Source organism: Macaca fascicularis, chromosome 19 (assembly GCF_037993035.2).
Source record: "Macaca fascicularis isolate 582-1 chromosome 19, T2T-MFA8v1.1".
Taxonomy (NCBI): domain Eukaryota; kingdom Metazoa; phylum Chordata; class Mammalia; order Primates; family Cercopithecidae; genus Macaca; species Macaca fascicularis.
The window spans coordinates 2,476,376-2,543,713 of record NC_088393.1 but is presented as its reverse complement, the minus strand read 5'-3'; the positions used below and the strand labels follow the sequence as shown (position 1 = coordinate 2,543,713).

Genomic DNA, 67,338 nt, shown 5'->3' with positions numbered 1-67,338 from the left:
TATAATCCCAGCTACTCAGGAGGCTGAGGCAGGAGAATCTAGGAGGTGGAGGTTGCAGTGAGCAGAGATCACACCACTGCACTCCAGCCTGGGTGACAGAGCAAGACTCCGTCTCAAAAAAAAAAAAAAAAAAAAAAAGGAGAAAAAAAAAGAAAACAGAAAAAGCCAAAAATTTAAGACACAAACATAAATGCTTCTGAGAGCCCGGCAGCCTTAGGGAGTCACTGTGAGCTTCTCCGGTGTGGGAGCAGCACCAGATGCGTGTGTTTTTACAGATGTCTGGCCGGGCGCGGTGGCTCAAGCCTGTAATCCCAGCACTTTGGGAGGCCGAGACGGGCGGATCACGAGGTCAGGATATCGAAACCATCCTGGCTAACACGGTGAAACCCCGTCTCTATTAAGAAATACAAAAAACTAGCCGGGCGAGGTGGCGGGCGCCTGTAGCCCCAGCTACTCGGGAGGCTGAGGCCGGAGAATGGCGTGAACCCGGGAGGCGGAGCTTGCAGTGAGCTGAGATCCGGCCACTGCACTCCAGCCTGGGCGACAGAGCGAGACTCCGTCTCAAAAAAAAAAAAAAAAATACAGATGTCCAGGTCTTCCTCCTGCAGCCATCCGTGCAGAAACATAGCAGCCAGGAACTGGCTCCTAGACCCCAGATCCGGAGCGTGATCAACACTCGGGATACAAGCCTGGCTGGGCGCTGGCGAGGACGCGGGCGCTGCCCGGGCGAGCTCGGACCCCTCCCTAAGAGAGCGCGTACAATCACGAACCATGGCTGGGCGCTGGCGAGGACGTGGGCGCTACCCGGGCGAGCTCGGACCCCTCCCCAGGAGAGCGCCCATCTCGAACCAGTACGCTCCCAGCAGGCCCACACCCTGGCAGCTGACTGCTGAGCCGCGTCACGTCGTCACATCCGCCACGCCCGTCAGAGAGAGGCTTACCACGCGCCCCAGCCGGAGAAGCCAATCGCCTGGATGACGGTCAGGACAAACTGGGCTCCAAAGATGAAGAAAAACGCCATGAAATTAAAGGAGCTGTCGGCTCTGGGGAGGGACAGAAAACATGACGGTTACCACAGCCCTGGCTTCTCCCAGACGCGCCTAAAGAGGAACGGGTCAGTCAGAGATGGCGAGAATGGAGGCTCTATTTTATTCCTTCTTTTTTTTTTTTTTTGAGATGGAGTCTCGCTCTGTTGCACAGGCTGGAGTGCAGTGGCCCCATCTCAGCTCACTGCAAGCTCCGCCTCCCGGGTTTACGCCATTCTCCTGCCTCAGCCTCCCGAGTAGCTGGGACTACAGGCGCCCACCACCCCGCCCGGCTAGTTTTTTGTATTTTGTAGTAGAGATGGGGTTTCACCGTGTTAGCCAGGATGGTCTCGATCTCCTGACCTCATGATCCGCCCGTCTCAGCCTCCCAAAGCGCTGGGATTACAAGCTTGAGCCACCGCGCCCGGCCTCCTTTTTTTTTTTTGAGATAGAGTCTCACTGTGTCACCCAGGCTGGAGGGCAGTGGTGCGATCTCGGCTCACTGAAACCTCTGCCTCCCGAGAATCACTTGAACCTTGAGAATCGGTTCAAGCGATTCTCCTACCTCAGCCTCCTGACTAGCTGGGATTACAGGTGCCCGCCACCATGCCCCGCTATTTTTGTATTTGTAGTAGAGACAGGGTTTCACCATGTTGGCCAGGCTGGTCTCAAACTCCTGACCTCAGGTGATTCGCCTGCCTCGGCCTCCCAAAGTGCTGGAAGTACAGGCGTGAGCCACCGCACCCGGCCAAAATTACTCGAAAGCAAAACAAAACAGACAGTAGTTGGCTTTGGCTTGTGGGCCACAGTTTGCCACCCCTGGATGTGACCTGTCTGTCACACTGGGCAGAGAAAGGGACAGCTCCTCACAGCTGGGCTGGAACCGGGGTGCGGAGTGGGCCCTGGTTCCCCCCCGGTGCAGGCGGCCTGGCAGCCCTGCTCACCGGAAAGCCTTGTAGACCGGCCGGAACCAGCACACATAGCCGCAGGGCGTGAACAGGAGCAGCCACACGAAGGCCAGGCCGAAGTTGGCCCCCGAGCCTCCGCCGATCCACCAGGCCAGGCAGGCGATGAGGTTGACGCCGAGGGTGGCGCAGTAAACTGCGAAGAGAGGGAGGACAGATGAGCAGGCACGGGGGGGGTGTGGCCGTGGGAAAACATGCTGCCCAGCAATGGGGCACCCACTGTCCACCTCCCCAGCCTGGTGACCCCACGTCGAGGATGAACTGTGCAAGCCAGGACACTAGGGCCTGGGGCCTGGACACGGGCCTCATTCACCGCAGGGACCACTGGGCCTAGGACGGTTAGGGTGGACAGTCGGCCCCCGACGGGCTGCCCCTGCCCGAATGCTCCCTCCCTCCAGGGGTCCCGCCTCTCGCCTCCCACCCTGGGGCACACCAGGCGCACTCACACATCCACAGCCGGTAGATTCTCTTCACCAGGACCTGGTGCTCCACCGGGATCTCGTCAGAGAAGTTCTGGTAGAAGCAGGGCTTCAGGGGGATGAACTTGGGCAACGGAGGGAAGTTGTTCTCCTTTTCTGTAGGGACAGAGAACCCACGGACAGAACCAGACTTTGTCTCCTGAAGGAGGCCCCACCTCATCCCTTCGACCCACAGCTGTGTTGCCTCTGATGGCAGAAGGGACTCTGCAGTTGGGATCGACAGCAGGACCCTGAGACAGGAGAGGGTCTGGCTGATCCGGGGCCCTGTGTCCTCATGGCAGCCTCACGAGAGGAGGCGGGAGGGTGGGAGTCAGAAAGGGACGGGAAGAGGCTGCGCTGCGGCTGTAAAGGGGGAGAAAGGGGCCCTAAGCGGAGGGATGCGGGCGCCTCTGGATGCTGGGAAAGGCGGGAACCAGCTTCTTGCCTGGAATCCCTAGGAGGGCCCAGCCCTGCCTATAGCTTGATCTTAGCATTTCTGGTCTCCAGAACTGTCAGATAACAGATTTCATTGTTTTAAGGAGCTAAGTTTATGAATTTTTTTTATTTTTTTGAGACGGAGTCTCACTCTGTCTCCCAGGCTGGAGGGCAGTGGTGCGATCTCGGCTCATTTCAGCCTCTGCCTCCCGGGTTCAAGCGATTCTCCTGCCTCAGCCTCCCAAGTAGCTGGGATTACAGGCACCCACCACCATGCCTGGCTAACTTTTGGATTTTTCTTTTTAGTAGAGACGGGGTTTCGCCATGTTGGCCAGGCTGGTTTTGAACTCCTGACCTCAAATCATCTGCCCACCTCTGCCCCCCAAAGTGCTAGGATAACAGGCGTGAGCCACTGTGTCCCATCGAAATTTTTTTTTTTTAATTTCTGTGTCACCCTTTATGCAGAGCCATGCTAATCTTTGTAGCCCTCCTCCATGTTGAGTGTGGGTGCGGCCGCAGCAGGCTGCGTTTAGTATCATTCCCTCCAGCAGGCAGGGGACGCCAACGTGCAGGCTCAGAGTCCGCACACTGCAGGGAGGCTGTGGCCTGGGGACACTTCCGTTCCCTGTGGCTGCTGTGAGAGGGCACCACCAACTGGCAGGCTTAAAACAAACTGGAAACTGCCAGGCGCGGTGGCTGAAGCCTGTAATCTCAGCACTTTGGGAGGCCGAGACGGGCGGATCACGCAGTCAGGAGATGGAGACCATCCTGGCTAACACGGTGAAACCCCGTCTCTACTAAAAAATACAAAAAACTAGCCGGGCGAGGTGGTGGACGCCTGTAGTCCCAGCTACTCGGGAGGCTGAGGCAGGAGAATGGCGTAAACCCGGGAGGCGGAGCTTGCAGTGAGCTGAGATCCGGCCACTGCACTCCAGCCTGGGCGACAGAGCGAGACTCCATCTCAAAAAAGAAAAAAGAAAACAAAACAGAAACTGCTCAGGCGTAGGGGCTCCCACCTGTGACCTCAGCACATTTGGAGGCTGAGATAGAAGGGTCGCTGGAACCCGGGAGTTGCAGATCAGCCTGGGCAACCCAGTAAGACCCCAACTCTACAAAATATACAAAAATTAGCCACACATGGTGGTGCGTGCCTGTGGTCCCAGCTTCTCGGGAGGCTGAGGCGGGAGGATCACTTGAACCCGGGAGGTTAAAGCTGCAGTGAGCTATGGTCACAGCACTGCACTCCAGTCTGGGAGACAGACCCAGACCCTGACTCAAAACAAAACAAAGAACACAACAGATACTTATCTGCTAATAGTCCTGGAGGCCAGAAATCTGAGATCAAGGTGTCTCAGGACCACACTCCCTCTGCCAGGTCCAGGGAAGGAGACTTCCTTCCTCTCCCAAGCAGCTTCTGGGGGTTCCTGGCACCCTTGGCTCATGGCCGCATAGCTCCAGCCTCTGCCTCCATCTCCACAACACCTCCTCTTGTCTCTCCATCTCTTTTTTTTTTTTTGAGATTGAGTCTCACTCTGTCGCCCAGGCTGGAATACAGTGGCGTGATCTCGGCTCACCACAAGCTCCGCCTCCCGGGTTCAGGCGATTCTCCTGCCTCAGCCTCCCACGTAGCTGGGACTACAGGTGCTGTGCCACCACGCCCGGCTAATTTTTGTATTTTTAGTAGAGGCAGGGTTTCACTGTTGTCCAGGCTGGTTTCAAACTCCTGACCTCATGATCCACCCACCCTGGCCTCCCAAAGTGCTGGGATTATAGGGGTGAGCCACCGCACCCGGCCCATCTCTTCTTATAAATTCGGCAGGCATTGGGCTGAGAGCTCACCCTGCTCCAGTACCTCATCTTAACTCCACCGCATCTGCAAAGGCCGTATTCCCAAATGAGGTCCCACTCACAGCTTCCAGGGGTTGGGATGGGAACACAGCCCTTGGGGGACTCAGCGTGACACTGGGAGGCCCCCAGGAGCTTCTGCTCAGCCAGCACTACCTAAGGAAGTGTCCCTGGGCGCCTGTGAGGGCCAGATGATGAGCCAGATGACAAGAGGCTCCGTCCTCAGGGGCTTGCGCCCCACTGGGGAAGGCTGCCAGTAAACGAGTGGGTGAGGGACCCCGGGGCACACGAAAACACGCCAGCTGCTATAAGGAAAGAACAGCTGCAACAGCAGGGGCACCCGGCTGGGCTGGGCTTCGGGTCAGTGAGGCGTCGGAGCGGATACACAGGCGGCTCTGCTGCCCTTTGCCCCTTGCAGAGGTGTGACTCTGGCTGTGCTAGGCTGTGAGACCCGAGGAGTCAGAGGCCAAGTGGGCCAAGAGGACACTGTGTGCCAACGGCCAGGACCGAGGGCTCCTGTGGGAACCGCCGGCATCTCCCTCCCGCCCACGCTGCTGGGGGCTCCCAGGCAGGCAGGACTCACCCGACATCTTGGTTTCACCGACCGGCGCAGGCTGAAGCCTGCAGCCGCCTGGAAGGAAGACAGCGACAGTCAGGGAACCCCGAGATGCCCTGGGCAGAGCGCTAACCACCCACCCACTGTGGCTGAAAAGCCCTTCATCGTGCCCTCTGCTCTGGGCACAGCAGTGGGCTGAGCGGGAGCCACAGGCCTGACCCATCCCAATATGTTACCCCACAGGTCCCCACCCCTCGGCTCCAGGGCACACCACCTATGCTGGCAAAAAGGGCAGAGCTGGCTGCAGCCCCTCCCACCCACTGCCCCAGCCAGGATGCCCCTCCCCTGCTGTCCTAGGCCCCGGCGTCCCCCAATTCCCGGCTTCAGCCCACAAGGGGTGGGTGCTGCAAGGTGAGCGTTGCATGGCCTAGGACCCCATCACATCCACGTGGTACCCTGGCCCTTCTGAAAGGGGACCCCATGAGCTCACGCACCAGAGCAGCCCCACCCGGCCTGCCAGCCCCCCACGAGTGAGTGGATCTAGCTGCTTCCATGATCCTGGGGGCGGACCTGCCATCAAGAGGTGGGCCAGCCCAGCAGGGGAATGCCTGGTGCCCATCGGGCATCACAGCCCAGCGGGGTCTGAACCATCTCAGCTCCTGGTAGGGGAGCAGGCCTGAGGGGGCGGGCGTGGGGCCAGGAGCTGCCTCCCACCCACAGTCCAGGTGAAGCAGTTGCCAGGAACTGAGCCCTCCACGCACAACCCATTCAGGGACATGCCATCGTGGGGTGAGGTACCCTGGATTCTTGGGACAGGACATCCTCCTCTCCGTCTACCTCCCACCTCTCGCTCCCTCCTCCCTGACTTCCTGCCCCTCAGGGGAAGGAGCTGAGCACCTGAGCACCAAGGAGGCCCAACCGCTGCCTCCACCACTCAACTGGGCACGCCTCTGCGGCTCCCACCTCTTCACGCCACGCTGTGGCTCTCCAGCCCACCTCGGTCCCACCCCCAGGCACGGACTCCCCCACTGCAGTGCTGGCGGGCCCATGGCCAGCAGCGGTGCTCTGTCCGCTGCATGAGCTCTGCAGGCAGAGCCCCCACCTGCCACGTCCCCTCCCCCATGGGCTGGGGGCTCAGGGCAGGCTTGTCTGAGGGCTGAGCTGCACCCACGTGGTCAGGCAATGGACACTTGCCGGGTGGACCCACAAGTCCTGCTCCAAGTTCTGCAAAAACGGCTCCAGTCTTTACTGTGCTACGGCCGACGGGCATCAACCCTTTGGGGTCCCCTGTTGCCACCTGCGAAGGACAGTAAATGCCAGGGCCCCTCCTTCAGGTCAGTGGCCCGTAGGCTATGCCTGGTGTCCACGCACCTGGGCCAGGCACGCCTGGAACCACTGGCACTCCAGAAGCGGGTAAGGAGGCAGCAGCTGGGGGGTCTTGCTCTACCAGCCCAGGCCTCTGACCACACGCGGCTCAGCAGGTCCCCTCCTGTTGAGCCACCAGGCCCTGTACACACCCCACCCCACCCGGGACCCTGGCCACCAAGGCACCCACCTGCCAACAGACACGCACTTGGTTTTAAGCTGTTTATTTTCCCATCAGAGCTTTTTCCTGGCCCGCGAGACAGACGGGAACACAAAAGCTGCGAGGGCATCCGCAGAAGAGCCCCGCAGGCACAGGGGTGGCCCCAATGACAAGTCCAGGAAAGCTCGCTCCGCACGGAAGGCAGCACCCGTGATCCCCGCTGGAGGCGGTGTGTGTCCTTGAAATCCACAGACACGCTTCTGCGAGAGAAATCGAGGACCGGAAGTCCAGGAGGGGCGCCCTCGGCCAAGAGCGGGATGGGTCCGGAGGCAGGAGGGCGGCGCCTATGTGTCGGGGTCCAGCCAGCGGCACTCCTCCTCCAGCACCCCGCGGAACACCTGGAAGCGGTGGTTGAGGTCTGGCCGTGCGTGGATGCGGAAGCGGGTGCCCAGGGCGCCGTCGGGCGAGGGCGCGCCGTAGAAGACGCGCAGGATGCGAGAGTGCACCAGGGCCATGGCGCACATGGCGCAGGGCTCGCGGGTCACGTACAGGTCGTAGCCGGTGCACACGTAGGGGAGACCATCCTCGTCTGCGTCCAGTTTACGCACGGCGCCTGCGCGGACGGCCTGGGGGGCGGCGGCCGGGGCGAAGGAGCAGGCGGGGAACGGCCTGAAGTCGTAAGTGCCGCGGCCCTGGCCGCGCGCCACGAGGTCCACGCACACCATGACGGCGTGCAGGAGGGGGTTGTCCGCGCTGCTGCAATCGTGGCCGGTGGCCAGCACGCGGTCCGAGGCGGGGTCCACCACCACGGCCCCCACGGCCCGCAGGCCACGCGCCGCGGCCCGTCGGGCCGCCCGCACCGCCCGCTCCATGTGGCTCTGCATGGCGGCGCGCTCCTGCGTGGAGAAGAGCCTCCCAGCCAGCGCGCTGGTCACCTGCTTGTCCTCGTGGAACGACGTGGGCCAGTGGGCCCGGGCCTCCTCGAACTGGCCCCTGGTCAGAGGCGGCCGGGCGGGCACAGGCACCAGGAAGGGCTGCCCCAGGCCGCGGGGGTCCACAGCCGGCCGTGGCAGGAGCTCAGCCAGTGAGCGCGGGCCCGAGGCTGGCCCGGCCAGGCACAGCAGCATCTCCAGGGCGTGGGGGCTGCCGGCATCGCGGCTGGGCCGCACCCGCTTGAGGTGAGGCTGGGCAGGGAGCGGGTGCAGGGCCGACACCTCCTTCAGGAGGCGTGAGGTCTGGCGCTTGTCCAGGATGGGCGCGGCGTAGGCCAGCACCAGCTCCACGTCCCCCGACTGCTTCTCGGACAGGACAGGCAGGGCCTGCCACGGCGCTGCCTCAGGCTCCGGGCTCCCGGCCTCCAAGCACTTGGGCTGCTCCACGAGGCCCGGAGCGGGCTCCATCCTCAGCGATGCCGACTGTGGGAGACAGAGACGGGAGCAGAGGATCATCCGGCAGCTGTGGGCGGCTGGGGGAGCCGGGGAGTCCGTCCCAGGAGGCCGTGGCTCCACGAGGCAGGGCGTGCTGCCGCCAAAGCTGAGGCTAGTCTGAGGGCTCCAAGCCCAGGTCACCGCATCAGGGCTACACTCCCTCATGTCCTGCTAACCCCTGGTTTGCACAGAGTTTAAACAGTCATTGGTTTTTAAAAACGAAGATGCAATTAACCTACCAGAAGACAGGTCTTTTTTTTTTTTTTTTTTTTTAGACAGCGTCTCACTGTTGCCCAGGCAGGAGTGCAGTGGCGCGATCTCAACTCGCTGCAACCTCCACCTCCCGGGTTCAAGCGATTCTCATGCTTCAGCCTCCCCAGTAGCTGGGATTACACGCCACCACGCCTGACTAATTTTTTGTATTTTTAGAAGAGATGGGATTTCACCACGTTGTTCAGGCTGGTTTCGAACTCCTAACCTCACGTGATCCACCCACTTTGGCCTCTCAAAGTGGTGGGATTACAGGTATGAGTCACTGTGCGCAGCCAACACAGGTCATTTTCTTTTCTTTTTTTTTTTTTTTTTTTTGAGACAGAGTCTCGCTGTGTCGCCCAGCCTGGAGTGCAGTGGCCGGATCTCAGCTCACTGCAAGCTCCGCCTCCTGGGTTTAGGCCATTCTCCTGCCTCAGCCTCCCGAGTAGCTGGGACTACAGGCGCCGGCCACCTCGCCCGGCTAGTTTTTTGTAATTTTTAGTAGAGACGGGGTTTCACCGGGTTAGCCGGGATGGCCTCGATCTCCTGACCTCGTGATCCGCCCGTCTCGGCCTCCCAAAGTGCTGGGATTACAGGCTTGAGCCACCGCGCCCGGCCAACAACACAGGTCATTTTCAAAAGTGCAATTCATGGCTAGGTGCCAGCAGCTCACATCTGTAATCCCAGCATTATGGGAGGCCGAGGTGGGAGGATCACTTGAGCCCAGGAGTTTAAGACCAGCCTAGGCAACATACCACCACCCCATTTCTACTAAATATCAAAAAATTAGCTGGGTGTGGTGGCACACACCAGTGGTTTCAGCTACTTGAGAAGCTGAAGCAGGAGGATCGCTTGAGCCCGGAAATTAAAGTGAGCTACAATCGTGCCACTGTACTCCAGCCTAGGTGACAGAGCAAGATGCTGTCTCAAAAAAAAAAAAAAAGAAAAGAAAAGAAAAGAAAACTCAGGCATGGTGGCTCACGCCTGTAATCCCAGCACTTTGGGAGGCCAAGGCAGGCGGATCACGAGGTCAGGAGATCGAGACCATCCTGGCTAACATGGTGAAACTGAAATTGTATTTCAGTCTCTACTGAAAATACAAAGAACTGGCCAGGCGTGGTGGTGGGCACCTGTAATCCCAGCTACTCGGGAGGCTGAGGCAGAAGAACTGCTTGAACCTGGGAAGCGGAGGTTGCAGTGAGCCAGAGATCATGCCGCTGCACTCCAGCCTGGGTAACACAGCAAGACTCTCTCTCAAAAAAAAAAACCTCGGCTGGGCGCGGTGGCTCAAGCCTGTAATCCCAGCACTTTGGGAGGCCGAGACGGGTGGATCACAAGGTCAGGAGATCGAGACCATCCTAGCTAACACGGTGAAACCCCGTCTCTACTAAAAAATACAAAAAAGTAGCCGGGCGAGGTGGCGGGCGCCTGTAGTCCCAGCTACTCGGGAGGCTGAGGCAGGAGAATGGCGTGAACCCGGGAGGTGGAGTTTGCAGTGAGCTGAGATCCGGCCACCGCACTGCAACCTGGGCGACAGAGCGAGACTCCATCTCAAAAAAAAAAAAAAACAAAAAACTCAAAAACCAATACCAGAAACAATCAAGTGTCCTATTTAGTGGCTCTTAGTATGCTTAGAGTTGTGCAACCATCACCACTGTAAAATTCCAGAACATTCCATCACCCCCAAGAGAAAACTTGTCTCACCACCCCACAACACACACAGCAATCCAGGCAACCACTGATGTGATCTCTGCATCTCCAGAAGCCAGAGCCTGGAAGCACAAGCCGTGGACCGGCAGTGCCTGGCTTCCAGACAGAAGGGCCATGTGGCCAGGAACGGAGCAGGACCATTGGTCCCCCGGCCGCAAGCAGATGCCACCCCCGTTGAGCCTCCAGATGACCACACAGCCCTGGCCAACATCTGGGTTCCAGCCCGGTAAGACCCCGCACAGAGGACCGAGCCACGTCACATTCAGGCCCTGACCCACAGAACCAGGAGCCGGCGGGTGTTGTATTAAGCCCACAGATGCACGGAGTCTGCTATGCAGTGACAGAAAGCAAGCATGCCAAGTGTGGGGGACACGGGGCCACCTCCCAGAACGGCACACAGCCTGGCACTGACACGGAACACCCACCTCCGGGTGGTTTCTGTAAACACTAGCCCCCTAGTTGGCCAAGAGCTAGGAAAAGAAAGACCTCAGAGGACAGGCCACGAAACATAAGGGCCCGGCTTCCCATCCCTTGACCACATTCCTGCAGCCATGGTGGGCCCTGGCCGTCAGGTGGAGCAGGCAGCCGCCGGGGTGTCCCTGTCTACTCAGTCACAGAGGAGGCCCTGGCCGTCAGGTGGAGCAGGCAGCCGCTGGGGTGTCCCTGTCTACTCAGTCACAGAGGCGGCCCTGGCCGGAGTGGGGCTGCGGGAAGAGCTTGGATCACCCCTGGGGCTCCTGCTAACATCCCTGACTGCCGGGCAGCATGCCAAGGTGGCTCTCGGGTGAGAAAGAACCTCCCGGCCTGACATCACCAGCACCGTTACCATCCCTGCTGCTGGCACAGGTGAGGACAGGAGGCGGTAGGGTCACTCCACTGGAGAGGAAAGGCTGGCGGGGCTCCCGGTTCTCGGGATCACCCCATGAGAGGGGAGCCTGCCCTAGGCGGGCAGAGAGCACAGCAGAGAGGCAGGCGTGGGGACAGCCAGCCTGCAGAGACTGCTCACAGGGCCCTGGGGGACAGCGCTTCTGGCTCCCACATCTCTGGCATCCACCCCACCTGAACACCCCCAAACCACCGTCTCAGCTGGTCAGCCCTCCCCGACCTGCATCTCCCCCCACAGACTCGCACCGCAGGCCTGAGGCTGGATTCCAGGCATGAGCCACCACGCCCAGCCCACATATTTTTTTTTTTTTTTTTGAGATGGAGTCTCGCTCTGTTGCCCAGGCTGGAGTGCAGTGGCCGGATCTCAGCTCACTGCAAGCTCCACCTCCCGGGTTCACGCCATTCTCCTGCCTCAGCCTCCGGAGTAGCTGGGACTACAGGCGTCCGCCACATCGCCCGGCTAGTTTTTTGTATTTTTTAGTAGAGACGGGGTTTCACCATGTTAGCCAGGATGGTCTCGATCTCCTGACCTCGTGATCCACCCATCTCGGCCTCCCAAAGTGCTGGGATTACAGGCTTGAGCCACCGCGCCCGGCCCCAGCCCACATATTTTTTTGAGACGGAGTCTCACTGTGTTGCCCAGGCTGGAGTGCAGTGGCATGATCTCAGCTCACTGCAGCCACCACTTCCCAGGTTCAAGTGATCCTCCTGCCTCAGCCCCCCAGCAGCTAGGAATACAGGCATGCGCCACTGCACCAGCTAATTTTTTGTATTTTTAGTAGAGGCGGGGTTCTACCATGTTGGTCGGGCTGGTCTCCAACTCCTGACCTCAGGTAATCCACCCGCCTCGGCCTCCCAAAGTGCTGGGATTACAGACGTGAGCCACCCTGCCCGGCCCACATTTTTTAAAAGTATAAATTAGTTGGGCATGGTGGTGTGCACACGTAGTCCCAGCTACTCAGGAGGCCAAGGCGAGAGGATCACTTAAGCACAGGAGTTTGAGACCAACCTGGGTAACATGCAGACACCCCGTTCCTTTTTTCAGATCAATAAATAATAACAAAATCCTAGAAACCTTACACCTGTATGCTCACAGTACTTCTAGCAGACAGTACTGCCTCAGGTGGTGCTGGGACTAAGCCGCAGATGATCTTAAAACGACTCTGGACGATCCTGACCACCACCGCCCGCCGGACTACACATCCCTGCTGGTGTGGACGGCTCCTGCCGCAGGCAGGGATGTGTCTCTGGATAATTTCGCAGCTGCGCAGCTGTGGGCGCTACTCCTCGAGATGCATTGCCCGGTTCACACCTCAGCCGCCGAGGCGCCCCACAGTGGGGGGACAAGCAGCCAGTGGAACTCCGGGCCAGTGGACTTGGAGGGCACACTGTAGTGGCCCCAGCGCTGCCTGAAGCTCAAGCGTTCAACGAAGCACGGAACCGGAAGCGCAGTGGGAGCCGGGAGCCGGAAGTGCAGAGGTAGAGCTAGGTGCTGCCGCTGCCCAAGGCCCTGTGCCAGGTGGGGCCCATAGCAGTTGACTCGCTGGGCCCTCCCAAAACGCATACCACGCGCGACCAGGACCGCGAGGCCCGGCTGGGCCACAAACACTCCACTGTCTCCAGGGTCAAAGACAAACACAGCCTCGCTTGTCCCTCCAAGAGTACAACCTCTGTCTGATGAAAAACAAACGACCCAGGGAGGAGTGCTGGAACACTGCGGGCTGGGCCCGCCACGCCCTTGGAGGGCAGGTCAAAATCCTGGGACACTGCAGGCTGGGCCCCCTGCGCCCATGGAGGGCAGGTCAAAATCTCAGAACAGGCACTGTTCAGGCTGATGGACTGTCCCAGGCCAGGGCGGCTTTAACTGCCAGAGCAGCTCCTACCCACCCGCTGTGGTCCAGGGGGGATGACTCACTCCGGCAGGCAGTACAGCGACTGCCGCCCAACAGCTGGGGGGGGGGCCACCTGATCCTCCCCCTACCACACACGCCCAGAAGGCAGTCGACCACTGGGACCCCTCAGGAGGGCAGGTCACCACCTCCTGGCTGCGAGGGCTCAGGCAGCAGTCCTGATTCCTCCAAGCCTCGGCTTCCACCCCTGTGAAATGGGAATTCCTGCTCTGCCTTTTTTTTTTTTAAGGCAGGGCTGTCAGGCGCATAAGAGAAAGTGGGGGGATGGAGGGGCCTGACCATCTCCAGTAGCATCCAGGAGGGCCCCTCGGAGGCAGTGACCCACAGCCCAGCCTGGAAGGCTGGGGAAGTAGGGGAGAGAACACGGAACAGAGGGACAGCTAATGCTCAGTGCCAGGGCACACCAATAGTCTGCGTGGGGGCTTTTTTTTTTTTTGAGACAGAGTCTCACTGTCCCCCAGGCTGGAGGGCAGTGGCGTGATCTTGGCTCACTGCAACCTCTGCCTCCCTGGTTCAAGCAATTCTCCTGCCTCAGCCTCCCAAGCAGCTGGGACAACAGGTGTGCACCACTACGCCCAGCTAATTCTTTTTTTTTTTTTTTTTTTTTTGAGACGGAGTCTCGCTCTGTCACCCAGGCTGGAGTGCAGTGGCCGGATCTCAGCTCATTGCAAGCTCCGCCTCCTGGGTTTACGCCATTCTCCTGCCTCAGCCTCCCGAGTAGCTGGGACTACAGGCGCCCGCCACCTCGCCCGGCTAGTTTTTTGTATTTTTTTTTTAGTAGAGACGGGGTTTCACCGTGTTAGCCAGGATGGTCTCGATCTCCTGACCTCGTGATCCGCCCGTCTCGGCCTCCCAAAGTGCTGGGATTACAGGCTTGAGCCACCGCGCCCGGCCTACCCAGCTAATTCTTTATATTTTTAGTAGAGATGGGATTTTACCATATTGGCCAGGCTGGTCTCGCACTCCTGACCTTGTGATCTACCTGCCTAGGCCTCCCAAAGTGCTGGGATTACAGGCGTGAACCACCATGCCCAGCCTGGGGCTTGTTTTTTTTACACATATATATTTTGTTGCTTTTTTTTTTTTTTTTTTTTTGAGAAGGACTCTCACTCTGTCGCCCAGGCTGGAGTGCAGTGGTGCGATTCCAGCTCACTGCAAGCTCCGCCTCCTGAGTTCACACCATTCTGCTGCCTCAGCCTCCCTTGGGAGTAGCCAGGACCACAAGAGCCCACCACCACGCCCAGCTTTTTATTTTTAGTAGAGATGCGGTTTCAACGTGTTGGCCAGGATGGTTTTGATCTCCTGACCTCGTGATCCACCCGCCTCGGCCTCCCAAAGTGCTGGGATTATAGGCGTTAGCCACCAGGCCCGGCGCTATACATATATACCTAATTATTTTGAGACAGGGTCTCACTCTGTTGCCCAGGCTGGAATGCAGTAGTGCCATCATAGTTCACTGCAGCCTCAACCTCCTGGGCTCAAGCAATCCTCCTGCCTCAGCCTCCTGAGTAGCTGAGACCACAGACACGTGTCACCATGCCTGGCTAATTAAAAAAAAAAAATTTTTTTTTTGGAGAGTCTTGCTAGGTTGCTCAGGCTGGAGTACAATAGTGTCATCTTGGCTCACTGCAACCTCCACCTCCCATGTTCAAGTGATTCTCCTGCCTCGGCCTCCTGAGTAGCTGGTTTTACAGGCGTACGCCACCATGCCCGGCTAATTTTTGTATTTTTGGCAGAGATGGAGTTTCACCCTGTTGATCAGGCTGGTCGCGAACTCCAGACCTCAGGTGATCCACCCGCCTTGGCCTCCCAAAGTGCTAGGGTCACAGGGTGAGGCACTGCGCCCAGCCGTCCTAGTTTCCAAGGAGTCGATCCTGTGTTTCTGGCCATCCTACAAGGAGGCCTTCTCTGCAAGACAGCGGGGAACCTCGGCCCTCGGGGTAGGGTGTGGGAGATAAGTGGGGGCCTGTGATGGAAAAACCCGAAAAACTCGCACTCTAGGTAACGACGAGGAACGATGGTCAATTCTGGGGATGTACAAAGGACTAGGGGAATCTTCACGTAAAGGCAAACCAGAGCTGGGGAGGAAGGACGCGAAAGCGCCGGAAACCTGCGGGTGCGCGGTTCGGGGGCAGGGGACTGGCGGACTTGACCTGGGAAAGGGCCACCGGAAGCAGCTGGAGCGTACGGGGTCTCCCGACCGGGCCATAGGGGCGCGCACGCGTATAAAAGCGCTGGGCCCGGGGGAGCGCGCTCCTGAGGCTCCCCCCAAGGCCAGCGCCGAGCGCACGCGCATTCGCGCTACCTCCCCACGGCGCCCACCGGCCCGCCCCAGAAGCGCCCGAGGTTGGCGCGGGCCCCCCGTTTTCTCCCCACGAACGGCCGGCGCCCTTCACCGCCGAGACCCCCCATGTTCGCCCCTACTTCCCTTCTAGGGAAGCCTGAGCCTGGAGAACCCGAGACCTCGGCGCCACGCGCTTACCTGAGGGATCCGGGCGCGAGCGCAGCGCTTCGCCAAGTCTTAGCAACCGGCCCGGCGCGCCCCGCCCCGCCTTGCCTCGTCTCCGCCTGGCGCCGCGGAGCACGACGGGAGCGTAGTTCCAGGGGCGGGGTCGGCGCGAGGCAAAGGCGGGGCAAGGACTACAATTCCCAGCAGGGACTGCGCGCCACCTCGCCGCGCCGCCGCCTCGCCCCGCCCCCGCCGGCACTGCGCTCACATGACCGTCGGTGGGGGCGAGGCGGGGCCGCTGCGCTGGGCGAGCGCTGAGTTTACGGGTTGGAATCCCATGAAGCGGCCAGGGAAAACTCAGAACCTGCGGGGTCTTTGGAAAGTTAGCAGAGTGGGGAGGACGAGGCAGGGGGGGGGGACATTGACACCAGTCCCCTGAGACTGGGATGGGGCCAGGTTCCAGTTCTGCCTGTTACTGCACTCTGACCTGGGCGGTGCTCAGGTTTGAGTTTTCTCATCAGTACTGTAGGTAAAGAAGACCTCTTGCATCTCCTGGGCCAAACAAGCACACTTTTTTTTTTTTTTTTTTTTTTTTTGAGACGGAGTCTCGCTCTGTCACCCAGGCTGGAATGCAGTTCTAGGTTCACTGCAACCTCTACCTCCCGGGTTCAAGTGATTTGTGGCTAGTTTTTGTATTTTTAGTAGAGAAGGGGTTTCACCAAAACATGCACATTTTATGACCAATTTGTTACTCCTTCCAGTTGGACAGGTTTAACCAAGTGGTTCTCAACGGGAGGGAATTTGTCATCCCCTCCCCAAACAACTCGACAGTGCCTGGGTGTAACCAGCTCACGCTCGGATACCCAAGTCTTGCCAAACCAATAAGGAGGAAAAAGTGCAGTGAAACGAAGGCGACTTCATTTTTAGAGTTCGCAGTGGGGAAGCAGCTGGCTTAGGCCTCCAGAAACCCCTTCAAACTTGAGGCTGGGGTGAGGGGCTAAAAAAGAGGAACTTGGAATGGTGGGTGTGCAGGGGAGGTGCTGAATATAAGCTCTGTGTGGCTTAAAAGCACATGCTGGCCTCATCCTAATAACGGCCAGGTTGCAGACCACGTTGAGGAAATCTCTGGGATTTTGCAGGTGGGTCTCCGTTCTTGGTCTGTGTCCAGATTGGCTCCTGGAACTTTCTTTTTCTTTTTTTTTTTGAGACATAGTCTTGCTCTTGTTGCCCAGGCTGAAGTGCAGTGGTGTGATCTCGGCTCACTGCAAGCTCCGCCTCCCAGGTTCAAGTGATTCTCCTGCCTCAGCCTCCCGAGTAGCTGGAATTACAGGCACGCACCACCACGCCCGGCTAATTTTGTGTTTTTAGTAGAGACAGGGTTTCTCCATGTTGGTCAGGTTGGTCTCGAATTCCTAACCTCAGGTGATCCGCCCGCCTTGGCCTCCCAAAGTGCTGGAATTCCAGGCCCGAGCCACCATACCCAGCCTGCTCCTGGAACTTTTAGGTAATCACATAATTAGATAGACGCATACAGTTAGGTAAACTCGCAGAGAGTGAGGGAGTTTATGGTGAAAAAGGGGAGGACATGGTGTTTCAAAGAAAGTGCATTTCTTTTTTTTTTTTTTTTTGAGATGGAGTCTTGCTCTGTCACCCAGGCTGGAGTGCAGTGGCGCCATCTCGGCTCACTGCAAGCTCCGCCTCCCGGGTTCAGGCCATTCTCCTGCCTCAACCTCCCCAGTAGCTGGGACTACAGGCGCCCGCCACCACGCCCAGCTAATTTTTTTTTTTTTTTTGTATATTTAGTAGAGACAGGGTTTCATCATGTTAGCCAGGATGGTCTCGATCTCCTGACCTCGTGATCCGCCCGTCTCGGTCTCCCAAAGTGCTGGGAGTACAGGCGTGAGCCACCGCGCCCGGCCAAGAAAGTGCATTTCAAGGCCGGGCGCGGTGGCTCACGCCTGTACTCCCAGCACTTTGGGAGGCCAAGGTGGGTGGATCACCTGAGATCAGGAGTTTGAGACCAGCCTGGCCAACATGGTGAATCCCTGGCTCTACTAAAAATACAAAAATTAGCCGGGCATAGCGGGGGCCTGTAATCCCAGCTACTAGGGAGGCTGAGGCAGGAGAATCAGTCGAACCCGGGAGATGAAAGTTGCCGTGAGCTGAGATCGCACCACCGCGCTCCAGCCTGGGCAATAGAGTGACATTCCATCTCAAAAAAAAAAAACAAAAAACAGCATTCCAGGAAACTATTTCGCTCTCAGTTAGTTGCTTTCTTTTTTCCTTTTCTAAATAAAAACTCAGACTGCTGTGAGTTTCACTTTTTCTTTTTTTAGCTTAAATACACATCTCTCCATCACTGGATGCCTTATGCAAACTAGCCAAGAGCCCCTGTTTTGCTGATTTGTTTAAAAAAAAAAAAAAAAAAAAAGGACAGCCTTTATTTGGTAAGTCATTAAATCCAAAGCCCAGATTTTCTGCATCTAAAAAAATGAATCTAGGCCAGGCATGGTGGCTCATGCCTGTAATTCCAGCACTTTGGGAGGCTGACACATGAGGTTTGCCTGAGGCCAGGAGTTTGAGACACATACCACCATCTCTGCAAAAAAAAGAAAAAGAAAAAAACAGAATTGCTGGGTCCGGTGGGGCACTGAGTAGCTGGGACCGCTGGGACAGCTACTCAGGAGGCTGAGGTGGGAGGATCATTTGAGTCCAGAAGGTCAAGGCTGAAGTGAGCTACGATTTTCACTCACTTTCACTACGATAACCACTGCACTGCAGCTGGCTAATTTTTGTATCTTTGGTAGAGACGGGGTTTCACCATGTTGGCCAGGCTGGTCTCAAACTCCTGACCTCTGGTGATCTACCCGCCTCAGCCTCCCAAAATGCTGGGATTACAGCGCCAGTCACCATGCTTGGCCTTCTTTGGGGTTTTTGTTTTGCTTTGGGGCTTAAGCTAGTTTCAGTCATGATTTTGGCCTCTACTGATGGGACCCCCTTTTTTTTTTTTTGAGACGGAGTCTGGCTCTGTCGCCCGGGCTGGAGTGCAGTGGCCGGATCTCAGCTCACTGCAAGCTCTGCCTCCCGGGTTTATGCCATTCTCCTGCCTCAGCCTCCAGAGTAGCTGGGACTACAGGCGCCCGCCACCTCGCCCGGCTAGTTTTTTGTATTTTTAGTAGAGATGGGGTTTCACTGTGTTAGCCAGGATGGTCTCGATCTCCTGACCTCGTGATCCGCCCGTCTCGGCCTCCCAAAGTGCTGGGATTACAGGCTTGAGCCACCGCGCCCGGCCGGGACCCCTTTTTTAATTGACATTGTTCTTTATCCAGAACCTTTCAAAAGTAATGTGACCCACAGCCTGTGTGCTGGCTCACACCTGTAATCCCAGGACTTTGGGAGGCTCAGGCAGAAGGATTGCTTGAGTCTAGGAATTTGAGATTGCCGTGGGTAACATAGCAAGACTTTGTCTCTTTCTTTCTTTTTCTTTTTTTTTTTTTTAAAAGAAAAAAGAACATAGCTGGGAGTGGTGGCGCCTGTAGTCTCAGCTACGCTCCGGGAGACTGTGGCAGAAGAATGGCTTGAGCCCAGGAGGCAGAGGTTGCAGTAAGCTGAGATCATACCAATGCCGCTTCACTGCAGCCTGGGTGACAGCCAGACTGTCTCAAAAGAAAAAACAAACGGAATGTGACCCTCCCAACTCATAGTAATGGGTCAGGGTCTGGCATCGAAATATTGCAAAATCATGGAGTTGGTTCCCCAATCGTGAGCTTAGTGGACGCAGAGAATCAGCCAGAAACCTAGGTCAGCCACTGGCGGGCTGAGTAGCTATAAGCTACAGATATTCAAGAAATGACCAGGGCCGAGCTCAGAGGATCACACATGTAATCCCAGCACTTTGGGAGGCCAAGGTGGAAGGATCGCTTGAGCCCAGGTGTTTGAGACCAGCCTGGGCAACATAGTGAGAACTTGTCTCTACACAAATTTTTTTTTTTTTTTTTTTTTGAGACAGAGTCTCGCTCTGTCGCCCAGGCTGGAGTGCAGTGGCTGGATCTCAGCTCACTGCAAGCTCCGCCTCCCGGGTTCTCGCCATTCTCCTGCCTCAGCCTCCTGAGTAGCTGGGACTACAGGCGCCCACCACCTCGCCCGTTTAGTTTTTTGTATTTTTAGTAGAGACGGGGTTTCACCGGCTTAGCCAGGATGGTCTCGATCTCCTGACCTCGTGATCTGCCCGTCTCGGCCTCCCAAAGTGCTGGGATTACAGGCGTGAGCCACCGCGCCCGGCCAAGGATGTCTCACTTCTTTCAGCTCCACCAGAGAAGGATGTTTTGGTGTTTCTTGTTTTGTTTTGTTTTTGAGATGGAGTCTTGCTCTGTTGCCCACGCTGGAGTGACGCCATCGACGTTCACTGCAACCCCCACCTCCCAGGTTCAAGCAATTCTTGTGCCTCAGTCTCCGGAGTAGTTGCGATTACAGGCGCGCCACCCACACCCAGCTAATTTTTGGATTTTTAGTAGAGATGGGGGTTCACCGTGATGGCCAGGCTGGTCTGGAACTCCTGACCTCAGGTGATCCTCCCGCTTCAGCTACCTAAAGAGCTAGGATTACAGGCGTGAGTCAACGTGCTGCCAGCCTTGGTGGTTTTTGTTTTTTTTTTTTTTTGAGACAGTCTCTCTCCGTCGCCCAGGCTGGAGTGCAGTGGCGCGACCTCGGCTCACTGCAAGCTCCGCCTCCCGGGTTCACGCCATTCTCCTGCCTCAGCCTCCCGAGTAGCTGGGACTACAGGCGCCCGCCACCTCGCCCGGCTAGGTTTTTGTATTTTTTAGTAGAGACGGGGTTTCACCACGTTAGCCAGGATGGTCTCGATTTCCTGACCTCGTGATCCGCCTGTCTCGGCCTCCCAAAGTGCTGGGATTACAGGCGTGAGCCACCATGCCTGGCCTTGGGTTTTATTTTTTTAGATAAGATCTGGCTCTGTCACCCAGGCTGGACTGCAGTTGTGCAGTCACAGCTCACTGCGGCCTCTGCCTCCCAGGCTCGAGCGATCCTCCCACCTCAGCCTCTCACGTAGCTGCGACCGCAGGTGTGCCCCGTCACACCTGGCTAATTTTTGTTGTGGTTGAAATTTTTGTAGAGTCGAGGTCTTGCTGTGCTGCCTGGGCTGGACTTTCGTTCTCTGTGGTATCCCTATTGTCCAGCATGCATGTGGGCAGCCCTTATTGCTGTTATCCTGGCAAGGTAAGTAAGATCGCCCCTGCCTCTCCTGGGAGCCCTGCACCAGCCTCCCGGACCCTCCCAAGAGCAAGCGGACACGGTTGCCACCTACCGACCAAAGGCAGCTGCGCCCCAGTCATGGGGCTTCTGGCTGGATGTTAGAAGCACGTGTTCACACCCTTTCCCAGAAGGTCCACACCCACCACATTGGTCTGGGGTGGGCGGGAGACAGGGCTGGCAACAGAGAACAATCACACTCCCTGATCAGCGTAAAAAGCTCTGTGCTAACACTGGGGTCAAAAATGGAGTCTGTGGACCGGGCGCGGTGGCTCACACCTGTAATCCCAGCACTTTGGGAGGCCGAGGCAGGTGGATCATGAGGTCAGGAGATCGAGACCATCCTGGCGAACACGATAAAACCCCGTCTCTACTAAACATACAAAAAAATTAGCCGGGCGTGGTGGCGGGCGCCTGTAGTCCCAGCTACTTGGGAGGCTGAGGCAGGAGAATCGTGTGTACCCGGGAGGCAGAGGTTGCAGTGAGCTGAGATTATGCCAATGCATTCCAGCCTGGGTGACAGTGCCAGACTCCACCTCAAAAAAAAAAAAAAAAAAAAAAGAGACCTCTGTCTCTTTTGGCAGAGACAGAAGTCTCTCTTAGTTGCCCAGGCTGGTCTTGAACTCCTAGGCTCACGTGATCCTCCTGCCCTGCCTGCCAGACTGCTGGGATTATAGGCGTGACCCGAGGCACTCGGCCTGGAGATAGGAAATCTCTGTGATCCAGGCTGGAGTGCGACGGGAGCTGATCACGGTTCATCACAGCCTCAAACTCCTAGGCTCAAGTGATCCACCCACATTGGGCTCCGGAGTAGCTCAGACCACAGGCATGTGTCCCAACACCTGGCTAAACAAAATAATTTTTTTCTGTAGAGATGGGGTCTCGCTATGTTGCCCACACTAGTCTGAAACTCCTGGGTACCAGTGATCCTCCTGCCTTGGCCTCTCAAAGTATTTGGATTACAGGCTTGTACCACTGTGCTTGGCCCTCCCCCCAGAGACAGGACTTTTTAAAGAGATTATTAGGTTCAAATGACGTCCTGAGGGTGGGCCCAAATCCAATCTGACTTGTTTCTCTTTTTTTTTTTTTTTTTTTTTTTTTTTTTTTTTTTTTTTGAGACGGAGTCTCACTGTGTCGCCCAGGCTGGAGTGCAGTGGCCGGATCTCAGCTCACTGCAAGCTCTGCCTCCCGGGTTTTTACACCATTCTCCTGCCTCAGCCTCCCGAGTAGCCGGGACTATAGGCGCCCGCCACCTCGCCCGGCTAGTTTTTTGTATTTTTTAGTAGAGACGGGGTTTCACCGTGTTAGCCAGGATGGTCTCGAACTCCTGACCTTGTGATCCGCCCGTCTCGGCCTCCCAAAGTGCTGGGATTACAGGCTTGAGCCACCGCGCCCGGCCTGTTTCTCTTTAAGAAGCAATTATGGTCGGGCGTGGTGGCTCACACCTGTAATCCCAACACTTTGGGAGACCGAGGCGGGCGGATCCCCTGAGGTCAGGAGTTTGAGATCAACCTGGCCACCATGGTGAAAAATCTTGTCTCTACTGAAAATACAGAAATTAGCCAGGCGTGGTGGCAGGCACCTGTAATCCCAGCTACTTGGGAGACTGAGGTAGGAGAATCACTTGAACCTGCGAGGCGGAGGTGGCAGTGAGCCGAGATTGCGCCACTGCACCCCAGCCTGGGCGAGGGAGCAAGACTATGTCTAAAAAAAAAAAAAAAAGGCTGGGCACGGTGGCTGATGCCTGTAATCCCAGCACTTTGGGAGGCCGAGGCGGGTGCATCACTTCAGGTCAGGAGTTGAGACCAGACTGGCCAATATGGTGAAACCCCATCTCTACTAAAAATACAAAAATTAGCCAGGCATGGTGGTGTGCACCTGTAATCCCAGCTACTCGGAAGGCTGAGGCAGAAGAGTCGCTTGAACCCGGGCGGTGGAGGTTGCAGTGAGGCGAGATTGCGCCCCTGCGCTCTAGCCTGGGTGACAGAGTGAGACTCCGTCTCAAAAGAAAAAGAAAATAAATAAATAAGTTAAATAAACCCAATTCTTGTCGGGCTAGTGGGAACAGAGGGTGCTGAGTCTGGTTGCCTCGAGGGGACGGGGCTGGGTGCCTACAGGGAAGGTCACTGGGAGGGTCCACAGTCCTGGCCCTGCCCTTTCCCCGCATCTCTGACCAGGGGTTGGGTGATGCTATTTTAATATGACCCCCCCAACTTCCTTCCTTGTCGTGTCAGGAACCCACTTCCTGAGCGGGTCGCACTCTGTCCCCTGTGGGAGGGGTATCCCTCCGCAGGCCCAACGCCCCGACCCTGGAAGGAGGCCCCAAAAGAAGCCTGGCTGCGGAATCTTTGAGGCCGAGCTCAGAATGACAATACAGGGCCCCTTGTTTAAAACTTTTTAGGAATTTTTTTTTTTTTTTTTTTTTTTTTTTTTTTCTGAGAGACGGTTTTTTTTCACTCTTGTTGCCCAGGCTGGAGTGCAATGGTGCTATCTCGGCTCACCACAACCTCTGCCTCCCGGGTTCAAGCAATTCTCCTGCCTCAGCCTCCCAAGTAGCTGGGATTACAGGTATGTGCCACCACGCTTGGCTAATTTTGTATTTTTAGTAGAGATGGGGTTTCGCCATGTTGGTCAGGCTGGTCTCAAACTCCCGACCTCAGGTGATCCACCTGCCTTGGCCTCCCAGAGTCCTGGGATCACAGGTGTGAGCCACCGCACCCGGACTTTTTTTTTTTTTTTTTTTTTATTGAGAGACAGAGTCTTGCTCTGTCACCCAGGCTGGAATGCAGTGGCACGGTCTCAGCTCACTGCAACCTCTGCCTCCTGAGTTCAAGCAATTCTCCTGCCTCAGCTTCCGAAGTAGCTGGGTCTACAGGCATGCGCCATCACGCCCAGCTAATTTTTTTTTTTTTTTTTTTTTGAGACAGAGTCTGGCTTAGTGGCCCAGGCTGGAGTGCAGTGGCCAGATCTCAGCTCACTGCAAGCTCCGCCTCCTGGGTTTACACCATTCTCCTGCCTCAGCCTCCCAAGTAGCTGGGACTACAGGTGGTGCCACCTCGCCCAGCTAGTTTTTTGTATTTGTTTAGTAGAGATGGGGTTTCATCGTGTTAGCCAGGATGGTCTCAATCTCCTGACTTCGTGATCCTCCCGTCTCGGCCTCCCAAAGTGCTGGGATTACAGGCTTGAGCCATCTCGCCTGGCCACTAATTTTTGTTTTTTCAGTAGAGATGGGATTTCACCATGTTGATCAGGCTGGTCTCCAACTCCTGACCTCAGCTGATCCACCCGCTTGGACCTCCCAAAGTGCTGGGATTACAGGCGTGAGCCACCGCACCTGGCCAATTTTTAGGAATTTTAAGACAACGACCACAGAGCATTATATCATGCCTAGGTTTGTCTGAGTGTGGGCCCCCAGAGGACCCCTCAGGCCTCTGCCTGCAAAGCTGGCGCGGACCAAAGCCCTCGTCTAACTCCATGGTTTTATGAACATCGATTTTTTTGGTTGTGGAAAAATATGCATAATATAAAGTTGATCATCTTAACCATTTTAAGTGCGCAGTTGAGCGGTATTAAACTCATTCACACGGTTGTGCGACCATCACCACCATCACCTCCAGAACTCTCTCATCTTTGCAAACTGAACCCCAGCCCCCATGAAACGCTCACACCCCATTCCCCTCCCCAGCCCCTGGCAGCCTCCATCCTACTTTATGTCTCTGTGAATCTGCAGACTCGAGGGACCTCCTAGGAGTGGATCACACAAGATGTGTCCTTTTGTGTCCGGCGCTTCCCGCCGAGTATAACGTCCTCAGAGTGCATCCGCGTTGTGGCCTGAGTCAGAGCTTCGCTCTTTTTCATGGCTGCCTCGTGTTCCAGCGTGTGTACAGGCCATGCTGTGTTCACCCAGTCATCTGTCGATAGCCACTGGGACTGCTTCTACCTTGTGGCTGTTGGGAATCAAGGTGCTACCGACATGGGTGTGCAAATATCTATGGAAATCCCTGTTTTCCATTATTTTTTTCAGACGGAGTCTCTTCCTGTCGCCCAGGCTGGAGTGCATTGGCGTAATCTCGGCTCACTGCAGCCTCCGCCTCCTGGGTTCAAGCGATTCTCCTGCCTCAGTCTCCTGAGTAGCTGGGTCTACAGGTGCACACCACCATGCCCGGCTAGTTTTTGTATTTTTAGTAGAGATGGGGTTTCACGATCTTGGCCAGGCTGATCTCAAACTCCTGACCTCGTGATCTGCCCGCCTCGGCCTCTCAAAGTGCTGGAAGTACAGGTATGAGCCACTGTGCCCAGGCCCATTCTTGTAAGTATATGCTGAAAAGTATAAATATTCATATTTAATCACAAAGCTTATTTAGAAATCTAGTTTTAGCCCGGGAGGCAGAGCTTGCAGTGAGCCGAGCTCACGCCACTGCACTCCAGCCCGGGTGACAGAGCGAGACTTTGTCTCAAAAAAGAAAAAAAAAAAGAAATCTCGTTTTAGGCCAGGTGCGGTGGGTCACGCCTGTCATCTCAGCACTTTGGGAGGCCAAGAGGGCTACATCACTGGAGGTCAGGAGTTCTAGATCAGCCTGGCCAACATGGTGAAACCCTGTCTCTACTAAAAACGCAAAACTTATGGCCGGGCGCGGTGGCTCACGCCTGTAATTCCAGTACTTTGGGAGACCAAGGCGGGTGGATCACGAGGTCAGAAGATTGAGACCAGCCTGGCTAACAGGGTAAAACTCCGATTCTACTAAAAATACAAAAAAAATACTAGCCGGGCGAGGTGGCGGCGCCTGTAGTTCCAGCTACTCAGGAGGCTGAGGCAGGAGAATGGCGTGAACCCAGGAGGCGGAGGTTGCAGTAAGCCGGGATCGTGCCACTGCACTCCGGCCTGGGTGACAGAGTGAGACTCCATCACAAAAAAAAAAAAAATTTTTTTTGATGGGTGTGGTGGCAGGTGCCTGTAGAGAATCTTTTGAACCCGGGAGGCAGAGGTTTCAGTGAGCCGAGATAGGGCCACTGCACTCCGCTCCAGCTTGGGTGACCAAGTGAGACTACCAGTTTAAAAAAAAAAAAAAAAGGGCCAGGCACGGTGGCTCATTCCTGTAATCCCAGCACTTTGGGACACCGAGGCAGGTGGATCACGAGGTCAGCTGTTTGAGACCAGCCTGATCAACATGGTGAAACCGCATGTCTACTAAAAACACAAGAAAATTACCTGGGCGTGGTGGCAGGCGCCTGTAATCCCAGCGACTTGGGAGGCTGAGGCAGGAGAATCGCTTGAAACCAGAAGGCGGAGGTTGCAGTGAGCCGAGACTGCACCACTGCTCTCTATCCTGGACAATAAGAGCGAAACTCCATCTCAAAAAAAAAAAAAAAAAAAAAGACTAATCATCACATCTTGCAAATGTATTCCCTATAAACATAAATAAAGCTATTTTTTAAAAAACCCAACAACTGGGCAGATGCGGTGGCTCACCCCTGTAATCCCACCACTTTGGGAGGCCGAGGCGGGTGGATCACCTGAGATCAGGAGTTCGAAACCAGCCTGACCAACATGGTAAAACCCTGTCTCTACTAAAAATACAAAATTAGCTGAGCATGGTGGCGGGTGCCTGTAGTCCCAGCTACTCGGGAGGCTGAGGCAGGAGAATCGCTTGAACCTGGGAGGCAGAGGTTGCAGTGAGCCGGGATCGCACCGTTGCACTCTAGCCTGGGCAACAAGAGCGAAACTTCGTCTCAAAAAATAAAACAAAACCCAACAATTGCCAGGCATGGTGGCTCACGCCTGTAATCTTAGCACTTTGAAAGGCCAAGGCAGAAGGATTGCTTGAGCCTGAGAGTTTGAGACCAACCGGGCCTACATGATGAAATCCCATCTCTACAAAAATTACAAAAATTAGCTGGGTGTGGTGGGGCACACCTTTGATCCCAGCTACTCAGGAGGCTGAGGCAGGAGAATCACTTGAACCTGGGAGGTGGAGGCTGCTGTGGGCCAAGCTGGAGCCACTGCACTCCAGCCTGTGTAACAGAGTGAGACTCTGTCTCAAAAAGAAAAAAAAAAAAGAGAGAGAATCTGTGAGTGGTGAGTATTGTGGTAGAAATAAACAGAGGCATGGGACAGAGGTAATGGGGTAGAGGTGTGTGTATGTGGTTGGGATTTAGCTGGGGTGGTTAGCAGGAGCTCTTGAAGGTTGTGGCCTTCTCGTAGAGTCAAAGGACGCTGGAAGAGGAAGCCATGGGGCGATCTGGGGAAGGGCAGTCCAGGCAGGAGGCATAGTGCCTGCAAAGGCCCTAGGGCAGGAGCCCTCCTGTTCAGGCCAGCATGGCTGGGGCCGACTATGAAGGGGAAGAGGGACTAGTGGCTCCCTCCATTTTCAATGTATGGTTTTTTTCATTTTTATTTATTTATTTATTTTTATTTTTATTTTTTTGAGACTGAGTCTGGCTCTGTCGCCCAGGCTGGAGCGCAGTGGCCGGATCTCAGCTCACTGAAAGCTCCGCCTCCCGGGTTTACGCCATTCTCCGCCTCAGCCTCCCGAGTAGCTGAGACTACAGGCGCCCGCCACCTCGCCTGGCTAGTTTTTTGTATTTTTTAGTAGAGACGGGGTTTCACTGTGTTAGCCAGGATGGTCTCGATCTCCTGACCTAGTGATCCGCCCATCTCTGCCTCCCAAAGTGCTGGGATTACAGGCTTGAGCCACCGCGCCCGGCCCATTTTTATTTATTTTTTATTTTTTCTGAAGACTGAGTCTTGTTCTGTCGCCCAGGCTGGAGTGCAATGGTGCGATCTCGGCTCACTGCAACCTCTGCCTCCCAGGCTCAAGCGATTCTCCTGCTTCACCCTCCCAAGTAGCTGAGATTACCAGCTTGAACCACAAAACCCAGCTAATTTTTGTATTTTTAGTAGAAATGGGGTTTCCCCATGTGGACCAGCCTGGTCGTGAACTCCTGACCTCAAGTGATCTACCCAGCTCGGCCTCTCAAACTGCTGGGATTACAGGCGTGAACCTCTGTGCCTGGCCTCATTTTTAATTTTATTTTTAAATTTTATTTATTTTTAGACCAAATCTCACTTTGTCGCCCTGGCTGGAGTGCAGTGGCACAATCTCCACTCACTGCAACCTCCGCCGCCTAGGTTGAAGTGATTCTCCTGCCTCAGGCTCCAGAGTAGCTGGGATTACAGGTGTCTGCCACCATGCCCAGATAATTTTTTTTTTTTTTTTTTTTTGAGACGGAGTCTCGCTCTGTTGCCCAGGCTGGAGTGCAGTGGCCGGATCTCAGCTCACTGCAAGCTCCGCCTCCCGGGTTCACGCCGTTCTCCTGCCTCAGCCTCCCGAGTAGCTGGGACTACAGGCGCCTGCCACCTCGCCCGGCTAGTTTTTTGTATTTTTAGTAGAGACGTGGTTTCACCGTGGTCTCGATCTCCTGACCTTGTGATCCACCCACCTTGGCCTCCCAAAGTGCTGGGATTACAGGCTTGAGCCACCGCGCCCGGCGCCCAGATAATTTTTGTATTTTTAGTAGAGATGGGGCTTCAACGGCCAGGCACGGTGGCCTCCTGGCTTCAGGGAATCCTCCCACCTCGGCCTCCCAAAATGCTGGGGTTACAGACATGAGCCACGGCACCCACTATTTCTGGGACGACTGGGACAGAGGCTTGATCACAAAGAGTCTCCAGGGAGGAGGAAGGAAGGGATGGGTGTCCTTCTGAGACGTTTGGGTGTTTACAGCGTGCGTTTACCTTTTACCAGGTGGCCTTGGATTGGTGGGCCACTCTGTGGGCTTATCCTCCTCCCCTTGGATGGTGTCTCCCTGTGTCCCTGTTGGGGGCTGTCGTTACGGGGGAGCTGGGCTCTCTGTTGCGGTCCAGCCCTGGTCCTGCCTCGCTCACAGTGGGAAGGGGCTGCAGGGATTGGGAGGGGGAAGGAGGCTGGGGACAGGCCTCTTCTGGCCCTGATGCTGAAAGAATTCACGAGGGGCCGGGCGCCGTGGCTCATGCCTGTAATCCCAGCACTTTGGGAGGCCGAGATGGGCGGATCACAAGGTCAGGAGATTGAGACCATCCTGGTTAACACAGTGAAACTCCATCTCTACTAAAAAAATACAAAAAAACTAGCGGGGCGAGGTGGAGGGGCCTGTACTCCCAGCTACTCGGGAGGCTGAGGCAGGAGAACGGCGTTAACCCGGGAGGCGGAGCTTGCAGTGAGCTGAGATCCGGCCACTGCACTCCAGGCTGGGCGACAAAGCAAGACTCTGTCTCAACAAAAAAAAAAAAAAAAAAAAAGAATTCACAAGGACCTAGGAAGAAGCCTGGACTTGTTTTGACCTTTGGACCTCAGGAGAACCTCAGCGGAGGCTGGGAGCCTCGAGGGAGACAGCAGAGGCAGGGGGACGCTGGGGTAGCTCTTGACAGTCCCAGGGAGACCCAGGCAACTGAGTCCTGGACAGCGGAGCCAGAGGTCCAACAACAACGGAAAATCAGAAAATGAGGCAAAGCAGCCAGGTGTGGTGGTGCACGCCTGTAATCCCAGCACTTCAGGAGGCCGAGGCTGGCAGATCACTTGAGGTCAGGAGTTCGAGACCAACCTGGCCAACATGGTGAAACGCCATCTCTACTAAAAGTACAAAAATTAGCCGGGTGCGGTGGCGGGTGCCTGTTATCCCAGCTACTTGGGAGGCTGAGGCAGAATAATTGCTTGAATCTGGGAGGTGGAGGTTGCAGTGAGCTGAGATCATGCCATTGTACTCCAGCCTGGGTGACAGAATAAGATTCTGTCTCAAAACAACAACAACAACAACAAAAAAAAAAAAAAAAAAAAAAGAAGAAGAAGAAAGAAAGAAAATGAGGCAAAGAAACCCTGGGCTGTCTCTAAGTCTCCAGTCTTTGGAGCCTGAATCCTTCCCTGACAGCTCTGTCCTGAATTTGAGGAATGAGGCCCTGGGGGCAGGATTGGCCCAGGAACCTCAGGCTTATCTCAGTACAGTGGAGCTAAGATCACAGTCCCTGGGACGGAGCTGGGGCTGCAGCTACCTGCAGGCTGGAGAAGCATTTTGAGCTGGAAAAGGCACGAAAGCTGGGGGAAAGGCACGTGCAAGAGGGCGAAGGCCTGAAAAGCAAGGCTTCCCACCAATTCATACTCACACTTCCAGGCTGGGCCCCTTTGGTGTCTGCAGCCCTTTTTGTCCCTGTCCCTGTCACCTCCTTAGAAATGCCTGCCCCGACCACGCTCTGAGATTCTCCAGTAACCTTCTTCTATTTTCTTTTCTTTTTTTGAGATGGAGTCTTGCTCTGTCGCTCAGGCTGGAGTGCAGTGGTGTAGAGTAGCTGGCATTACAGGTGCACGCCACAACAGCCGGCTAATTTTTGTATTTTTAGTAGAGACGGTATTTCACCATGTTGGCCAGGCTGGTCTCTCGAACTCCTAACTTCAGGTGATCTGCCTGCCTCGTTCTCCCGAAGTGCTGAGATTATAGGCGTGAGCCACCAGGCCCTGCCATAATGCAATTTTTTTTTGTTTTTTGAGACAGTCTTGCTCTGTCGCCCAGGCTGGAGTGCAGTGGCGCTATCTCAGCTCACTTCAAGCTCTGCCTCCCAGGTTCACACCATTCTCCTGCCTCAGCCTCCTGAGTAGCTGGGACTACAGGCACCCGCCACCACGCACGGCTGATTTTTGTATTTTTAGTAGAGACACGGTTTCACTGTGTTAGCCAGGATGGTCTCGATCTGCTGACTTTGTGATCCGCCTGCCTTGGCCTCCCAAAGTGCTGGGATTATAGGCGTGAGCAACTGTGCCCGGGCCATAATGCAATTTTTTTTTTTTTTTTTTTGAGACAGAGTCTTGCTCTGTCGCCCAGGCTGGGGTGCAGTGGCCGGATCTCAGCTCACTGCAAGCTCCGCCTCCCGGGTTTAGACCATTCTCCTGCCTCAGCCTCCCGAGTAGCTGGGACTACAGGCGCCCGCCACCTCGCCCGGCTAGTTTTTTGTATTTTTTAGTAGAGATGGGGTTTCACCGTGTTAGCCAGGATGGTCTCGATCTCCTGACCTCGTGATCCGCCCGTCTCGGCCTCCCAAAGTGCTGGGATTACAGGCTTGAGCCACCGCGCCCGGCCTATAATGCAATTTTTTTAAAGAGATAGGATCTTGCTCTCTTGCCCAGGCTGGAATGCAGTGGAGTGATCATAATGTTATTTATTTATTTTTTTGAGACAGAGTCTTCTTGCTCTGTCACCTGGGCTAGAGTGCAGTGGCATGATCTCAGCTCGCTGAAACCTTCGCCTCCTGGGTTCAAGTGATTCTCCTGCCTCAGCCTCCGGACTAGCTGGGACTACAGGTGCACACCACCATGCCCCGCTAATATTTGTATTTTTAGTAGAGAGAGGGTTTCACCACGTTGGTCAGGCTGGTCTCAAACTCCTGACTTCAGGTGATCCACCTGCCTCAGCCTCCCAAAGTGCTGGGATTACAGGCATGAGCCACCGTGCCTGGCCTAATGTAATATTTTAAAAACTCATGCAAAAGAATTGCTGATGAGCAATATATAAAGGCTTTAAATAAGCTGGGCATGGTGGCTTGTGCCTGTAGTCCTAGCTACTCAGGAGGCTGAAGTGGGAGGTTCACTTGATCCTGGGAGGACGAGGCTGCAGTGAGCTAGGATGGCACCCCTGCACTCCAGTCTGGGTGACACAGTGGACTCCATGTTGAAAAAAAAGATGCCGGGCGCGTGGCTCACGCCTGTGATCCCAGCACTTTGGGAGGCTGAGGCGGGAGGATCACCTGGGTTCAGGAGTTGGAGGCCAGACTGGCCAATATGAGGAAACCTCCTCTCTACTAAAAATACAAAAATTAGCCGGGCGTGGTGGCGGGAACCCGTAATCCCAGCTACTCGGGAGGCTAAGGCAGGAGAATCGGTTGAACCCAGGAGGCAGAGGTTGCAGTGAGCTCAGATTGCGCCATTGTACTCCAGCCTGGGCGACAGAGCGAGACTCCGTCTCAGAAATAAAAATATTTTAAAACATTTCTAAATGTTGATGTCTGAGTTTTTTTGGCATCCCTATAAATTTTGTTTTCGAGGCGAGAACTTCATTGGCCTCAAGCTATTCCGAGTCCCCAAGTGAATGAAACCTGCGTTTGGCTCCGCCCACAGACCAGCAGACCACGCCCGTCGATCTATCAGCCCCGCCCCCTGAGACCAGGCCCCGCCCCCGGAACGCTAGTCCCGCGGTCGCTCTGTTCCTGCAGCCCCCCGCGCTCTCCTGCGCGTCACTTCCGGGGCGGTGGCGAGAACGAGGCTCACTTCCGCCCGCGGGGGAGCTGCGGCGGTGGCGGCGCAGGAGGCCGGGCCGGGGCGCGGAGGGACCGACGGACGCACGGGCGGGCGGCCGGGAGCCATGGAGCGCGGCCCTGGGGCCCCGGGGCGCGGGCCGAGGTGGTGAGTGCCGGGCAGGGGCGGGCGCGGCCGCGCGGGGTGGCCTCGGTCCCGGCCGCGGCCGTTTGGGGACCCTGGCCGGGCCGCGAGGGCCTGGCAGCCCACTTGGACGCCCCCGATTCCCCTGCAGTCCCAGGGCTGCCGCGGGTCCTGCCCGAGGAGCCCGGAGCAGGGGCAGGGACCGCGGGTGAGCGTCTGTGATTGGGAAAGCCCTGTCCCCATCCATTCAGCTCTCCGACGTGGGTTGCGCTCCCACCCTCCTGCGGACGCGGCCCCTGCCTTCGGGGATCGCCTTTCCGAGCCGTGGACTCCGCTCTTTTACCCCGAAACTGCCCCCAGCCCTACAACCGCTTCGTCCTCTGGGCCCCCCTGGCAGCTCCCAGGGGCCCTGCCGAGCCCCGCTTCCCAAGCAGCTCCCAGTTGCTGTTTCTCTTGTCAGGCGTCTTCCTGCCGCCTTGACTCCTGGGCAGGCTTCCCGGCCTCCGCTCGCGTCCGTTCTCCGGGATGCAGCCCTTCTCCTGTGTTGTCCATCCACTGCTCGGGACTTCTCCGTGGCCCCGCCATTTCTCCCAAGATGAAGTGCAAACTCCGCAGCAGGGCTCTCGGGGGCGCGACCTCACCCGTCCCAGACTCTCTTGGGACCCATCTGCTCACTTCTTCCTCCCAGGGTCTGCTCTAGCCAGGAGTCTGCTCTGTCACCTCTGAGGTTTTGCCCCTGCTTGTCCCTCTGTCCCATCCCCTGTCACCTGGCCCGTTTATCTGCCCTGTGATATGGCCGCACCTCCCCCCAGGCGGGATTCCCACCCTGACTGGTTGAGTGAGGTGCCGTCATCGTCTCCCATATGTAGGTCATCTTCCAGTATTTTGGCTGCTTGGTTGCTTACTGGTCCTCAGAACACCTCTAGCTCGCAGAGGGGTGCCCAGTTATGTGCTTGGGAACGGAATTGGTGGGATTCAGGGTGTCAAGGGTGTGTGCTCAGTCAGTGAAGCGTCCGGGTTTGCACTCCGCAGTCCATGCCCATTAATGACACTAGGGAGGTTCCAGGTACCTGTGGCTGGAGAGGAGAGGAGACTAGACTTTCCCTGTCAAAGCTGTCGGACCTTGGGGATTCTTTTCCTCCTGTGTTTCCTCCCTAATTCTTTGCTGCTTACCACCTGCCCATTCCTTTAGTGAGTGGCAGGTCATGGTCCTGCTCTCATGGAGTTTCTGGTTTGGGGGTGGGGGGAGATCTGGCCGAATGTGTGAAAAATACAAGCTGTGGAAAGAGCGTATAAGGGGTCCTGTCCCAGCTTTGAGGACTCTGAGAGCGTTGTTGGCAGCAAGGTGCAAAGGGTGGTTGGGATGGGCAAGGCTATTTAGTGAGGTTGGGGAAGGGAGTTCCCGGCAGGGGAGCAGAGGCAGGAAGGAGCAATGTGGCTTGTCTTAGGAGAGCCAGGGGTGGCAGGGTGTGAGATGAGTGAGTCTGGAGAGGTTGGCCTGAGCCGGAATGCAGACCTGGCAGTCTGTGGGGAGGACTTTGATCTCTATCCAGAGAATAATGGGAGGCCCCCAGGACACCCCAAGAGGGAAGTGCCACCATTGCATTTGTGTCTTGAACAATTGTTTGGCTGTTGGGGGAGAATGTCCTGGAGCAGGTGATCAGCAAGGAGCGAGGCTGTTGCTGTAGCTCTGGTGAAAGGTGATGGAGGCGGGGACCGGGCGGTGGCTGATGGGAGACAGGCAGAGCCACTGGGCTGGCAGGCAGAGCCACTGGGCTGGCAGGCAGAGCAGGCAGGCTGATGGGAGACAGGCAGAGCCACAGGCAGAGCCACTGGGCTGAGCCACTGGCTCAGATCCGGTGGGTGGAAGGAGGTGTCAAGGATAGCATCTTTGTTTCTGGCGTGGTTAATGGGGCCCTGGCCACCTCGGTGTGCCCCTTGGTCTCTGGGGTCTCCAGGGGCCTGCTACTGCCCACTGGGCTCTCAGGACCCAGCTGCATGATGCCACCTAAACTGCAGGGCCCTCCAAGCCCCCGGCACCAGCAGGGCAGCACCGATAGGGCCCGGACCTCTTTGAGAATATGTTGAAAAGCTGACATCAACCTCAATGCTGTGGATGTTGGGCCTGATCATTCTTTGGGGTGGGTCTGTCCTGGGCACTGCAGCGTGCTAAGCAGCCTCCACCCAGTCCCCAGTGGCGACACCCAAAACTGTCTCCAGACATTGACAGGTGTCCCCGGGGGGAAGATTTGCCTCCATCTGAGAAGCAGAACCAGCATGACAGTCCGCCTCCCCCCTGAGAAGTGCTTGCCTGTGAGATTTGCCTCCCGCCTGGGAGTCTGGGGGACGCTGTGATGCCATCCTTGCCCCACCCTGGCTTTCAGAGCTCTCTCCTCTCCTCCTCGTGTGCCCGTGAGGCCGGCTCACGGGCACGTGTGGGTCTCACACAGGTCTTGAGGGAGCAGGTGTGTTTCTGGGCCTGAGGCTGCTCCTTGGTGGTGAGGGTGTCCCCACGAGCCGTGTCTGTGGCGCCTGCAGCCGCCTGCGTGTCCATCTGTGTCCACATCTGCCTTTGAGCCTCATCTTCCTGGCCCCACGGTTTTCTCGTGCTGTGACCAAAAGCCCAGCATTCCAGGGTGTTCTGCTGCTGAAATTGAGTTGTGAGCGTGTCTCCCTCCTCGCTCCCGTCTGAAGGAGAAGCGTGGTCGGTAGATAGACGCCTCAGACCTTTGTGTTTTCTTCACGTCTGTCTGTTGGCAGCTCCTTACACTATTGTGCTTGCTTTAGCAACTTAGCTGTTGTCGACTTAATGCGTTTCATGACGTTCTGCAGCAAGGAAGAAGGTCCGAGTTTCCACTCTGAATCAGGCGCCTTCGCTCCCCTCCCCCCTCACTTGACTTCCTGTGGGGTATGTGGTGTCTGCGCCTATAGATGAGGACACTGAGGCCTCAGGAGGGCAAGTGACTTGCCAAAAGTCACGGAACCCTAAATCAGCTCTGGAGAAGGACCCCCTGACCCCAGCCCGCCTCCCCTGCCCCTCAGCAGGCCTGGCCCCAGCACAGAGAAGAGCCATTGTCGCAGCTCTCAGGGCCCTGGGAGCCTGGGATGTATCCTGCCTTTGTTTCTAGAGCCTTTGTTTGTTATATTTCCTCTGTCTCCAGACATCGCAGGCCGGTGGGGCCTGGCCCCTGTGCGCGCTCACGTAGCGGGGCCTGTTCAGGTCCCTCCTCGGTCCCTTGAGTCCGAGCTCTGTCCTTGCCTCAGCGGCCCATCACCCGTAGGGTGGCAGAGATGGGCTGGGGAGGGAGTGGGCAGCAGTGCGGACCGAGTCCTGGTGCATGGGGTTTCCCTGGTGCTGGAGCCCACGTTTGGGGGGTGGGCGGGGCTGGGGTCATATCCCCTGCGTGCCCTGCATGCCCAGGCTGTGCTCACGTGGCAAGAGGTGGTGATCGCCAGCTGAGGGAGGGTGGGGGGTCTTTCATCCCGTGGAGAGGGGGCTGAATTGGGGTTCCCTGAGCTGTAGGGTGCAGTGCCTGACAGGCTGCGGGGAGGGCTGAGGGGATGGGATGGACAGGCCCTGGGCCCATGCCGCCCCCTGGCACGGGTGGATGCCCCACCTACTGGGGGTGCCCAGCTGGACCGTGGCACCCCCAAAGGACCCCACATGCCACTGTTCCCCCGCAGGGCTTCCCACGGCACGACATGGAGACCTGTGGTCGCAAGGCTCCCTGGGGCTCGGCTTGGACCGCGATGGGGCTGGGCCCTGGCCTCCTAACGGGGCTCCTGTCTGGGGCGGTAGCTGGGGGGGCGCCCTCCCCCCTGCCCGCAACTCGGAGCACCCCCACCCCTCCCCTGCTGGGCCAGGCCGGGTGGCGTTGTTGGCGGGGGCCCCGGTGGAGGCCCGGCCCGGGCGGCGCCCGCCATGAACGGGCTGTCGCTGAGTGAGCTCTGCTGCCTCTTCTGCTGCCCGCCCTGCCCCGGCCGCATCGCTGCCAAGCTCGCCTTCCTGCCGCCGGAGGCCACCTACTCCCTGGTGCCTGAACCCGAGTCAGGGCCTGGTGGGGCCGGGGCCGCCCCGTTGGGGACCCTGCGGGCCTCCTCGGGTGCACCCGGGCGCTGGAAGCTGCACCTGACGGAGCGCGCCGACTTCCAGTACAGCCAGCGCGAGCTGGACGCCATCGAGGTCTTCCCCACGAAGAGCGCCCGCGGCAACCGTGTCTCCTGCATGTATGTTCGCTGCGTGCCTGGTGCCAGGTGAGCAGCTGTGGCCGCGCCCGGGCTGGGTCACCCTGTTCTTGGGGCTCCCGTTTCTGCCCCGGGTGCTTGGTGTGGTTGGTGGTGCCCCAGAGGGCCTGAGCCTGCTGTGAAGGGCCATCCAGCTGGCATGGGTGGTGTCCCCGGCCGGGCTGGCCTCATCCCTCCAGCGATTTCCTCTCGCAGACAAGGACACCAGGCTCAGGGAGGCCATCCCCAGCTGGCATAGTTGGGCAGGCCGGGCGACTCCAGCGACCCAGCCCCTGGTGGTTGCCTGCTGGGGTGGGGCACAGGGGCCGCCCTGACCTACATCCGCCTTCTTGCCAGGTGGGGTTCTGACCAGATCTGAGTCCAGAGGGCGAGCCTTTACCTTCTGGCTGGGCTGGGCAGGGTCCTGGGGGAACTGGAGGAAGCAGTCCATGGTAGGGCCAGCCTGGCCGCCTGCTCCTGGCACCACCTGGGGCAGCTCCCGTGCTGGGAAGCAGACAGGCCTTGCAGCAGGGGCTCGGGGCTTGGGCAGGGTGGCGGGGCAGGAGGGGCTGCGTGAATGTGAGCAGGGATTGGGCGCATTTGCTTGTTGGGGGCAGGGGTGGGGTCCAGTTGTTCCCAACAGTGAGGGCACCATTCTGTGAGGGGAGGGCAGATAGCCCTGCCAGCAGCAGCACGGTCTTCCCTGGGAAGGTCCTGAAAGGTGGGCCTGTGTGCTCCATCCCCGGGGGTCCCGGCTCTTCCAGGAGGAAGGGCTCCAGGGCAGCGAGACCTGCAGCATCCGGGCACACACTGCGTGTCTGCCCAGAGAGAGGATGTGACCAATGGTCCCAGTGTCCCGCTTCACAGATGGGAGTCCTGAGGCTCCCTGGCTGGCCTCTCTGCAGCCCAGGCTGCCTGTACCCCTGCCGGCTCTCCTGTTCTCTCCCCATGGGGAACCCCCGGAGATGGAGCTGTGCTGTCGTAGCCTCCCCTGTCCATTCGCTGGCTTCAGGCCCCTTTGGGAGGGGAGTAAAGGCGCTGGGCATGGCTGGCCACCGGGGTGGGCTGTCAGTACGCGTCCTCCTGCCCTGCAGCTGGGCGCTGGGAATGAGGATGTGAACGGCCCTTCCCGGCCTGCCCCAGGTACACGGTCCTCTTCTCGCACGGCAACGCTGTGGACCTGGGCCAGATGAGCAGCTTCTACATTGGCCTGGGCTCCCGCCTCCATTGCAACATCTTCTCCTATGACTACTCTGGCTACGGTGCCAGCTCGGGCAGGCCGTCCGAGAGGAACCTCTATGCTGACATTGACGCCGCCTGGCAGGCCCTGCGCACCAGGTGAGGGCAGCCCTGGAGGCAGCTCAGCCTGGGCACACTCGAGAGGGGACTGGGCCGGGGGGGCGGGCTTCCCTGGGAGGAAGGTGGGTGGCCCTGCAGCAGGGGAGCCACAGTGGACGCACAGGGCCAGAGAGCCAGACAGGCGAGCTCGGGTGTGTGGGTGCCGCCTCCACGTGGCCGAGGTGTGGCCAGGCGGTGCTCCCACACCCTGGCCTGTGGAGCCAGGCTTCCTGGGAGCCCCTGGCCTGAAGATGGGAAGGGGCTGAGCTTGTCACAGGGGCGTGGATGCCACCTGGCGGGAGGGGTTCGTGGTGTTTGGGGGTCTGCACATGTGGCTGGGAGCCCATCGGCTGAGGCAGCACTTGGGGCCAGGTGCGGCGAGGCTGCTGCATCCAGGTCCCGAGGCCTGGCCCATGAGGCCCTGTGGCTGTGGAGCTCGGCGGTCCCAGGGCAGGGTCAAGGTCTGGGCCAGCCTTGATTCCAGATCCAGCCCTCCTGGCTATCCAGGTCCCCAGCCCTGCGCTTGCCTGGGCTCTTCACCGGTGTTTGAACACTGCCCAGGCTGGTGCTGCTTTCGACGAGGAGACCCGGGTGGGCCTCTGGAGGCCTTTCCTGCTCACCACCCACTGGGGCTGTCTCGTCCTGGCCCTGCCCAGCCCACTGGTCTGACCCACTCCCGCAGGGACCAGGCGCAGCTCTGAGAAGTCAGAGGGCCTGGGGAGGTGGGGTCCTCGTTGCCTTGGCGATATCCCAGGCAGTCCCTGCTGTGGGCCTGGGAGCTGGGTACCCTGGCACCACCCTGGCTCTGGGGGCCTCCCGGCAGTGTGGGGCACTGACACCGACCACCGCTTCATGCGGCTTCCTCGGCCTCTCCTGTCTACTGCCCGGGGCACTGGCAGAGTCACACCTGCCATGGCCAGCTCTGAGCTCTGTCTGCTCGGCCGTCTGTCCTGCTGCTGCCTGCAGGAACTTAGGCCCAGAGCTGTGAGGGGGAGGCCAGAGTATGCCCAGGGCCTCCACTGGGGATGTGTTCTGTTGTTTGAGTGGTGACATCCAGGTGGCAGCTGGGGTCTCCTGCCTGGAGCAGGTGACGGCTGGGCTGACTCAGCACACTACTGGCCATGGCTGCTAGGGAGCAGGCCAGGGAGGCTGGGGCAGAGCTGGGGCCGCAGGCACAAGTCAGGCAGCACCCTTTGGGGCATGGGTGAGTGCTGAGCTGGAGTACTGCCAGGAGACTGGGGTTCCAGGCCAGGGACAGGGACAGGCTTGCTGGTGGAGTCCGAATGCCAGGCAGACGGGACGCACACCTGCCCATGCTCCTGCCTCGCAGGAGGGCAGCTGCCTGGAATCAGAGCCTGGAGCGTGTTGGGGGGAGAGTTGTGGGGTCCCGGCATGGGCAGGGTGGCAGGCGGGTCCCGCATGGTTGGGACTGGGGACGAGGAGGCCTTGGAACTGGTGCTGGATCAGCTGGGCCAGGGGCCGCACACCAGTGACCTGGGGGTGGGGGTGGCCCTGGGTGGGAGCTGGTGGTGCTGAGGTGGCCGAGGACTTGTCCACTCCCAAGGGAAGGTGCTGGTGGGTGGAGGTGCCACCCCCGCAGCCACCACCCTTGATGCTCACCTGGGTTGCACTGGCACCTCACTGGGTGTGGGGACTCTGAGAGTCCAAAATTGGGTGGAGACATCTGGGGACACAGCTGCCTGAATTCCTCATGGCCAAGGGGGTGGGCAAGGGCTGCAGGGAGGAAGAGTATCCCCTGTCCGGGCCAGTGCACTAGGAACGGCTTTCTAACCCGGGCAGGAAAGCGTGAAACATTCAGGATATGGGGGGCACACACTTCCCAGTGTGCGCCTAGGGGTGACCAGGAGGAGGAGAGGCGCCAGGGCCTCCCCTACCCCAGCCCCAGGGTCACTCCGTAGTCGGGATCCCTGCAGATCCTGGCGAGGAAACGCCAGTGAATGGCAGCGCCAGGGAATGGGGCGGGGCCGCTGGCTCCGCCCACCGCTGCGGTGATTGGGGGCTGGGGGAGGCCCTCGCGACTGGTGTGGAGCGTGGGCCTGACCCACTGACTTGGCTGAGCGGGGAGACTGGAGGGTCGCATCCGGAGCTGGGCCGGGGGACGCCCGCCGGCGGGAAGGGTGCGCGCGCGTCGGAGGCCGCGGCTGACCCTGCTCCGGCGCCGCCAGGTACGGCATCAGCCCGGACAGCATCATCCTGTACGGGCAGAGCATCGGCACGGTGCCCACCGTGGACCTGGCCTCGCGCTACGAGTGCGCCGCGGTGGTGCTGCACTCACCGCTCACCTCGGGCATGCGCGTCGCCTTCCCCGACACCAAGAAGACCTACTGCTTCGACGCCTTCCCCAAGTGAGCGGGCCGGGGCTGGGACGGGGGCGGGGCGGGGCCCGGACTGGGCGCGAGGTCTCACCCGCCCCACGCCCGTCCCGCAGCATCGAGAAGGTGTCCAAGATCACGTCGCCCGTGCTCATCATCCACGGCACGGAGGACGAGGTGATCGACTTCTCGCACGGGCTGGCCCTCTACGAGCGCTGCCCCAAGGCCGTGGAGCCGCTGTGGGTGGAGGGCGCCGGGCACAACGACATCGAGCTCTACAGCCAGTACCTGGAGCGCCTGCGCCGCTTCATCTCCCAGGAGCTGCCCAGCCAGCGCGCCTAGCGGCGGCCGGGGCCCCAACCGGCCGGACCTCAGCAATAAGGCGGCCCCTGGACCTCACCCCGCGCCGGCCCCCCAGGGGCTGCATGTGGACCCCCGGGCGGCCCAGGGGACCCCGCCCCGACCCAGGGGCCGTGGACTATGTACAGGCAACAGAGCTACGCACTCCTTTCCTTTTGGAAGCAAGAAGAAAATACGTGAAAACGGAAATTAAAGATTTAAAATTTTAGGACTGCTCTCCTTCCTTTCATGGCTCTGCTCACTCTCTCGAGGGCTCAGCGAGCTCGAAAGGGGGCCGGGGTTCCCAGGTTTCGCCCCGCGTCCCCAAGAAAGATTGGCACGGACCCCCGTATGAGTTCTATCCTCTGTGGAAGCGGGGTGGGTCTCGGTCTAGTCCGGGGGGCCCTTAGGGAGCTGGTTGCCTGGGTGGTGATGGGTCGGGGCAGCATTTGAGCCCAGGAGCCCTGCCTACCTCCTGCGGAGGCTGGTGAGCTCTGCTGGGTGGGCGCGATGAGGACGCCAGGCGTGGGGGCCCTGCTGTCATCGTGGGACCGCCCCCTCGACAGCTTCCCATCAGTCGTACTGCAGAGAGGCCAGGACAGGGCACTCTGGGTCCTGAGGTGCCGCGCTTGACGGACCCCAGAGCTCGGGCAAGCAGGCCGCTTCCTTTGTAGATGGCGAAGCTGGGGTCCAGCAGAGGGCGGTGGCAGGTGCTTGGGCCCCAAGGGTCTCCTCTGGAAGAGGGAGCCGACCCTGGAGCTGGGGTCACGAGAAGAGTTCCTACGACCTCTAGGGCAGAAGCCCTACGACTGGGAGGACTCGGGAACCGGTGGCCTGTCGTCCACCTTACGATTGGGCAGGGTTCAGCCTGTGTCGCGCGACCAGGCGGTGGCGAGGCCGGGACCCCAAGCTGCCTCCAAGTAGCTCTAGTCCGCGGCTCCTTTAAGAGAGGGCGGTGCTTCAGCCTGGGCGAGAGAAGGGCGCCGCGTCACCTGCGGGGCCGCGGCACTGACGGAAGCGGAAGTGGCGGCGCGCGTGCGGAAGTGGCGATGGCGGCGGTGGCTGGCGTCAGGCTGTGGACGAAGAGGCGGTCTCGGTGGTAAGTGGCGGCCGCTGGGACCCAGCCAGGGACCCGTCCGCTTCGGCCCTGCCCGTTTCCGGCCCCTCCCACGCCTTCCCTCGGCCTAAAGTTCCTCGTGGGCGCGTGGAGGCCGCCGCGGGGTCGGTGCTGTGGGGCAGCGCCCGCCGTTCCATGGGAAGCGGTGCGACCGGACGTTCGGAAGGAAACCTCGCTAGAGAGGGAATGCCTGGGCTCCTGGCTGCCCACGGGGCCTTTGCACGGCCTAGACTTTGCGACCGCAGTGGCCTCCTTCTGTCCCCGGTCGTGCGCCGCGCCCCCCAGCGCGGCTCACGTTTCGGAACACGTCTGACTTTCATGCCTTCCGAAGAGCCTCCCCGCATCCCGTGCCTCCTGCTTGCTGCTGCCGCTGACCCTTGGGCGTTGCGCTCGTCCAGGGCGTGTTGTCTTCTGACGCCGTCAGAACCTAAGCTCCCTGCGAGCTGGGACTCCGCCGTGTCCTCGTTGCCGCCAGTGCAAAGCAACTGCTTGCAAGAGAACAAAAGTGTGTTCAGGTGCACAGGGTAGAAAATTCAAGGAGCCTGAAAGGGTGTTTGGTGAAGACTTGATGTGTTTTTCCCAGTCCTAACCTCCGAGGCCCAGTTCTCCTCCCCTGGGGCAGAGAGAAACCACCCGTTTCTTACGTGTCAACAGAGAAAGTCTATGCAGGAACATGTACATGCGTTTCTGCAAAAGGTCAGTTTCTTTACTTGGGGTCCTTATGCTTAATGTAGCTTAGGGGGCGCCCATACGTTCAGATACAGGTGGGACTAACACGAAAAGGGAGTTTTATAGCTCCAGAATTTATTCCCTTTCCTGTGGAAATTTAGGGTCTTTACTTTTATAACGAACAATGCTAACTTGACTATTCCTTGTACAAATCCTTTTTTGCCCAAGTCGGACTATTTTCTTAGGCTAAATTCCTTGGTGCAGAAGTGCTAGGGGCTTTATTTAGGCCCCTAAAGGGGTGGTACCAAATTGCCCTCCCCCACCAGCATGTAAGAGGGGGCCAGTGACACCTTGCCCAAGCTGGATTTTGTAGACCTGGTAGGCGTGAGATAGTGTTTCACTGTAGCTTTAGTTGTATTTCCTGTAAGTATAATGAAACATCGTAATGCTCCTGTCACGTCTATTTTACGTTGATGATTGTTACCACTGATAATTATTTCGAGATTGGAAAATATATTTATTATAAACGTTTGACTATTTAAAAGCCATTTGTATTTTATCTTCTTGGCTCATTTTTGTGTTGGGTGGATGGTGGTGGTTTCTAGGTGCACTTTACAGATTAAGGAAATTCACCTTTTGTCTAGTAGAAGCGTTTGTTTTTTCTGTCTGTCATTAGGTCTTTGACTTTGTGTGTATTTTTTTCTATAAGCCAGGCATCTAAAATTGTTACTGGTCATTAGTTTTTTTCCCTTTACGGCTCCTGCATTTTGGTGTCATCTCAGGAATATCTTCTCCTCTGTAAGATTATAAAACATTTGAGGTTTTCTTCTGGAAATGTAGTGTTGTTTTCTTTTTCCCCCTCATATATTTAAATGTTTACACATAATTTTAGAAAATATTCCTGGTAAGGCTGGGCGCGGTGGCTCACGCCTGTAATCCCAGCACTTTGGGAGGCCGAGGTGGGCGGATCACGAGGTCAGGAGATCGAAACCATCCTGGCTAACACGGTAGAACCCTGTCTTTACTAAAAATACAAAAAATTAGCCGGGCGTGGTGGCGGGCACCTGTAGTCCCAGTTACTCGGGAGGCTGAGGCAGGAGAACCCGGGAGGCGGAGCTTGCGGTGAGCAGAGATCGCGCCACCGCACTCCAGCCTGTGTGACAGAGCGAGACTCTGTCTCAAAAAAAAAAAAAAAAAAAAAAAAAAGCGGCCGGGCGCGGTGGCTCAAGCCTGTAATCCCAGCACTTTGGGAGGCCAAGACGGGCGGATCACGAGGCCAGGAGATCGAGAGACGATCCCGGCTAACACGGTGAAACCCCGTCTCTACTAAAAAATACAAAAAAACTAGCCGGGCGAGGTGGCGGGCGCCTGTAGTCCCAGCTACTCGGGAGGCTGAGGCAGGAGAATGGCGTAAACCCGGGAGGCGGAGCTTGCAGTGAGCTGAGATCCGGCCACTGCACTCCAGCCTGGGTGACAGAGCAAGACTCCGTCTCAAAAAAAAAGAAAGTATTCCTGGTAAGAAGTAAGGTAGGAAGCAAAACTTTTTTCCCTAAATAGTCCCAACTTTATTTCCCAAAAAAGCATTCTTTTCCCCACTGAAGTGCTGTCTTTATGGCAAGCGGATTCGCATCTGTCTCTAGACTCTTATCCCAGTTTTCCAGAACCCCATTGTCTTTATGACCCACTGTCTGGAGGCCCCACCTCCCTGCATTATTTTGCACATTTCTTTTTTTCTCCTGAACCGCAGGCAAGTTTATCTGGTTCTCCCACCGTGGTGATCTTCTTTGAAAACATTGAGATTGCTTAGATTCTTTTTTTTTTTTTGAGAGGGAGTCTCGCTCTGTCCCCCTGGCTGGAGTGCAGTGGCGCGATCTCGGCTCACTGCAAGCTCCGCCGCCTGGGTTCACCACTGCAAGCTCCGCCGCCCGCGTTCACGCCATTCTCCTGCCTCAGCCTCCTGAGTAGCTGGGACTACAGGCGCCCGCCACCGCGCCCGGCTAATTTTTTTTGTATTTTTAGTAGAGACAGGGTTTCACCGTGGTCTCGATCTCCTGACCTTGTGATCCGCCCGCCTCGGCCTCCCAAAGTGCTGAGATTACAGGCGTGAGCCACCGCGCCGGCCATGAGATTGCTTAGATGCTTAGATTTATAGATCAAACTGAGATGAAATTCTCATCTTAAAATAGTTGACAACTTCAGATGATCCACGTGGTACGAGTTCCACACGACACTGTGGTGAAGAGGATTTTGGAAATCTCCGTATTTGGGGCCACCCCTCCCGCCATGCGGGCTGTGGATATTCCCTGTGGGCGATGCTGACCTTGGTTTCAGGCAGCCCCATTCTCAAGCTGCTGCGAACTCGGAGCCGAGGCTTCGGAAGGGCTCCCAGACGCCTGCAGTGTACGTGTCTGTGTTCCCTCAGCCTGCCCCCCTCACATGGGGTAAACTGAGTCTGGGCCTTCAGGCTGCAGGCTCTCAGGCCAACTTCTACCCTCGACCTCTCCCCACCACCCCCTGCTCTTGGGACCCGGGAGGACCCCGCAAGGGCGGTGACAGGGGAGGCCAGCGCTCTGTTCCAGGATGCATGCTCTCCCCACCTCCCACTTGGTATGGCCCAGGGCCAGGCCACCTGGGAGCAGAGCCAACTTCCCGTTCTCCATTTTGTGTATTTTCCAGGACACACTTGTTGGAGCTCGGCAGCAGCCTTCTCCCGGGTAGGCGCCTGGGGGCTGAATCTCTGGTCCACCCTGTGTCACCTGCACCTGGTACACCCCAGGGCGGGCCCCTGGGTGCCGGAACAGACAACAGCCAGGTGACGCTGTGGCCTAGGCCCAGTCTAGTTACCCGGAGCCCTGGGAGGGGTGGGGAGGCAGACCCTGCCCAGGGCCAGTGCCTGGAGCATGGTTGCTGTGGATGTGGCAGAGGCTTGCCTGAGATGTGGGCTAGGCCCTTCCAGTGGGTCAGGTCTGGGGTGGTGCCCAGGGTTGTGCACCCTCAGGCTGCTGCCCAGTGGACCAGTGGCCTGTCAGCCCCGACTGGCGTTCACGGGGTCCCAGCATGGGTGTGTGGGCAGCTGACCCAGGCTCTTATGATGCTGTGGCTGTTGTTCGTCCGTCGTCCCATTAATGCCAAGCTGGTAGGATCCACCTGGCTGGCTGTGTTCTGCATGACCCGAGGGCCCACTGGGGTTCTGGAAGAGGATGGAGACCATCCCTGCTTGGCTGTGATTCCGTCCTCTTGACCTGTGGTGGCCGTGACCTGAGGTGGGGCCTCTGGGAGCAGGCGCCTCCTCTTTCCTCCCCCATGGCGGGCACCTGCCTGTCCACCTCTGAATCTGGGTGTCAGCATCAAGGTAGGAGTGCAGGGCCGGCTTGTTAACTGGGATTCCGTCCAGCGGGCGCCCAGCCAGCGTCAGCGTGGCCCAGGGGCCACCACGAGCCCCTGGTCCCGCTTCCCTCCTGGTTCCGGGCTCCAGCTACGGGCCACGTCGATCTTCACACGACTCTGGACTGCTGGGGTCACTGTCCCTGCTTCCCCACCGAGAGAAGTAGCCGAGACCCCGACCAGGCCTGCGCTCCCTTGGCACTCAGCATCTCCCAGCCACGACAGCACCGGTGGCTCAGAAATAAGGTCCCGGGACAGATGTGCCCGGCCAGACAGCGAGCTCTCCTGCCAGACCAGAGCCTCTTCTCTCCCCAGCACCCAGCCGGAAGCAGGGCTGGGAACAGGCACCGTGCGTGTCCGTGGAGGATGAGAGCGCGACTTTGGGACCGGCCCTACCCCACAGCCTCACGGAGGGAACGGGTCCAGGCGGGGTGCTTTCTGTGAAGCCTATGGCTGTTAGCAGAGCGCCCTGAAACCCCACCACTAGGCCGGACGCGGTGGCTCAGGCCTGTCTGTAATCCCAGCACTTTGGGAGACCGAGGCAGTGGATGACCTGAGGTCAGGAGGCTGAGGCAGGATCACGAGGTCAGGAGTTTGAGACCAGCCTGACCAACATGGTGAAACCCCGTCTCTACTAAAAAAGTACAAAAATTAGCCGGCATGGTGGCGGGCGCTTGTAATCCCAGCTACTCGGGAGGCTTATGCAGGAGAATCGCTTGAACTCGGCGGGGTGGAGGTTGCAGTGAGCCGAGATTGCACCACTGCACTCCAGCCTGGGTGACAGAGCAAGACTCCATCTTAAAAAAAAAAAAAAAAAAAAAAAACACCACTTGTCTGACCCTGTTCAAGGAGGAAAGCTCTTATGGAAGTTTTTCATCTTTGGGAGGCCAAGGAAGTGGGGGCCTGGGGGATCCCTTCTCAGTTCTGTGCAGATAAAATCCCCAGCCCTGGCCCTGCAGTCCTGCTGAGGAGGGACTGGGGGTGCAGGGGGAGGGGGATTCACACGGGAAAGGAAATGCCAGCTGGATCCTACCCCTGCTGCCCGCGCTGTGCAGGACGGAGGAGGCCTTGGTGTCCCTGCAGTAGCTCCGAGCATGGAGGCTGTGGACCCCAGAGATGCTCCCTGCAGGACCCCACACCGGGGCTTCCTTGCAGTCGGCCAGCAGGGGGACCTCGCTGTGTCCTCTGGTTGGAGGGTGGCAGCCGCTGCCCCACCTTCCCACCTGGCTGGCAGAACCTTGTCCTGTGTCCCCCAGAAGCTTGCAGCTGCCCCCGCCCCTGTGCGTGGGGGCCCGCCTGGACCGTGGTAAGTGATTTAACGCCTTAACACAGAAATAAACGCCAAGCGGCTTTAGGGGTGGGTGTTTCGGTCACATAATGCAACACATGCAGTAATGTAAATAAAGGCGTTATCACCAGACCACAGTGTCCTGCAGGAACGCCAATCCCTGGGGGGGCGGGGACTTTAGGATTTTGTTGACAATCGGGATCGTCGGGAGAGGTCAGGGTCACACCGTCACATACTCAAATGGGTGGCAGAGACCGCCGAGTGCGTCCTCTGCAGGCCTCATGGCCATCTCCCCAACCCGTCCACTCCCTCCTGCTATGGCACCGGGTCCCTGCAGGCCCGCCCGGAGGTGGCTTCCACAGGTTGGCAAAAGTCATCCGTGAATAGCCAGCCTGTGGGTATAGGTGACAACACACGGAGAATTGAGGCCGTGGCTGGGGCACAGGCTTTCCTGTGAAGCTTGCTTTTCCCACCCCATTCGTGAGGCTCTGCGGCAGGACTGACGGTTCTGCCTGATTCTCCAGCAGCCACAGGGTCTCTGCAGCCCCAACGCTGACACTGGGGTCCGTTCTCTGTTTTTTCTGTTACCAGCAGTACAGTGCGCAGCCCTATGCACTCTTCCTTACAGATCTTTCTTTTTTTCTTTTCTTTTTTTTTTGTGTGTGAGAGAGACTCTCATTCTGTTGCCCAGGCTGGAGTGCAGTGGCGCAATCTCGGCTCTCTGCAAACTCTACCTCCCGGGTTCAAGCGATTCTCCTGCCTCAGCCTCCCGAGTAGCCGGGATTACAGGCGCTCACCACCACGCCCAGCTAATTTTTGTGTTTTTAGTAGAGACGGGGTTTCACCATGTTGGCCAGGCTGGTCTCCAACTCCTGACCTCAGCCTCCCAAAGTGCTGGGATTACAGGTGTGAGCTACCACACCTGGCCAGGAATCTTTTTTTTTTTTTTTTTTTTTTTGAGTCAGACTGTCACCCTGTTACCCAGGCTGGAGTGTAGTGGTGTGATCATACGATCATGGCTTACTGCAGCCCCAACCTTCCAGGCTCAAGTGATCCTCCCACCTCAGACTCTCAATTACCTGGGGCTACAGGCACACATCACCACACTTGGCTAACTGTATTTTGTGTAGAAATGCAGTCTTGCTTTGTTGCCCAGGCTGGTCTCGAACTCCTGGCCTTAAGCGATTCTGCCGCCTTGGCCTTCCAAAGTGCTGGGGTTAGTCATGAGCCACCGTCCCTGGCCCTTAGGAGTATTTCTTGGGTGCCTTTTAGGAGTGGACTTTTAAGCAACTTCAGGCAGTGCCGCGAATGTGAGCTGCTGCTGCGTTGCCATTGTCATTATTATTATTCAGTCCAGTCACCCCGACATCCACTTTTCATGTTTGTTTAAAAATTAAGTTTCGGCTGGGCGTGGTGGCTCATGCCTGTAATCCCAGCACTTTGGGAGGCTGAGGCGGGCAGATCATGAGGTCAGCAGTTTGAGATCAGCCTGGCCAACATGGTGAAACCCCGTCTCTACTAAAAATACAAAAATTAGCCAGGTGTGGTGGCAGGTGCCTGTAATCCCAGCTACTCGGGAGGCTGAGGCAGGAGAATCGCTTGAACCCTGGAGGCGGAGGTTGCAGTGAGCCGAGACTGCGCCATTGCCCAGAGCGAGACTCTGTCTCAAAAAAAAAAAAAAAAAGCTCGGCACAGTGGCACGTGTCTGTAATCCCAGCTACTCAGGCGGCTGAGGCAGGAAAATCACTTGATCTCAGGAGATGGAGGTTACAGTGAGCCGAGATCACACCACTGCACTCCAGCCTGGCGACAGAGGGAGACTCCATCTGAAAAAAAAAAAAAAAGAAAAGTAAGTTTTTATCTTGGGCTGGGTGTGGTGGCTCATGCCTGTAGTCCTAGCACTTTGGGAGGCCAAAGCAGGAGGATTGTTTGAGCCCAGGTGTTGGAGACCAGCCTGCGCAGCAAAAGTAAGACCCTGTCTCTAGAAAATAAAATTTGGTGGTATACACCTGTGGCCCCAGTTACTTGGGAGGCTGAGGTGGGAGGATCACTTGAGCCCAGGAGGTAGAGACTACAGTGAGCTATGACTGCACTCCAGCCTGGGCAACAGTGAAATCTCATCTTAAAGACAATAATACAACATTTTTTATTTTGGAATAGTTTGAGGTCTACAGAAGAGCTGCATGAGTGGTACCGAGAATCCCATCAACCGTTCACCGGCTTCCCTTGTGGTAACACCCCGTCAAAGCTGGAACATTTTTTTTTTGAGATGGAGTTTCACTCTGTCACACAGGCTGGAGTGCAGTGGTGTGATCTCGGCTCACTGCAGCCTCCATCTTCTGGGATCAAGTGATTTTCCTGCCTCAGCTTCCTGAGTAGCTGGGATTACAGGCGCACACCACCACACCTGGATACTTTTTTTTTGTAATTTTAGTAGAGACGAGGTTTCACCATGTTGGCCAGGCTGGTTTCGAACTCCTGACCTCAAGTGATCCACCTGTCTGGGCCTCTCAAAGTGCTAGGATTACGGGCGTGAGTCACCGTGCCTGGCCAAAGCCAGGAAATTAACATGGGCACAGCTCTGACAGTGAAACCCCGGGCTCTCTGTTCTAGCTTCCTGTTTACCCCCAAAGTCTTTTCCTTTCCTGGCCCGGCCCCCATCCAGGGTCCCACATGGCATAGTTCTTCAGGCTTTCCTTGTCTTTAATGACTTTGACAGTCTTGAGGAGGCCTGCTCAGGTGTTCTGTAAAACGTCCCCTAATCGGCCGGGCACGGTGATTGGCCGGGCACGGTGGCTCACACCTGTAATCCCAGCACTTTGGGAGGCCGAGGTGGACAGATCACCTGAGGTCAGGAGTTCAAGGCCAGCCTGGTCAACATGGTGAAACCCCGTCTCTAGTAAAAATACAAAAATTAGCCGGGCGTGGTGGTATATGCCTGTAATTGCAGCTACTTGGGAAGCTGAGGCTGGAGAATTGCTTGAACCCAGGAGGGAGAGGTTGCAGTGAGCCGAGATCATGCAACTGCGCTCCAGCCTGGACCAGAAGAGTGAAACTCTTATCTTTAAAAAAAAAAAAAAAAAAAAAGCCCAGCATGGTGGCAGGTGCCTGTAATCCCAGCTACCCAGGAGGCTGAGGCAGGAGAATCGCCAAAACAGGCAGAGGCTGTAGTGAGCCAAGATCACGCCACTGCACTATGGCATGGGCGACAGTGAGACTCTGTCTCAAAAAAAAAAAAAAAAAGAAAAAATCAACCAAAAAAAAGTCTCCTAATCTGGGTTTGCCTGTCTTCCTGAGGTCACACTGAGGTGACAGGGTTTGGGGAAGGACACCCCACTGGAGGCCCCTTTCTCCTCACATCCTAGCAGGGGGCGCTGACTAAGACCCCCACGACTTCACCCACGATGTTGACCTTGGCCTCCTGGTGCAGGTTGGGGTCCCTGGGTCTCCTGGGGACCCATCGCCATCATCTCCTGTCCCTGCTCTGTTCTGTGGCAGCAAGTCACTCAGTCCAGCCCACACTGGGCAGGGGGTGGGGGGAGGTTTTATTTAGAAGATGAGTTTTCATACAGAAAAACCTAAAAATGAAAGGACAAATGGCCCATAATTGCATTGCTTAGATACCTGTTGACGTTTAGAGGCGTGTAGTAAATACACATGGTAAAAAAAAAATGTTTGAGTACTACAGAAAGTACTATTAAAACTATTACGAAGCAAAGACCTGACGGTTTTAAATCAAGATGATGTGGCAGTTCCAGTGCACACACACACACATGTGTCCCTACACATGACCCCCTCTTCTGCTGCACCCTCGTTGTTTATTATTTATTTGACAGGGAGTCTCGCTCTGTCACCCAGGCCGGAGTGCAGTAGTACAATCTTGCCTCACTGCAATCTCTGCCTCCCCAGTTCAAGCAATTCTCTTGCCTCAGCCTCCCGAGTAGCTGGGATTACAGGCGGCCTCCCACCATGCCCGGCTGATTTTTGTTGTGCTGTTAGTAGAGACAGGGTTTCTTTTTTTTTTTTTTTTTTTTTTTGAGACGGAGTCTCGCTCTGTCGCCCGGGCTGGAGTGCAGTGGCGCGATCTCGGCTCACTGCAAGCTCCGCCTCCCGGGTTCACGCCATTCTCCTGCCTCAGCCTCCCGAGTAGCTGGGACTACAGGCGTCCGCCGCCTCGCCCGGCTAATTTTTTGCATTTTTTAGTAGAGACGGGGTTTCACCGTGTTAGCCAGGATGGTCTCGATCTCCTGACCTCGTGATCCGCCCGCCTCAGCCTCCCAAAGTGCTGGGATTACAGGCGTGAGCCACCGCGCCCGGCCAAGAGACAGGGTTTCACCATGTTGACCAGGCTGTTCTTGAACTCCTGACCTCAGGTGATATACCTGCCTTGGCCTGCCAAAGTGCTGAGATTACAGGCGTGAGCCACCACACCCAGACGATCTATCATTACTTTTAGAGACAGGATCTCGCTCTGTTGCCCAGGCTGGGGTGTATCACAGCTCACTGCAGCCTTGACCTCTGGGCCACAAGCAATCCTCCTGCCTCGGCCTCCCAAAGAGCTGGGGCCACAGGCGTGCTAATACCATGCCTGGGTAAGTTTTGAATTATTTTTGTGCAGACAGGGGTCTCACTATATCACGCAGGCTGGTCTTGAACTCCTGGGCTCAAGCAATCCTCCCATCTCGGCCCCCTAAAGTGTTGGGGTTACAGGCATGAGCCACTGCACCCGGCCCCGCACCCTTGTTTTTGGCCCTCATCTACCTTGGGGTATCCCTGTTGTGGGCGCACCCCAGGTTATGTAACCTCTGCCGTCATCTGTCCTCTGGGAGACTGTGTTCTTTGCCCTCTATGAGACAGGGCCCCAGTTCCCGGCTCTGTGGCCCCTCTGAGAGTCCCTTGTTGTCATGTTCTTCCTGCCCTGCTGGAGACCCACCCCCAGCAACACCTGGGTGCTGTCTGCCCCCAGCTGAGCTTTGCTCCATAGCCCTCAGGCTTGGGAGCTCCATCTGTGGGGCTGGGAGGAGCTGTCCCTCTGAACCTCTTGGGTGCTATCAGGGAAGGATACACGTGATCCCCCATTTACAGGTGAGGAACAGGTTTGAAGAAAGAAGGGGTTGAGTTATATGTGAACCTGGATGCCCCAAACTGTCTGCTGCCTCTTAGCTGTGAGCAGGGGCCAGCTGTTCTCAGTCCTCTCCCAGTCTTGATTTTTTCCATCTGTAAAATGGGAATAACTTTTTTTTTTTTTTTTTTTTTGAGACAGCGTCCTGCTCTGTCACCCAGGCTGGAGTGCAGTGGTACAATCACAGCTCACTGCAGCTTCGGCCTCCTGGGCTCAAGCGACCTTCCCGCCTTAGCTTCCCTAGTAGCTGGGACCACAGGCGTTGGGCCACTGCACCCAGCTCATTTTTTTGTTTTTTTTTTTTGAGACAGTTTCACTCTTGTCACCCAGACTGTAGTGCAGTGGCGTGATCTTGGCTCACTGCAACCTCTGCCTCCTGGGTCCAAGCAATTGTCCTGCCCCAGCCTCCTCAGTAGCTGGGATTATAGGCATGCGCCGCCAGGCTTAGCTAATTTTTTTTTGTATTTTTAGTAGAGACGGGGTTTCTCCACGTTGGTCTCAAACTCCCGACCTCAGGTCATCTGCCTGCCTCGGCCTCCCAAAATGCTGGGATTACAGGTGTGAGCCACCACGCCTGGTCTCCAGCTAATTTTTTTTTTTGAGATGGAGTTTTTGCTCTTGTCGCCCAGGTTGGAGTGCAATTGCTCAATCCAATCTCAACTCACTGCAACCTCCACCTCCCATATTCAAGCGATTCTCCTGCCTCAGCCTTCTGAGTAGCTGGAATTACAGGCGCCCGCCACCTGGCCTGGCTAATTTTGTGTATGTGTGTGTGTTTTTAGTAGAGACGGGATTTCACGTTGGCCAGGCTGGTATCGAACTCCTGACCTCAGGTGATCCGCCTGCCTTGGCCTCCTGAAGTGCTGGGATTACAGGCGTAAGCACCAAGCCCGGCCTCCATCTAATTTTTTAATGTGGAGAGTCGGCGGGGGGGAGGTCTCATGATGTTGCCCTGGCTGATCTAGAACTCATAGCTTCAAGTGATCCTCCTACCCTGGCCTCTCAAAGTGCTGGCATTCCAGGCGTGAGCCACCATGCCCAGTGGAGAATTTACAGGGTCATAGAGAGGAGAGTAAGGCAGAGAGGGCAGAGCCTGGTGCCAGGCACTGCTGTCGGGCTGGAGGTAGGGGTTGTCCATGTTCACCGCAGGGGCCATGCGTTGCCCGAGTGTTCCTGGGGCTTAGGGGTGTGAACAGAAGCCTCATGGGTGGGGTGTGGGCTGCGTGCCCCCCACCTGGGGGCTCCTTCCTGTGGAGTGGCCAGCATGACCCCCAGATGAGGGCACTTACTCGAAAGCCTGCTAATGGCTGGAGTGGGCAGGCAATGGAGTCTCGCAGTTAAGGTCCTGCCTGGGACCATGTGGCCCAGGGAGGGCAGCCTGGACCCATGGCCCACCCCTGGGGACTGCTCACTCCTGCCCATCCCATCAGCCTCCCAGTTGCAACTGTAAGCCCCTGGAGGGCAGGGCTGGTTGGTTCTGTTCCAAGCCCAGGAAACATCAGTGGAAGAGGCACGCTTGGGTGTAGACCCTGAGGCCTCAAGACACACCTGTCCACAAGCCAATGCGAGGTCCCAGGACCCTGAGGGCTGCTGGGATGGTGGGGGCCTGGGGGACCTGCCCAGGTGGCCCACCGTCCTGGAGGTTCAAAGACAACAGAGGCCCAGAAGGAGCAGGAACGCCGATCCCCAGAGCCCACCGAATGGTAGGGGTGCAGAGAGGGCTCTGGAACCCAGGCCTAGGAGAGGGGCAAGTGTGTGCAGAGCACCCTGTGCCCTCCCACACTCGCCGAACCTCCTCTCGGCTCCACTCTGTCCAGCCACGTGGAGTGGGCTTACTGGGGCCCAGGGAGGGCTCAGCTGGCTTAACCATGCATGGTTGAGCCCAGACGCGGTGCGGACGACCCAGGGGACAGTGGTCAGCCTCAGGGCGTCAGCTGGGGTTGCAGGTGGCGGGGGGATGGGGCTAGAGAAGCCCTGAATCGGGTCAGGGCCTCTGTCCGTGCCCAGCCCAGAGCAGGAGGTCGCCGCAGGCCAAAGCCGCTCCGCCCCCTGGAGGCAGCTCCGGCCACTGCGCGGCCCCCTCCGCCCCGCTGCCCCGCCGAAGCTGGGAAGGGGCGGGAGCGCGGTCGCGACCGAGAAGGGCCGCCCAGTTTCTGTGCCCCCGCCGCCTTGGGCCTGCGAACTGGGCCATCCGCGTCCCTGGCGTCCCCGTCGTCCCCGCCAATATTTAACAACTTGGTCTGGACGTCCTTGCGTCCGGGAGGCCCCAATACCTGGCCTCACTTTTCCCGTCCAAACCCCAAGGATCGATGCCTGGGACTGGAAAGAGAAGCCTCGGATCCCGGTGTCCCAGCAGGGCGGGGAACCTCTGATCCGCTCAGGCGTCCCCAGCTTAGCCCTTTCTTTGCATTCGGCCACCTCTTCCTGTCCCCCTATCCCGACCCTCTGGGACCCAACCGGCTCTCCCCACCCCCAGTGGGGCGCGCTCCAGTAGCTCCGGAACTGGGTGCAAAAAGAGGAACGAACGCAGGCTTGCCCCACCCTCCCGGGCCCCGCCGCGGGCGCGGGATACCGGGTGCCTCGGCCGGGAGGCTCCTAGGGGCTCTGTGAGCTGCGACGGGGAACCCTAGAGAAGAGGACGAGCAGATGCCTGGGTGCGGGGTCAAAGCAGGGCCCCAGGCCAGGATAAGAGGGGGGAAGGGTCGCGCACGTGGCCTAGGGGCGGGGCCGGCCGCTTCCGCACCCCCCCCAACCCCGGCCACGTGGGAATCGAGCCCTCCTCCATCGCGAACGGGGGCGCGCCCGAGGCCAGGGGGGAGGCATCCGGGGAGGGGGCGGGCTCCCGCCGGCCGCGCGCCCCGGCGTGGGTTGGGCGCGCCAGCGAGGAGGCGGGGCGTACTCTGGGAGGGAGGGGCGTGCCGGGATGGGGCGGGGCGCGCTCTGGGAGGGAGGGGCGTGCTGGAGACGGGGCGGGGTCCTCGGCCTCCCGCCCCGGCTTGGGGGGTGGTGCTCCGGGAGAGGGCACCGGGGGCGCGCGCTGGAGTGGGGCGCGCCGGGAGGGGGCGGGGCTCCCCGGCCTTGCACCCCAGTGCGGGGAGTGCGCGCTCCGGGCCTAAGACGCTGGGCGCTCCCGGAGGCCTGAGTGGGCGCGCCGGGGGGCGGGTTCCTCCGGCCCGAGCCCCGCCCCCGGCGACCGCGCTCGGAGTGGTGGAGGGCGCGCCGGGCGGGGGGCGTGGCTGCGGCGCCCCGAGGGGGCGTCCTCCGGGCGGGGCGGGCTGTGGCCGCCCCCGCGGGCTCCGGTGCGTCAGGGCGCGTCAGGCGGGGCGGGGCAGGCCGAGCGCGGGCGGCGGCGGCGGCGCGCGCCGGGCCTCCTCCTCCTCCTCCGCCTCCGCCTCCCGCACTTGAGCAGCCGCCGCCGGCCGGACGGGCGCCGCTCCCGCCGCCTCCGCTCCGCCCGCCGCGCCGCGCGCCCTTGCCCGGCATGTCGGCGGCCGTGGCGTGTGTGGATTACTTCGCCGCCGACGTGCTCATGGCCATCTCCTCGGGCGCCGTGGTGCACCGCGGGCGGCCCGGCCCCGAGGGCGCGGGCCCCGCCGCTGGCCTGGATGTGCGCGCGGCGCGCCGCGAGGCCGCCTCGCCCGGGACCCCGGGGCCGCCCCCGCCGCCTCCCGCCGCCCCTGGCCCGGGCCCTGGCGCCGCCGCGGCGCCCCACCTGCTGGCCGCCAGCATCCTGGCCGACCTGCGCGGCGGGCCCGGAGCCGCCCCGGGGGGCGCCTCGCCCGCCTCCTCCTCCTCAGCCGCCTCGTCCCCGTCCTCGGGCCGCGCCCCCGGCGCCGCGCCCTCCGCCGCCGCCAAGAGCCACCGCTGTCCCTTCCCGGACTGCGCCAAAGCCTACTACAAGTCCTCGCACCTAAAGTCGCACCTGCGGACGCACACAGGTGAGCGGAGCTGCGATCCCGGGCCGCGCGGGGGCGAACGCCTGAGCCCCCTCCCCCGCCAGGACCCCGAAACTGCGTGGCGCGTGGGGGGCGGGGAGGGGGGCGCGCCCGGGCCGCCGCCGCGCCGGCCGGCAGGGCGGGGCCTCGGTGGGTGGGGCGCGCGCGGGGGGCGTGGCGGCCACGCGGTCGGGCGGCGAGCGGATGGCCGCCCCGGCTGCAGTGGCTGGGGCTCCGGGGACCCAGCGAGGTCCGCGGGCGGGAGTGAGACTCCTGGGCAGGCCACCTCTCTCTCTCTGGGCCTTGTTCCGTTTTTTGTTTTTTTTCTTTTGCGTTATGGTCTGGGCGGTGGGCATTGTGGTTGGGGCATCCGGCTCTGGGGTTCTGGGTCCTCCCCCTCCCCCAGCCTCAGTTTCCTTATCTATGAAAATGGAGGAGGAACCGCGTCGCCGCCTCCGGGGTGGCCGCGCGGATTCTCCCTAGAGGTCGGCAGAGCACCTGGCGTGGGGCCAGGATGGGGGGGAGCCCGGCACGTTTTCTCTGCGTTCTCTGTATTTTAACGAGGGGGAGGGCGCAGCTGGGAGCGCCGGTTGGGGCCTGAGTCTCGGGCGGGGGGACATTATAGGAAGGTCCACACTACGTGTATTTCCCCGGCGTGTTTGTTCACCCCTATCTGGCAGGCGATTCGGGAAGGTGCGCAGGGTTGGAGCGGGGAGCGCTCCGGATACACCAACGCCCCTCCTAGCGCAGTCCCTGGGGCGGCGAGGGGAACCGGGAGCCGAGTGGGCCTGGCCGTATTTTTTCACTCTGACTCCTCCTTGGATTCCACCTTCTGGACTGGGAGTTTGGACTGGGGAACAGGGGACGGTGGGCCTTGATGGCCGGCCTGGTTTTGGGCATTAGAGGTGCTTGTCCCTTACTGGGGAGGGTGGGGGGCTGGGGGAAGCCTGTCGGGCCGCACTTGGGCTTGGCATTCTGGCCTTGCCACCAAACAGAGGACCTCTACCCGATCTGGGTCTCAATTTTCTCATCTCTATCAAGAGTGCGATGCTGTCTCTTATTTCATAGCCGTAGCGGGGGCCGTTTTGGGCAGCGGGATACTCCAAGGGGGCTTGGTCCGTGGGCTGGGATTGTAGGGACACGTGGAGCGGCCGAAGGGAAGCAGGTTGTCCAGAGTGGTGAGGCTGAGGTGAGCAGGGGCCGCGAATGCCTTGTGGAAGAATTGAGGGTTCATCCTTGGGGCGTGGGGAGCCGCGCTGGGACGCCTGAGGCTGGAGAGCAGGAGGGCGGGTGGGGGCGGTGGTTTGTAGCCCGCAGGCTGCCCCCCTGTCTTTTCTCCACGCTTTCCACCCCTTGCTCAGTCCCTGTCCTGGTCCCAGGGGCCTGGAGGCTCTGCCCACCTTGAGACACAGACGGGAACCAAGGGCGTCAAGATAGGACTTGGGTGGGGTCTGCGTTTTCTGCGAGGACCCCTCGGCGGAGGGGTCCCAAGGTGTTACCTCTTTTTGAGGGCAATAGGGTTCGTGTATCTCCGCGGGGAGGGACACTGGGGGACTGTGAAGATGGCGAGGCAGCGTTGGGAACAGAAAGGGAGGTGCCTCTCTGGGCGGTGGGCAGGGGTCCAGGAATGCCCTGGCTTGTCCGGGGTGAGTTTGCCGATCTGAACAGACAAGGGACTGAAGTGGGAGCCTGTTGAGAAAGCGACTCCCACTTGTCTACCCAGGTCATTCTTCCTATGCCAGATGGCGTGGCCTGAGAGCTTCATTTGGGTTTTCTGAGTTTCTGGGTGAAGTGGATGGGATGGCCACCTCCCACAGTGGCACCCAGGAGGCGCTTCCACAGGCCCCTGGGTAGTGGGGGCGGCGGTCCCTAAGCCAGCAGGGAGGGGAAGGATGGGTTCGGAGTCCTGGGAAGGCAGGATTGTTATCCTGGGATTGCGGTGATAAACTGAGGCCTGGGGGTGCAGATGTGCTGATGATTCGCCACCGTCTACCCTGTGCGGTGGGGGAGGGCAGGGTGGATCTCCTGGCACCCTCCCCCACCCCTTGGGAGCCTGCTGACATCCCATTCCAAAGCCCCCTTCACAGTAACGATTTGGGGACTGAGAAGGCAGTCCCAGGCCCAGGCACCTTGGATTAGGTTTCCAAAGGGTTTTGGATACTTGTGGTTTTCCAGGCTCCTCTTCCAGGCCTCCCCAGCCCCCAGGGCCACCAAAGGGTCTGTGCAAACAGCTTCTTTTCGTGGAAGGGGCTCTGGTTTTATCAGCCCCCGGAGGAGGGAGGGAATGGCTGCCGTTAAGCTGGTTTTGGGGGACAGGAAGTTCATGTGTTTTTTTGGGAGGGAGCCCCATTGCAGGGCTGTCCCTGAATGGAGTGGAGGCCAGGAAAGATCGCAGAGGAACCCAAGTCACCGGCGGCTGCAGGGCTGTCCCAGGGGCCAACGGGAACAAGTTCCGCCCCCACCCACCCCTGCCTGGGGTGCTTCTCCTCTGGAAAGGGAACACCCATCGTGGCCTGGCCCCATTTTTACAGATGAACCAACTGAGGCACACTGGAGGAGCCCCGCCGGTGCGAAGTGTGGCGCTCCCATTATCTCGGCCACATTTGGCCCTGGGAGTGAAGAGGCCTGGGGAGCAGTGGATGTTTCTCATGGGGGCAGCAGGGGGCAGGGCTGCACTTCCCATCCGCTGGGTCTGGCCCACAGCCCCTATTCCTAGCCCGGCCGGCTCTGGGCTCTCTCTCCCCTGCGTGGGGCGGGGAAGGACTTTGGAAGCTGTGGGTGATGTTGACGCCGTTGCTATGGTTACGGAGAGTGAGCGAGCCAGCGAGTTGGGGCGGGGGCGGGAGGAGAGGCTGGCTGTCGACTCCCTGCTCTCCAAACCCCCTGCATCCCCGGAGGGGGCCCCCGCCCCCGGCATGCCAGTGCCCGGCACACTGTCAGCCTGCACCTCCTGAGGGTTTGCCGACACCCTCCCCGGGTGAGGGGCTCAGACCTGGAATGGGTCTTCTCACGCAGGGCTTCTCTCCTCCGCACTTACGGAGACATTTAGGGCCTGATCGTTTTCTGGGGAGGGGCTGTCCTGGGCACTGCAGGGTGCTGTGCAGTGTCCCCATCCTCCACCCACCCCATGCCAGGAGCACCCCCTCCCCAGTCGTGACAATCACAACTGTCCCCAGACCTTGTCAGTTGCCCCCCAGGGGGCTGCAGGGTCACCCCCGGTTGTATCTCCCCCCCCGTGAAGTCCCGTTTATTTGCACCTGAGAGGTCTTGGTGAGCCCCTGCTGCAGGCCAGCGCCGAGCATTCCAGTCCCTGCGCCCCAGGACTTAGGGAACTGTGTTCGTGGGGGCGGGGGGCAGCGGGGTGGTGGCAACAGGGATGCTAGTGATGACGAAAAGCGCTTCCTGGAAGAGGCAGCCTGAGGCCCACTGGGCTGGGTGGGACGGGGAATGGGAGAGGGAGGACGTGCTGGTTCTGGGGCCTGCTGTGGAGGTAGGGACTTGAGGTGGGGAGGGGGCACCTTGGCAAGGTGAAGCCCTGCACTTAATCCCGAGGGTGGGGATGCTGGAGGCGGCTTCGAGGCAGGCTGGGCTTTGCAGAGGCAAATCCGTTTATGGAGAAGGGATTAGGATCAGAGAGGGGTTGAGGAGGGCAGGAGGAGATTGGGAGGGAGCGAGGCGTGCTGGTCTATGCACTGGGTTGGAGGGAGACTCCTCAGGACGAGGTGTGCAGAGGAGTGTCTGAGTACCTGCCGGGTTTCTGGTCCTTTGCTGAAGAGGGCCCTAGGAGAACAGGTGGGTGGGGAAACTGAGGCCCAGAGGGGGACACAGCCACGCCCCACCTCATTCTCCCCTCCACCCCCAGGCAGAACTATGAGCTCCTGTAGGGTCGGGATGGCAGTGCTGGTGGGCAGAGCTCGGGAGAACTGGCAGCTTATCCGGGGAGAGCTGGGGCAGGGCAGTGCCAGGCCACAGGCGGTGGGGGGTAGGGGGCCAGGGACTGCCCTCTCCCATCCACCGCCTCTCGAGCCTGCAGAGTATAGAGAGCAGCTGGAACTGCCTGCAGGTGCCCCAGCTAGTGGGATGGGGGAGGGCTCCCCCAGGGTTGTGGGGGGCGATAACCACCACCCCCCCACCCAGGCTGATAAAAACAGCCCAGATCGGCAGGGAGGAGGCAGATGATACCAGCGGGGCAGGCTGTGGGGGCGGGGGGCGCCGCCCTGGCTCAGGCGATTCCTGGAATAGAGGTTACACAGGCACCAGGGCCGTTGAGGGTTGTCCCCTGCCTACCCCCAGGTACCCAGAGTCTGGAGCAGGAGGTCAGGAGGTCCTGGCCTGGGCTGGGCCTCAGGTGGACCTCCTTTTATGGAGAAGGGAGTAGTGATAGTTTTGGTTGGGGGGGGGCGAGGAGGACAGGGGTATTCAAGATGCTGAGCAAACATTATCTGCTGTTGCTCTTGTTGGAGCCAGAGCTTGATCCCCTAGGCTTTCTCCCTTTCCACAGATATGCATTAAGCACCTGCTGTATGCCAGGCCTGTGCTGGGCATTGCTGGGGACCCAGCCGTGAATGAAGTACCTGCTTTCAGCTCCTATTGGAGTGCAGGGGTGCAGATACTATACCCACAAGATGCGCGCGTTTTTGGAAGCCTGGCACAAGGACAGAGAAGCCGACTAAGGGCACTTGGGGGGCACCAGGCCACTGTGAGGGGCAGTGCTGCTCAGAGAAGCTCCGAACAGCAGGATCAGCCATCAGCTCTGACCCTAGGCCAGGGCGGAGCTCAGGAAAGCTAAGCGCAGTCTGGGTGGCCCAGGCGGGAGCTGCTGGACTACTGCACTAGTCCAGGCGTGAGCTGGGAGGGGCAGGGTGGGGTCTGGACAGATCCCAAAGGCGATGGGATTTGGCTGGCGGGTGGCACATGGGGAGGTTCGAGATGGACACACGGGCTGGTATGCCTGCCTGTGTGTTTGGCGGGAACAGCAGAGGGTTTGGAAAGGGGAAGTCTACTGGAGGAGTGGGGATGGGGGACGCAGGAAGCTTTGGCTTTGGGAAGTCAGGGGAGCTGGGGGCACAGTGGGTGTGGGGGTCGCTAACCCAGATGGTATTCGAGACCCCACCCCCAGGCTGGTGCGGCCTCACCACCAGTGTTCCCCCTTTTTTGCAGCGGCTCCCAGAAGCAGCTGCCTATAGGTTCTATAGAACCTGCTCAAGGATCACCTTAAGGAGCCCCTGCCCCTCCCTGGGTGGGTAAGAGGCCTCCCCCGGCCCCAGCCTTTCCTGGCTCTCCTGGAATGCTTGCTTTGCGGCTGGGGCTGGTCTTCCCTACCTGTGCCCTCCCCTACAGACCCGACCCCATCTGTGAGGTGGACGAGTGCCCCTGCAGGCAGCCGGCCACAGCTCCCCTCCCCACCCAAGCCCCCCCAGACAAGCTCAGGAGGTGACGCTTCCCTGTTGGAACCAGGGCCTATGGCACAGTCCCGCAGTCCCGTCTCCAGGCCGTCTCAGACGGGGCCGGGCCAGGTTTCCAGGACTTCCTGGCCTCCATTTTTCTGAGCCTGCCTGTTTCCGAGGCTGTCCTGAGCTCACCCGGGCCCAGCCTGAGTCAGAGGGTCAAGTCCACCGTGGCCCCGCCCACTCTGCCCTCCTGCGTTGTCCCCACACACCGCATCCTCCGGGGGCTGCGTCCCGGCCCGGTAGAGCCGAGCAGTCGGGTGGCTGTGCACCTGGGGGCCCGGCCGGCTGGGGGCCAGCGCACTCTGGGTCCCCACAAGTTCACCCCACCCTCCTCCTTGCGGGCGGATTGTGTGAGAGGCAGGGCCTGGCATTTCGCAGACGCGCTTCGCCCAGCGCGGCGGGGGTGGGTAGCCTGTGCACCCCCTGCCCTGCCACCCACGTGCGCACGTGCGCGCCCGAGTCTCCGAGAGCGGGGCGGGGCTGGCAGGCACCCAGGCCGGCGAGGCGACCCTGGCCCCGGCGGGAGTGGAACCACGTGAGCGGGGCCGGCTGGGGCTGTGGATGTCCCCGCCGCCGCCGAGCTACGTGCGGCAGCTGTGTTCCCAGCGGCCGCGCGCCCCTGCCCCGCTCGCCCCCCTTGGCAACCTGCTCCTCTTTGCAAACTGGAACTGGGGGAGAGGGAGTGGGGACCAGCCCCACCGCCCTGAAAGGGGAAGTGAACCATCTGACTGCCTGCCACCCAGCCGTGGGATGTCCCCCCTTCCCTCCTGCCGCCTCCCCGCCTGTGCCTTGCAAGATGGCGACACGGCGGCATGTTCCCTGGAGGGGCGCGCGCCCCCATCCTGTGGTCTGCTCCAGGCGCGCTCCCACAGCCAGACCCCCTCCCCAGACTGAGGCCCTTGGGAGCTGTCAGGGCCCAGTGGTTGAGATGGGAGTGGGGTCCCTTCCAGGGCTGCTTTGCGCCTCTTGCTTTGGTTGTAGACGGCCCCCAGCTGAGGGACCCCCGACCCCAGCTGCTGCTGTCTGCATCCTGGGTTGCTTGGGGGTGACTTGGGGTGTGGAGCAGGCAGCCCCAGGGATTTGAGGCTAATGTTGGTCGTGGTGACAGTCGCTCTCTCTCCCTCTCCAGCCGCCTGGACTCAACAACCTCTTGGGGAGGGGGCTGCTGGTCTCTGTCTGCTTCTGTTTTGCTGAGGGTGTCAGCGTTTGGCAGGGAGGAAGGATGGGAAGGGAGAAGGGAAGGTGTAAACTTTCACCTCTTCTCGGGTCACGAGTGATCGCTGGTGCCCCTCAGTGGGCAGACCCCTTCACCCTCCCGTCCCCTCCTCAGCCAGGCTCCCCAGGGCAGTCCCTGATCTTCTTAGAGCAGAGATGTCACCGGGTCACCCTGAGCGTGGCCGTGCCCCTCCTGCCGACTCTGTACCCCCTCACCACGGTCCCTGCTTTGGGTCCTTCCAGGCCCCCGGCTGGCTGCAGTTCTTCACTGACTGGTGGGAGTGCTCCCAGGGCAAGAGCAGTCCCCAGTGCTGGGCGTGGGCTGCCCAGTTTGTAGTCCACCAGCTGAGCACCCTCCTGGCTGCCCCGGCCCTGCTGTGGCTTCCTTGAGGATAGGCTTTGGGGCCACCCAGGGGAGTTGGTTCTGATGTCTCTCTTGCTACTCAGGGCTCCAACCAGTGCCACGAGGGGCACATGCACTCAGTCTCCATCCACGCAACCCACCTGTAAAACCCTGGGATGTCGGGAACAACATCTGGGAATGCCAGGGTCCTGGGTACCTGGTCATGGCCCGAAAGGGTGGGAGCTTCGGGGACGCAGGGCCCTTTGTCCTGCACTGGGCCCTGGGTTCAAGTGGACTGACCTGGCCCTCCCCAGTCGTTGGAGACCCCTATCTGCTGGGGAGACGCTGACATCGCGATGCCACATGCTGTGGGTGTGAGACCCTGGCTAAAGGGAGGGGGTCAGGCGGCAGAGTACTCGAGCAAAGACCCACACGGGGTGGAGGCACACAGGCAGGCCAGGATGGCGACGGCTGCTTAAGGGGCAGGATGGGCGAGGCCCGGCCTTGGCTGTGGGAGGGGTCTGTGGAGGAAGTGGCCGGGTGGTGGCCCGCCCCTGCCCAGCGCCATCTGTACTGCGGGGGCGGGGCGAGTCCAGCCCGCCAGGCCCTTCCCCTTCCCGGGAGACCCCGCCCCCTCCCCTCCCTGTGAGCTTTCCTGCCTGCCTTCCATCTAACCACACCCCGAGATCGGGGCCCAGACTGACTGTGCCTGCGGGTTCCTCCTACGTCCCTCTGCTTTCGGAGGGGCCGGGAGGGTTAGGGAAGTTGCCATGATTGTACCCCCATCCCAGGTGGTCATTTGGAAAAGGAGGGGATCATGCACAGACGGGAGGCCCCTGAATGTCCCTCGGGAGGGGCAGGGACAGCCTGACCTGTGTGCTCCGAAAGACCAACATGCCTTCTGAACGTGCCTGTGCCTGGGACAGACACTGGAGGCCTTTGCGAATCCCTGCCAGGGTCCCGCCTGGGGCCAGAGGCTGCGCTGACCTGGGGAGCTTCAGCCTTGGGGGTCTGCGGGGCTTGCTTACGGTTAACAGATCCTGGGCTCGCCGCAGAGTCCTTTCTTTTTTTATTTATTTATTTATTTTTTGGAGACGGAGTCTCGCTCTGTCGCCCAGGCTGGAGTGCAGTGGCCGGATCTCAGCTCACTGCAAGCTCCGCCTCCCGGGTTCACGCCATTCTCCTGCCTCAGCCTCCCGAGTAGCTGGGACTACAGGCGCCCGCCACCTCGCCCGGCTAGTTTTTTGTATTTTTTAGTAGAGACGGGGTTTCACCGTGTTAGCCAGGATGGTCTCGATCTCCTGACCGCGTGATCCACCCGTCTCGGCCTCCCAAAGTGCTGGGATTACAGGCTTGAGCCACCGCGCCCGGCCAGAGTCCTTTCTAAGAGCTGGTAGGAAATAAGAGGATTATTTAGGGTCTCGTGTGGGGCCACCGGAGCGTGGGTAGGGGTTGTGTTCTTTACACTTTTCCATGTTTTAAATTCACACCCAGAACTCAGCCTCTAAAACAGCACAGGACAAATGCCCACCACCCTTTGGGATCCACCCTTTGGGATCTGCTGGCATGTGTCTGTCATCTCCCTCGCCGCTGACTGCTGTCTGTCTCTGTCTCTCTGTCCAGGGGAACGCCCTTTTGCTTGTGACTGGCAGGGCTGTGACAAGAAGTTCGCCCGCTCCGACGAGCTGGCCCGCCACCACCGGACACACACGGGCGAGAAGCGCTTCTCCTGCCCTCTGTGTTCCAAGCGCTTCACCCGCAGCGACCACCTGGCCAAGCATGCCCGCCGCCACCCCGGCTTCCACCCGGACCTGCTCCGGCGCCCCGGTGCCCGCAGTACCTCCCCCAGCGACTCGCTGCCCTGCAGCCTGGCCGGGAGCCCTGCGCCCAGCCCCGCGCCCAGCCCAGCCCCCGCAGGCCTGTAGGGCCCTCGTCCAGCCCACCCTGACCACCAGGATGCTTCTGCCATCCAGGGGTGTAGTGAGGACCCACGGGGAGCCCAGTCCCCTTCCAGCTGTGGGCAAACCCTGAAGACACTCCTGCCCCCCTCCAGAGAGCAAGGAGGGGACCTGAGACTGGACCCGGGTCTGCCTGACCTCAGAGGTGGCTCTCAGGACGGGTGACGGGGGGCTTGTGTCTGTAAATAGCCATGATACTAACTTTCTTCCCATCTGTGCAACGGGGCCCCCCCGGGGCAGCTAGGAGGTCCTCCCCTCTCCTCTCCACCACCCCCTGCTGCCCCCCTCCCGGGGTGGGGTTTGCGGGGGTGGAGTGGACTTCTGGGAGCTGGCCCAGGGAAGGCACCCCCTGCCCCATCCCTGCAGGTTGGGATGAAGCGTGCAGACAGCCATAGAGGAGCTGGGGGTTGACACGGCCCCTGCCTCTCCCCACCCTACCCCACCCCACCGAAAGCCATGGGAGTAGTTCAGGGAAACGGGGGTGCAGCCCGGCCGCCCCCCACTCGGGTACTCAATCTCAGGTGTCCACAGGTTCTGCCCACGTTAGGGGCTGCCCATCCCCCCAGACCTTGGGGGTAGAGCCAGGAGCGGGGAGACGTTAGGATGCCCGGAGGGGCTCCAGGTCTTGCTTCTGAGACCTGCGATGGGGAGGGAGGGGACCTCTGGGTTCTTCCAAAGAACATTTGACTCAGTGGAGGTTGGGAGGTGGGAGGCGGATATCGGGGTCAGGAGGGAATGCCGGCTTATTTATTTTCCTCTCTCCTCCGGTGTGGGGCCCTAGCTCCCCCTCTCTGGGTGGGTGGGAGAGAGAGGCTGCAGGGGAGGGTGGCACTGGGCCTGGCCCTCCAGCCCGTGCCCTGCCGACTTTGGCCTTTGCGGTATCACGTGACAATCAACTCCCTTAAGGACGCCTGCAGCCATTGGGCCGCACTGCCCTCCCTGGCCTGCAGGTGGGGCCGTAGAGCCCATGCCCACCGGGGTTGCAGGCTCTTCCGGGCGTGGGCTGCAGCCTGGCCAGGCCCTGCTTCCCCCACCTCCCCTCCTTCTCCTGGGTGCCTGGAAGAGGTGGGCCCTGGCCCATGGTCGAGGTCCTGCCTCGTGGACTGGAAACAGAGGGCTGGCTGTGCAGCCTCCTGGGGTAGTTCGTTTTTTTTGCACCGGGTAGAATATTTTTTCAGGCACGGATTCCTTTTTTCTGGGCCCCCGTGGGTGGTCCGGCATCCTCAGGGGGTGTGAGTGTGTGTGTGGGGGGTCTCTGAGCTGAACTTGGGTGGGTGGGGACTTGTCCCTCGGGGGCCACCTTCGTGTCCTTGCCAGGGGTCGTCCTGCTGTGGCCTGGGTTGCATTTCCTCTTGGGGGGTATTGAGGACCCCCCCAGCCCGGAATGAGAAGGGTCCTAGGTTCCACGTCCAAGACCCGGAAAGGTGAATCCCCTCACTGTTGGCTGCAGGAGGTTTTTGGTACCCCCTTTTGTTCCAGAACCTTCCTGCATCTCGCTTGGGGGCAGGGGGGCTTCGGATGGCCACTGGTGTGCACCTGGACCCAGCCCCGGCCTGGCAGGATCCAGGGATGGGTGCCTGGGGTCCTGCGGGCAGGGAGGCAGGGGACGCCCTTCTGGAGCTGGGCTCGGAGGGTCTGCCCCATCCAGCCCTAGGCTCTCTGTATTCTCTGTCCCCAGCCTCAAACCCTCCTCTGGCAGCGCTAGTGAGATGCCTTAGTGTGTGGGGGTGGGTGGGGGACTGGGGCCCCGTTTTCCTTTAGTGTCTTGTTGGCCCCAGCCCTGGCCGGGGCCTGTCTGGAGCAGGGGAGGGTAGGGCTTTGGGTTCCATAACTCTCTAAGTGGGCCCCTCTCCAGTATCCAGGGGCCTGGAGAGACCTGCGCCCACCCCTCCACTCCCCCAGGAGCCGCTGGTCACTGGGACTTGGTTCCAGCCGTTTGCAGGGGAGGTGGCTCCAAGGGGCGTGTGCTTTCCGTGGGTGGCGCTCCTCCCCCACCCTGCCTGGCCTCATCCTTGTATTTAATTAATTAAACGAGCCCCTTTTTAAACCCTACTCCAGTGTGTGTGTGTGGTCTCTCCCGTGCCAGTACCCAGCCTGTGGGCACGCTCTGAACCCCTCTGTCCCACCCACTAGTGCGGCCCCAAGTTCATCCATCTCGTGGGGAAACTGAGGCAGCGGGCTAGTGAAGAGGGTCTTGGCCAGGTCCCTCTGGCTGAGACACAAAATGCCCTGCCCCTAGCCCTGAGCCCCGCGGAGGGGGCTGCCTGCAACAGCGCGCGCTGCGCCCGCCGGGTGTCACCCACGCCCTGGCGCAGCTGCGCCCCCCGCCCAGCTTCCCGCCCGCCCCGTTGCCTGGCAACCGAGGCACGGTGACATGGCGCCCGGGGGCGTCCGCCGCCCTCCCCTTCCGGTGCCGCAGGGAATGGGGGAGCCCGCGCCCCCGGGGCTGCTCACCGGCGCGGGACAGGCTCCCACGGAGGATCCCCCAGCCGCCTCCCAGGCTCCCGTGCTCCT

The 67,338-nt window shown here is 59.1% G+C and overlaps 4 protein-coding genes across 12 annotated transcripts in view; 2 read left to right on the top strand and 2 right to left on the bottom strand.

Annotated features, from left to right (window-relative positions):
• The window catches only part of ADAT3 (adenosine deaminase tRNA specific 3), a 22,937-nt gene extending 7,394 nt beyond the window's left edge, over nt 1-15,543 (bottom strand). Inside the window, exons 1-6 of one of the 2 annotated variants that reach the window (XM_074025274.1) lie at nt 15,476-15,543; nt 6,840-8,414; nt 5,312-5,359; nt 2,437-2,565; nt 1,970-2,126; nt 942-1,043 (exon numbers count right to left, since the gene is read on the bottom strand). In XM_074025274.1, the coding sequence (XP_073881375.1) occupies nt 7,154-8,401 (1,248 nt within the window). In that variant the 5' untranslated portion in view covers nt 8,402-8,414; nt 15,476-15,543 and the 3' untranslated portion in view covers nt 942-1,043; nt 1,970-2,126; nt 2,437-2,565; nt 5,312-5,359; nt 6,840-7,153. The remainder of the gene's footprint in view (nt 1-941; nt 1,044-1,969; nt 2,127-2,436; nt 2,566-5,311; nt 5,360-6,839; nt 8,415-15,475) is intronic. The other variant, XM_074025275.1, reaches the window with a different exon arrangement.
• SCAMP4 (secretory carrier membrane protein 4) overlaps nt 1-15,543 on the bottom strand; it is a 22,937-nt gene extending 7,394 nt beyond the window's left edge. The window contains exons 1-7 of one of the 6 annotated variants that reach the window (XM_074025276.1): nt 15,476-15,543; nt 6,840-8,224; nt 6,479-6,581; nt 5,312-5,359; nt 2,437-2,565; nt 1,970-2,126; nt 942-1,043 (exon numbers count right to left, since the gene is read on the bottom strand). In XM_074025276.1, the coding sequence (XP_073881377.1) occupies nt 942-1,043; nt 1,970-2,126; nt 2,437-2,565; nt 5,312-5,359; nt 6,479-6,554 (512 nt within the window). In that variant the 5' untranslated portion in view covers nt 6,555-6,581; nt 6,840-8,224; nt 15,476-15,543. The remainder of the gene's footprint in view (nt 1-941; nt 1,044-1,969; nt 2,127-2,436; nt 2,566-5,311; nt 5,360-6,478; nt 6,582-6,839; nt 8,225-15,475) is intronic. The other 5 variants (XM_074025278.1, XM_005587436.5, XM_074025277.1 and 2 more) reach the window with 5 other exon arrangements.
• A 16,453-nt stretch (nt 15,544-31,996) lies between these two features.
• ABHD17A (abhydrolase domain containing 17A, depalmitoylase) lies at nt 31,997-40,570 on the top strand. Its single transcript, XM_005587431.5, has 5 exons — nt 31,997-32,133; nt 35,794-36,363; nt 37,477-37,671; nt 39,858-40,037; nt 40,121-40,570. The coding sequence occupies exons 2-5, from the start codon at nt 36,032-36,034 to the stop codon at nt 40,344-40,346; spliced, it is 933 nt and encodes a 310-aa protein (XP_005587488.3). The 5' UTR covers nt 31,997-32,133; nt 35,794-36,031; the 3' UTR covers nt 40,347-40,570.
• Nucleotides 40,571-41,371: 801 nt separating this feature from the next.
• On the top strand, nt 41,372-66,876 carry KLF16 (KLF transcription factor 16). Of its 3 annotated transcripts, none has more exons than XM_074025273.1 (4): nt 41,372-41,442; nt 44,316-44,529; nt 44,806-46,819; nt 64,490-66,876. In XM_074025273.1, exons 3-4 carry the CDS (start codon nt 46,630-46,632, stop codon nt 64,789-64,791), a joined length of 492 nt encoding a protein of 163 aa, XP_073881374.1. In that variant the 5' UTR covers nt 41,372-41,442; nt 44,316-44,529; nt 44,806-46,629; the 3' UTR covers nt 64,792-66,876. The 3 variants fall into 3 exon arrangements, with proteins under 3 accessions (XP_073881374.1, XP_073881373.1, XP_065392665.1); XM_074025272.1 differs by having other exon boundaries at nt 41,372-42,156; XM_065536593.1 differs by lacking the exons at nt 41,372-41,442; nt 44,316-44,529; nt 44,806-46,819 and adding an exon at nt 55,321-55,861.
• The last annotated feature ends 462 nt before the right edge of the window (nt 66,877-67,338 follow it).

Coding starts and splice junctions, on each gene's coding strand:
- KLF16 (XM_065536593.1), top strand. CDS start 55,405: ATGTCGGCGGCCGTGGCGTGTGTGGATTACTTCGCCGCCGACGTGCTC. Junction 55,862..64,489: donor GCACCTGCGGACGCACACAG/GTGAGCGGAGCT, acceptor CTCTCTGTCCAG/GGGAACGCCCTTTTGCTTGT.
- ABHD17A (XM_005587431.5), top strand. CDS start 36,032: ATGAACGGGCTGTCGCTGAGTGAGCTCTGCTGCCTCTTCTGCTGCCCG. Junction 37,672..39,857: donor TGGCAGGCCCTGCGCACCAG/GTGAGGGCAGCC, acceptor CGGCGCCGCCAG/GTACGGCATCAGCCCGGACA. Junction 40,038..40,120: donor TGCTTCGACGCCTTCCCCAA/GTGAGCGGGCCG, acceptor CCCGTCCCGCAG/CATCGAGAAGGTGTCCAAGA.